The 71238-nt window shown below is 40.1% G+C and overlaps 10 protein-coding genes and 2 long non-coding RNA genes across 13 annotated transcripts; 2 read left to right on the forward strand and 10 right to left on the reverse strand.

Moving 5' to 3' along the window:
- Positions 1-203: 203 nt before the first annotated feature.
- LOC135595802 (BTB/POZ domain-containing protein At1g67900-like) lies at positions 204-4264 on the reverse strand. The gene is made up of 6 exons (XM_065087199.1): positions 4011-4264; positions 3687-3932; positions 2586-3516; positions 2373-2442; positions 1019-2233; positions 204-941 (listed from the first exon to the last, which is right to left on the reverse strand). The coding sequence occupies exons 3-6, from the start codon at positions 2642-2644 to the stop codon at positions 426-428; spliced, it is 1860 nt and encodes a 619-aa protein (XP_064943271.1). The 5' UTR covers positions 2645-3516; positions 3687-3932; positions 4011-4264; the 3' UTR covers positions 204-425.
- Positions 4265-4492: 228 nt separating this feature from the next.
- LOC135595804 (vacuolar protein sorting-associated protein 20 homolog 2-like) lies at positions 4493-8850 on the reverse strand. The gene is made up of 6 exons (XM_065087200.1): positions 8498-8850; positions 7382-7534; positions 7095-7247; positions 5522-5605; positions 4913-5126; positions 4493-4802 (listed from the first exon to the last, which is right to left on the reverse strand). Exons 1-6 carry the CDS (start codon positions 8597-8599, stop codon positions 4777-4779), a joined length of 732 nt encoding a protein of 243 aa, XP_064943272.1. The 5' UTR covers positions 8600-8850; the 3' UTR covers positions 4493-4776.
- A 2071-nt stretch (positions 8851-10921) lies between these two features.
- LOC103968456 (pterocarpan synthase 1-like) lies at positions 10922-11488 on the reverse strand. Its single transcript, XM_018819161.2, has one exon. It carries the CDS (start codon positions 11486-11488, stop codon positions 10922-10924), a length of 567 nt encoding a protein of 188 aa, XP_018674706.2.
- A 1067-nt stretch (positions 11489-12555) lies between these two features.
- Positions 12556-15815, forward strand: LOC108951488 (uncharacterized). 2 transcript variants are annotated; one of them, XR_010480263.1, is made up of 4 exons: positions 12556-12674; positions 14557-15128; positions 15208-15312; positions 15510-15815. It is a non-coding gene; the product is annotated as an uncharacterized LOC108951488 (long non-coding RNA). The 2 variants fall into 2 exon arrangements; XR_010480262.1 differs by having other exon boundaries at positions 15208-15815.
- Positions 15816-20664: 4849 nt separating this feature from the next.
- LOC135594804 (pterocarpan synthase 1-like) lies at positions 20665-21231 on the reverse strand. Its single transcript, XM_065085313.1, has one exon. The coding sequence runs from the start codon at positions 21229-21231 to the stop codon at positions 20665-20667; it is 567 nt and encodes a 188-aa protein (XP_064941385.1).
- A 4227-nt stretch (positions 21232-25458) lies between these two features.
- On the reverse strand, positions 25459-26025 carry LOC103969776 (pterocarpan synthase 1-like). The gene has a single exon (XM_009383425.2). It carries the CDS (start codon positions 26023-26025, stop codon positions 25459-25461), a length of 567 nt encoding a protein of 188 aa, XP_009381700.1.
- Positions 26026-28409: 2384 nt separating this feature from the next.
- Positions 28410-28976, reverse strand: LOC103969777 (pterocarpan synthase 1-like). The gene has a single exon (XM_009383427.2). The coding sequence runs from the start codon at positions 28974-28976 to the stop codon at positions 28410-28412; it is 567 nt and encodes a 188-aa protein (XP_009381702.2).
- A 2279-nt stretch (positions 28977-31255) lies between these two features.
- LOC108951456 (dirigent protein 1-like) lies at positions 31256-31828 on the reverse strand. The gene has a single exon (XM_065085314.1). The coding sequence runs from the start codon at positions 31826-31828 to the stop codon at positions 31256-31258; it is 573 nt and encodes a 190-aa protein (XP_064941386.1).
- A 4592-nt stretch (positions 31829-36420) lies between these two features.
- On the reverse strand, positions 36421-36987 carry LOC135594806 (pterocarpan synthase 1-like). Its single transcript, XM_065085315.1, has one exon. The coding sequence runs from the start codon at positions 36985-36987 to the stop codon at positions 36421-36423; it is 567 nt and encodes a 188-aa protein (XP_064941387.1).
- A 1556-nt stretch (positions 36988-38543) lies between these two features.
- LOC135594807 (pterocarpan synthase 1-like) lies at positions 38544-39110 on the reverse strand. Its single transcript, XM_065085316.1, has one exon. The coding sequence runs from the start codon at positions 39108-39110 to the stop codon at positions 38544-38546; it is 567 nt and encodes a 188-aa protein (XP_064941388.1).
- Positions 39111-41459: 2349 nt separating this feature from the next.
- LOC135594808 (pterocarpan synthase 1-like) lies at positions 41460-42955 on the reverse strand. The gene is made up of 2 exons (XM_065085318.1): positions 42919-42955; positions 41460-42025 (listed from the first exon to the last, which is right to left on the reverse strand). The coding sequence occupies exons 1-2, from the start codon at positions 42953-42955 to the stop codon at positions 41460-41462; spliced, it is 603 nt and encodes a 200-aa protein (XP_064941390.1).
- A 26603-nt stretch (positions 42956-69558) lies between these two features.
- On the forward strand, positions 69559-70910 carry LOC135595806 (uncharacterized). The gene is made up of 2 exons (XR_010480652.1): positions 69559-69716; positions 70191-70910. It is a non-coding gene; the product is annotated as an uncharacterized LOC135595806 (long non-coding RNA).
- Positions 70911-71238: the final 328 nt, after the last annotated feature.

Raw genomic sequence — 71238 nt, forward strand, 5'->3', positions numbered from 1 at the left:
ACTGGTTCCATAATTCGAGGAAAAACTAGTTGAAGTATGGTTGTAGCAGATATCACCAAGCAATCTTTTCTACCGACATCCGCAGGGGGAAGGTTTGACAAGAGTTCATCCACAGTTCTCTTCAAAGAACTGCATCACCTTAAGATGGCAAACACAACAAGTAGTGGAGAGAAGAAACAATTACGATAAGAACGATCTCTGTATAAGCGAATCACATCTAATTAAGCTTTTATTTGACTATGCCATAAGGAGAGCCTCCATCTTTTGGCCTTAATCTACATGTTCTTCCTTGGCTCACGGTGCACAGAGTGGGCAGCAAAAGCCAGCTCCTGTGGAGTGGCCTCAAGAAAGAGAACTCAGAGATAAATATAGGACGTTTCAATTACGATTTCTCTGCATGAAATCGATAGCGCAAGTTATTTCGATTAATTCCTCTCGCTTGCACTTCTGTTCATGGCTAGCAGTTTGCTGATGATCCTCTTTGGTTTCTTAGGAAGGGAGCACAAGGCTTTGAACCTCGAAGAAGCGCTCCTCATGAGCGCATCGCGCGGAATCAAGTCATCGTCCATGTCGTTGTCCTCCTCCTCCGCGAGCTTCGTCTTGAGCGTTGCGAGCTTCGTGGCGGGGCACTTCAATCTGGAGATGCTCCAGCCGTCTTCTAATGGGGTAGCAGTGCCGATGTGGTGAAGCTTGAGTGCGTCCCTGTCTTCCCCTCTTGCTGTGGTTTTAGCCAGCAGTGCCTTGATGTTGCTGGGCAGCTCAGTCACCTGGCCGCCGGACATGGCGGCTCGGGAATGCTCGAAGAAGAGGACCTGCACGACCACCCTCAGAGGAAGTAGCTCGTTCTGCGCGGCGTGCATGCAGGCTTCCACGGAGAGTTTCTTGCAATCCAGGATTCGACACAGTTGCTTCCTCGCGTTCTTGTCGAGCTCTGGGTGTACCTGAAGACGACCAAACCCAGGTTTAGGATCATGAAAACAGAGATGATGAATCGCGATGTTGCGCAAAGATCGGTTACCCTGAGGTAGATGTCGATGACTCTGTAGAGATCATCATGGTCGAGCCTGGCAAAGTCTGGAACAGCCTCCGCGATTGCAATTAGCTTCTTCATGGGCAAGTTCTCGTCTCTGGCAATCTCTTGGAGGTAACCATCAATTAGCTTGGCCACTCTCAGCTTGGAGCTGTGGGAGGCGGAGGACGACCTGCGGCTGTTCTCCTGTACCTCGAATTCCACGTTCTCGGAAGATCGAGACCTCCTCCTCTCACAACGAAGCTTCTCTCTGGGTGGACTGGTTGCTGGGCTCTGTCCTTGAAGCAGGAACTCCTCCAACATGGCCATCACTATATCGACGTCATACAGCGTACCACTCGAATTTGAGTCGAGTGGAATCAGAAGACCATCAACCGATGCCTCCTCCAGTTGCAGTCCGATTCGCCTGGCCAAGTCCATCTTCGATGATGTCGAAGCGTGGAGTATGTTGGCGGCCTTGAGAAGCTTGAGCAGAAAACTACATGAAACAGAGCCCTTTTCGGTGGGGAGTAAGCTCACTATCTTCTCCATTAGCAGCCTGTGCTTCACGGGGGCTTCTGTAGGAGACTCTGACAAGGAGTCATCGGCTTCCAGTTCATTCTGTTGGCCATTTCTGGACATATTTGGCAGCCACTTGCGAGCGTAGATCCGTAGTGCCTCCCCGATGAGCTTGTTGGGAACGATGCCGGCGGATTTCACCGCCACCATGACCCTCCAGTAGTGGTCTATTCCTAGTTCACTGATGTCCCCGGCCCACCAGTTCTTGGTCGCTGCCTTCCGGCTGTGGCTTGACGTGACCGCCTGCGTCGGGCTGGCGATAATGGCAGTGGCAATGGCATCGATGCAGCGGCCGGTGATGCCCAGTTCTTCGCACAGAGGAGAATAGTTCCTCGTGCTCTGCAGCGTCACCAGCGTGTCCTTCCATCGGCGGAGGATGCAAGACTTGAAGAAGAGCTCGAGCTTGCCGACGAGGTTCCCACGGTCAGCGTCGTCGCTCATCTGGAGGTACTCGGCGGCGCAACGCACGGGCACGATGTTGAGGGAGCTGAGAGTGATGGTGATGCCATAGCAGAACTTTGCACAGACCTCGAAGGCCTCGGCGCCGCCGGGAAGGTCCGGAAGTAAGATGACTGTGTGCTCGGAGGTATCCTTCAGTGAAGAGCAGAGCTTCTGCAGGCGCAGGCATTTAGACAGGAGGGGAAACTACAAACACAAACAACCAAACAAGGTAAGTGAATTAGGAAGAGATGATGGAAGAGAAAAAGTATCGATTGCAAGAACTGCCAAAGTATCAGAAACACTGATGAATTCTGCCAAAGTATTAGAACAAGTAGAGGTCTACCTTGTGCAGCTGATACAAGCTGTTATGCACCTGGATTTGGAGGTCAGTTGAGACTTCTGACGAAACAGACCTGCCAATTAGAACACAAGAAATAAGAATTCAGAGTCTGATGACATAAAAAGCATCAAAAACTCCTAATAGTTTGCATCTATCACATCGAAGTGTTATAAACTACTCATGCAATCCATTCAGAACAAGTTTCAAAAGCCTCACCTTATGGCTTCCGTGGTGAAGAAGGTATCTGGGCGGTTTCCAAGCTTCATGAACTTCATCTTTGGCAGCTTAGTACATCACCTGAACCAGCAACTAATGAAACACCACAGCCAGATTCCTATATGCTTCCTCCCCAGAGATGGAAGACAAGTTGATTCATCCACTCACACTCTTTGTTTCTCTGGGCATTCTTCTTGGTGGCAAATAGAGATTTAAGAAGAGTGGTTGGGTGGAAAGCAAACAGGGGTCAGAATCCAAGGAGCCTAGAGAAGAATGGAATGCTGTGGTATTGCTGGGGTCTGGAGGATTTTATGGAGGGAATTAATAAATGCAAATGGTTGACAGGCAGGGGGATCAACAGTGATGCTCTAAGGAAATATGAAGCACAGCTTCAGTCTATTTTGAAGAAATCAAACAGTCAAGATACTGTAATTTGACCTGAGTCAATTTTTAGGGTCTGCAAGGATAAATTGGATGCATGCGAAAGGATATGCATCATGGTCTGAAGTGCAACTATCATTTTCAAGCTTTTCTCCAGTGGAACGCTCCCAAATTCATGGGACTTGTATTCTGCTAAGCAATGGTCACCAGATGTTGACTCGGAGGATATTTATCTGTGGTCACAAGTTACTCTGTCTTTTGACTTCTAACCTGATGATCCTCTTCCATCTGCATCTAGCAATTAGAAGAGAAGAGAGCCTCGGTTATGTGGGGAGGGAGAGAATGATGAAGTGGTTTTTTGCTTTTGTTCTGCAATATGCCCATGCTGCTCCCCTCTAGTGCAAGTTTCTAGTTTCATAAAGATGTCGATAATATTGAAATGCATAGTCCTCAAATAAATAACAGGAGTAGTAGAACCTTGCCATTATAAGAGGCCGTCATTGGTCCTTCCTTTGATGTCTTCAGCTTTCTTCTCTCTTTCCAACTTGAACTGTAAAAGGAGATTCATATTCTCGGAATGAGATCAGCATGCTTGACATGATAAACGATGACTAACAAAATAATCAAATGATTCTGTGGCTACTAAGCGGGTAATTTTTTTGACTGACGCTTGAGAAAACCAGATGAGAAGTAAGCTGCAGGAGCTCATGCCAATCTTGCCTGTCTGAATGGATGAAGTGTTAAAAATCGGAGCCCGCACGCTTAACATGGACAGCGTGACCCCACAACCCATCATTGCCATGGAAATTTCTTCTCAGCTTCACACGAAGAACCAAGGCAAAAGGAGGGGCTCCTTCAGTGACCATTTTCTACGCAACAGTGTACCTTTGTACCTCCTTTTTTTTCTTCTGGCACTTAAGGGGGACAGCTGCTGTTAGTCGAGGTCTCTTCTCCCTTAATCAAGCCCTGTTTAGAGGCCACAAATGGTCCACATTAGCTGAGGAGACGGGGAAGTAAACAAGATCCGTAAACCAAGCATAATACCTGACTGTAACCACGCACCAACAAGACTGGTGACTCCGTATCTGTGATTTGGTAGCTGATCGATCACATGCATACTACATGAAGCTTCATAAATTTGGATTGGCCTCCGTCAGGAGGCTGCAGAGCCGGCATGGTGTGTACCAGCGTGCAGCAGGAACTTGAATGCGAGGCCTCAGGCCTCATAAATTGAGCTCAACGCAACAGTACTAACCTGCATCACCCAGACCACAGCCATATCAAATGTATCAAACTTCGAAGGAAGGATCGACCTTTGAATGGCTGGATTCCAGGCTACATGCTGAGACAGATACATCCCTTCTCATTTGTTCAATAGTCTCGGTATCAGTTGAGACAATTGAAACAATTAATTACTCAGCTCTAGAACTGGGAACAAAAAACCTTTAAGCACCAAACTTTGAAGTATGGAACTCAAATTAAGCACCTTCATTTGAAAAGCCAAATATGAGAAGATAATTATCAAGTAGACTGAAGACCCTGCAAGTGGATATTTATCATCCTATTTAAGAGCAAACTTATATAATTTGAGTTTTTGTACACCAAAAGAATTAAAGAAGCTTTTGACGGTAGAAACATATGTTTTCCACTCTAAATTGTAAGTTCAATAACTTGGAACTAAAATATAGACATGCATGAAGAGGAAGATTGTAAACAAGGAAGAAAAAAATATCAGCCTTAATATTACAAATTTCAGCGATCACCCATTTATTATGCAATTCTGAACACCCATTAAAGTTCACTTGCAAAATCAAGCAGGTAGTGGCTCCTCCAGAACTGCAATTTCAAAAAGCATATATACAGTCAGTAAGGTAATGAAACAGCTTCAAAAATCATGATTTCTTTATATATGTAGGGGCTTAAGGCTAAGCAGGCAAGAGAGAAACCTTTTGTTTTCCTTTGAGTTCCAGTTGAGATGTCTTCGGCAGCACCATCACTCAGAACTGGTGCACCAGATGGTACATCAGGAAGATTGAGAAGTTCATCCTCTTCCCTCTGAGCTTGAGACTCTGCTTCTGGCTGTACCTCAGGAGTCCTTTTAGTTTCTTGTGCAGATGACACTGATTGGGCAGGAACTGTTGGCATGGATTGAAGGGTAATCTGCCAGTACGCTTATAATCAGCAGCATACTTGCAAATAACATTTTAAAAAAGTGGGGATAGGTTTGTTACATTTCCAGAAGAGACACAATCTCAACGAAATTACTACAACTTGATTAAAAGTTGGTCACTGATTTCATTAAAAAGAAATTTAACTACAATTTAGTGCCGACTCTACCATTGTGTCAAAAAGTCAATTTGTTATCTTGCTTGTTTATCAAAGTTAAGCTACCACTTATGGTCCCTCAAGCAGAAAATTAAGGGGAATTGTCATGTTCGATACCTGTTCTACTAAATGAACTCTGACTTGAATAATTGAACAGAATAAACAAAAAATACAAGTATTTCATTATGAGCAAGCTTAAAACAACTTATTGAAGAAATTAAAAAACTTGCCTCAGTTTCCAAATTCTCAAATTCTGCCAAAACTTCTTCCTCGTCTTCAGCAGATAGGCGATCTCCCAAGATTGCATTCATTTCCTTGAACAAGGGCAAAGAAGCAATCAGTAACTTTAAAAGGAGAGTTAGCAATAAAAATCAATTTTAGATTGACAGAATGGGATGTTTGACAAAGAGATCAGTCTAGCCTACTTATCTACTAACAGATGACAGTTCCCGAAGTTACAAAAAGGAAACATAAAAGAATTTTACAAATTATCACAAAGAAGATAACATAGTCCCATAATAGGAGAAGTTTAAATTTCAGCAGGTGAACAAAATTGGCATGATCAAGGGAAAAAAAGTTTTGTTTAAGCTCATTTCTGCTTGAAGAATTTTACAATTTTTCAATTTATGATGGGTCAAGATTATATTCAACTTCAGTAAATGTTTAAACTAAATTTTGTATTCCACCCTTGCTATTCTAGTCCCAATCTTTCGCAATTCTATAACTAAATCTTGAGGATGGCCACAGTAATTTAGGACTTGAACAATCTTACTAGCAGTGCTGTAATGTGGAGTTAGTTTTTTTTATCAAGAGTGACAGAGGTGGTTTAACAGCCTTGTCAGAACATCAACAGGTGACCTTCCAGAAAGATTCACCACATGGATATCCATCCAGGCCTGCCATGTACTGAGAGATTCCTGCTGAAGAAATTAACAGCAAGTTTTTTATGCATGAGGAGCTTCTGTGGAAGATCTAAAAGAGAAACTTATGAATCACAGACCTAACAGCTGTCTTAAGTCGAAATTGATCGTAACCCCTAGTATAAAAATCTGATAATCAACCTGTCGAAGCTGCTAAATGCAGAGACAAAAGACTGAACCAAACTACTAAATCAAATAACTAACTAAAATTGGAGGAAATAACATGGAAGAGATACAGAAATTTAATGAGATAACTAATCCAAGATACAGTTTTTTAGTATTAATTAGGAAGGTTTGAACTTCCACGTAGTAAAATCCAGAATTTCATACAAACCCATATAGAAAAGCTACTACAATTATTAACAAACAAGGTCCTAATAGCAAATTAGGACTTTCAAATTCCAAATCACTAATTTATTATTAAAATATCATTCCTAACCAGCAAGGAATTTGACCTTACAATAATCAGCAATATTTTGAAAAAATAAAATAATATGTAACATCTCTATAACCACGTCCCAACCCATCCATCTCCCTGATCACCAACTATCTCATATTTCCATCTTTTTACAGCACTGACTATTGCAATTAAGCTCATCAATTCCCTTGGCAGTTTTTGGTTCTAGCCTAACTATACCAAAGAAATTGGGTTTATGTTGAGCTTAAAGCACATGTAAGAGTGTTTCTGTCAGTCTCAAATAACTAATTGACATATGACATAAGTTTCACAACACAACCTTGTATCTGGTTATTGTCAGCCATTTACCAGCCTGATTGCATTATTCTATCTTAAATGGAAGTTAAGTTGTAAATGGTTTGTTTGCAAGCAGCAATGATTGAACGAAACCAAAAAACAAAAAGAAAAGATCAACTGAAGTCTCACTTCTTGATAAGCCTTTGCCTCAGCAGAATCGTCCATCAGCTTTTGAACATCTTCCAGACTAATCTCATTTTGAATAGCTTTCATTGCATCACTTCCTGCCTTCAAGCTATCAAATACAGCTTTCTGCTTGCTCGCCAGTTCAATATCTGCCAACTAAAAGAAAAAGATCACTGTCAGTATCACACAACCTTTGGAGAAGATAGCTATACTTACATCTCTGTTAGAGTACTTAAAATGAAAGAATATTGCGTGCAGAATAAGATGTACCACACTACTACTTTACATACTTGTTGTTCAACGTTTATAAGCCAAGCATCAACTTTTTTCAATAGCTCTTCTTGTGTTTTCTTCTTCTTAAGCGCAATCAATGCCCGATCTTTCCTCTTCTCCCGAATCAGATCCCTTGCAGCTTGCTTTTCAGCTTCAATCACGGCCTCAAGCTAAAAAATAACAGAAAAGGCAGAAATGAAGCTCATAATCCATGAAACAATTAGACCCTTTTTCTTCAGATAAGCAAAAAAAGGGACTTTCATTCGGTACTTACCTTCATGCTCACTGAAGATTAACACAAATTTAAATACAAAGACCTGATCAAAAGTTCACTGAATACAAAGCATTGTATGGAGCTCTAGAGTAGTTTCAACCACGAACTCAAATACTAGTTGTCACAATGTGTTCTAACCGGTATTCATCAGTCAAACCAAGGACCAGTATTGGATCCGTATACTGACTGATGTACCAAAATATCATACCGGTCCCGTGGATGACATTTACTGTCAGTAACAGACGGAGAGACTATGCCAACCAGTATTTTACTGGTTTGACCAAGGACTAGTATGATGATACCGAGCATATGGGTCAGTACAGCAGACCAATATGATTGATAGAAACCAGTATCATCCTGAGATTTTAATCCTTAGTTTCAACCATAGCAGTAGGTTCACCCATGAAGAAACAATCCACATTTTTGCTCAAGCAAGAGATGTAATTTAACCAAGAATCATAGAACAATCCACAATATCAATGCCTATATTTTGGGTTATGTTCTTGTTTCCGGTAATAGAACACAGTTGTTGGTTCTCCAATTTGCAGTTGTCATCTGTTCTAACATGTCTCTTATTATATAGCCTGAATGCCTATTTTTGTATCCTTTTTCTTACCGGTCCCAAAAGAAACCAGACGAGAAAATGAATTAGCTCCTACAATGAACATGCAAAATCTACATAGTTCATCAGAAAAGACTCGAGCAAGGACGCGATAGAATCATCAACCAGACTCGCGCGAAGCGAGGATGCCGACGACGATCGACGTTCTCTTCCTCGGTTGGATCAGGAAACTCGTACAAAAAAAGGGGGAAAATGACAGGAAAAAACCGCAGCTTCGGGGGCTAGGAGGGAGCCAACCTGCTCCTGGTACTGGGCGAGCTTGCGGCGCTGGGTCTTAAGGGAGAGGATGGCGCGATCCACCTCCGTGATCTTGGGCTTCTTCACGAATATGTTCCCCATCGACCTCCTCGTGCCACCGCTCGCCTCCCGATCGAGGGAAGGAAGGCGCCGGCCGAGATGCGACGTTACCTCTCGACGAGAAAGGGGGCGAAGAGGACGCAGAGAAATAGGAGAGCCAGGCGGGGTTAGGGTTGGGACGATCGGGGAGAAGTGTCGGCTTTGGGTCTCCGGTCGAAGGTGAACTGTCTGTGTGTTTGCGGCCCGAGCGTTTAACCAAACCGAGCCGAAGTTTTCGGTGGCGTGGGTTGGCGCCGCAGACCTGGCCAGAGGCGCCGGGAGGGTCGCCTATGTGGTCTTGGTTCGGACTCTAGTTTGTTCGAACCACAGTAGGCCCCGACCGGGGTGGGGCCGGGTAGAGCGGCGAGCGCTTCCCGTCCCGTTCTATTCCCCATCCCACCAAATTCCACAACGCGGGGGCGGGAATTCCCGTCGCGGTAGAAATTATGTGGTTATCCCTGTTCTTCTAATTAAGTCATTTTTTATTTTTAAAAATAAAATTAATTAATAATATCAAATATATAATAAAATTTTCATGCCATAACAATATTCAAATACAAATATAACGAAATATAAAAATATGTTAAATAAAACCACAATCAAATAAATCTAAATACATCCAAATAAATCTAAAAATTAATAATTTTCTATATTAGTCCTTGTTTTTCTAATTTTCGTTCATATATTTGTGTAACATGAATCCTGCATAAATAAAAAATATATAAAGTGCCTATTATAAAAACTTAAAAAGAACTATTGATAAAAAGAGACAAATGTCAATTAGGATTTTGAACTTTTAATATTTTTTATTTTTACTTTTTTTTATTTATATATTTTTTTAATCTATTAAAAATTAATATATTATTAGTTTAGTTATTAATTAAAAATGTTAGAGTTAATGTATTTTTATGTGTTATATTATTTATTAATTAATATATATATAATGTATAATATAATAATATAATTGGAGCGAGGAGTACTCTATTCTTCTCTACTCTATAACAATGCTCATAATAAAAAATATCTTATATCTTCATTTATTCCTTCATAGTCAACAATAATAGATGGTCCCCATAGAACATTGTACTTACAAGCATAGTTGACATCTTTATTCAGAAAGACCCAACTCACTATAGTTTCTAAATATCAAATAAGTAGTTAAGATATTATAATTTGGAGATGAACATTAATATTTAAAATAAGAAAGAAACTAGAAAATTATGTTATTGATAGAAAGATCAATAAAATATATATTTATTTAGGATAATAATAACTAATCTTATATATTTGAGATATTTATATCAATTATGTTGATGAGTCGAGTGATATATGTACATATCTCTAATATTTCACTGTATCTTCGAGTCTCGTAATCGATTGTCAGACAATAAAAATTCAAAGTATATCACAGATTATTATTTACTCTTAATGAATTTGATACTTTACTAAATTCTTGAAATTATCTATCAACTCAAGCAATCTTCATGCTCCTTAAATTGTTTTACAATATCTCAGCATAACTATTTGGTGTTCTCGATATCGAATCTATTTATGATATACTCGATGAAGAACCATAATTAGATTCAAATCATTCTTCATGTTAGATAATCAAATTTTATGTTAACAATTATAAAATGTGAAATACTTTTTCTTCAATAGATTAACTAGAAAATTTTAATGACCATATTGATGGGAGGAATACATCCATGTCATTTTGTCAAAGCACGTGATTTGTTTGGAATTTGATGTAATTCATTTGTATTATGGTGATTACAGCTTGTGACAAATGTAAAGATTCCGAAAAATAAATTCTGATGATGAGATTCGGATGTGCATGTGTTAGATCTCTTATGAAACTTAATTAGAATTGTCTTATTTAAATAGTGACTTTAACATTTAGTAAATAAATTTGTGTCCATGTAACTTGGATGATCATATTGTAAAATATACAAATAATATCTCAAGTTATTCCTTCTCTGCAGTTGCTAAAATTCAATTGCATTTGATTGCGTCATACATATATTAGAGATCCATGACAAAGTATGATGTCGTAATTACATATTAATTGCGTCATACAAAAAGGAGAAACATCGTTTATGAGTTCTTATATTTGCTTTCATATCAAATGCTTTAAGTACGTTAAATTATATGCGACATTGACACATAAACACACAGTTTTTATTTATTTTAAGAAAAGATAAAAGTACAAAGTGACAAGTAAACATGTAAACACCATGTCAGTTTTTATTTATATTTATTAGGAACGCCATAGGCGGACATTCTTCGTGTCATGTATTAAGCTTCGGTGACGGCGACGTCTCGTAATCATGCGATGGCACTGAGATGGAGGTCGTCGTAGTAAACGACGTAGACGTCGTAGGCGACGACGAGCTTCGCGACTGAGGCCGTCACCGTCTCGGTCACCAGCTTCCCCCATGCGTACTGGAACAACCCCGTCCCTCCCACGATGGCCCGCTCCGAGTTCCCGGACGCGTCCAGTCTCCCGATCACCGTGAGAGTGCTGTTGACGAACTTCCCCGCCGTGAACACCAGCACCAGCGGTACCAGCATCACCTCCTCCCGCATTGATACGTGGAAGCCCGCGCCCTGCACCCTTCCGAGGAAGGTGGAGCTTTCGTCGGGGCCGACCCTCAGCACGGTGTCGTAGATCTCGATGTTCCCGAAGGTGTAGGGGAGGCTCATGTTCACCACGGTGACGGTGGTGTTGTCGGGACCGATAAAGGTCTCGTGGAAGTAGACGCGGAAGTGGATTCTCTTCTGGATGCCGAGTTCGAACTCGGAGGTGACCGGGAAGGCCGTGGCAGCAGCCAGGAGGAGGAAGAAGACGAGGAGGAAGTAGAGATGAGTGGAGCTGTGTGGGGATGAAGCCATGGCTAGGATGACACAAGGATCGAAGTGAGGTGGGTACAACGCTGGATCAGGAACATGTGTTTATAGAGTAATGTCTGCGCCATGCGTCGTTGACAAATACCAACTTTCATAAACATGTAAACACCATGCCACACGGAGATGGAAGATGGAAGTAATATAGATAATCTTGAGCAATGGAGATGGATAACTGAGAGATCGATGATAGTTGCAAGCAGTGGCCAATGAGGATAGTGTTGCGTCTTCTGCAAGTGTCAACTGGCCACATGTAACTCATGAATTTGTCTTTTTCTTAACGAACCACATTGATCGATGATAGTTGCAAACGTTGACATAATGCATGTCAACGTTTTCTTGTGAATCACACCCACATAATCCTTCACCTATCAAAGGTGTGATCGGTTGACAAAGTTCATCATTATTATGTAAGGTACATTTATATTAGAGGATCGCCAAATGCCGGTGCATGTCATGGTACTTTTCAATGTGCATAATTGACACAAACTGTGTGGAATCTCTCCCTCTTACTTGCCCCTTCACACAATGCATTTCTTTATCAACATATGTTTGCTTCACCTGAGTCAACCGTTCATGTGATCCACATTAAAGCCTCCGTCGGTTCAGCAAAATCGGCTAATTGCCGTTACTTAATGTTGAAAATTGATAACAAGTCTTTGTAAGACTATCAATTAACAATTTTGCACATTTAGTCTCAAGTTGATTGGAGATTTAAAGAGTCAATAGCTAATGAAGAATCAAATATCTTGAAAGGAAAAGAACCGGTCCTACTTAACAATTTATTAACATAAAAAGAGCTCAAGATTAATGTTTTTTTTATCGAGGTAAATAATTTGTGAAAAATAAGAGTATTATTTTGAACACAATAAATAGTAAAAAAGAGGATAAAATTGATTAACGAAACGTGGCATGTCCACGAATCATAAAGCAGCAGATTGCATCAGTAAGTAATGTAAATTTTTAGGTAAAAATAAATACTAAAAAAGATGATCAAATGGATTATGGACACGTGGTATATCTACCATTCTTAAAGCAGCAGATTGCATCAGTAACTAACGACCACCAAAGCAGTCTCCACGGTGAGAAGGGGGAAATGACGATGTGAAGAATCGCAGAGGCGGCTCTCCTCTTTGTCCTCCTCGGTGGCGACGAGCGCGATTTGGCGATCAAGGTCCGATCTCTTACGATCCCTTCTCGTCCAATTTTCCCTATCTTGGTTAGAGTTTTAATTTGATGGAGTGCTTGACGCCGTCTTGTAGTTTTGATGTCAATTTCTTGGTGCGATCTACTGTTCGATCAGAATCTTTGATGGGTCCTAGCCGAGGATCATGCAACCTAGTTGCTCTATGATCAACGAAAACGAAACCTAATAGTATAGTATCTTTTTCCTCTCAGTTTAGATTCACTTCTTCCCCTTGATCACGCAAGTAGTCGAAGCTTAACTGCAGGAATTGTTCGAGTTTTTTTTCACGTATTTGAGCTTTTTGTGTCGTAACCTACTACGTTTTCTTGATTTTAGACTGAACTAGGCTTTGCACTTGGTTGTTATATATGCATTCAAGATACTCTTGCCATCAAATCATCGAATTATGTGGGGATTATGCATCGAACAGATTCCCTTTAAGTCGCATAGTCTTTTGTTCCTTTCCCTGGTTCTGTTGCTTGTTGCATATCTTAAGCACATTACTGCTTCCTATGTCTGCATCTCATGTATTTCACGTTATCCAAGCAAGAAATTTGTCAGATGTGCATGATGTTCAACCAATTGATCTAATAAACGCCAACTTTATCTACACATCAATTGAAAGAAAAGAACATCTTATCATTATTCCAGTTTCACAGCTAGAAAGTAGTGATGCATCTGAAACTGTAGCTGTATGTGAAAATTTCGGCAAGTCAGGTAAAAGAAGTAAGTATTAAGAAGGAAATGTATTGGTACCCCTTCCAATAAGGAGATAATAGTTAAACAAGTTGCTATCGATTAAACTTATGGGTCATATAATTTAGACCTTTTTAGGTCTCGTCTACATTGTTAGTTGTTATCAAGGAAGTAACTAGCAATTTATTGTGATTCATGAATTCCTTTGCATAGGATGGATTTAATAATGTTGCATGAGTAAGGCTTTCTGCATTATGGCATGGCTCATGTTGATAATATGCGGGCACATAAAAACTACTATAAGGGTCTACTTACGGAACCTTATAGGAAGATGTTTTGGATAATGGCTACATGCAATTAGTGGTGTTAAGGAAGGGACCTATTTTTGGGTTGAATACATTGTAACATTGCAGTGCCTTTAAATTAGTAAGCTGCAATATAGAGATTAATAAGGGAACGTTGTGTACTCATCTGAACCAAATGATGTTGTATTTCTTCTTATTTGGAGGTTTCAAGTTTCTTGATTGAGTTTCATTTTGTTGTAGTCTTTATCTAAATTTGACTCTTAAAGCCTAGAGTAATTTAGTGAATGTTGTTGGATAATGCTTCGATCATAGTTGGTGTGTTGTCATCTATAATTAACTCCAGATGACTAGAAGACGGGAGGAACTAAAAGACAATCAAGTAATATGTTGGTAAACAAAACTTAATAGGTACAAAGGCATTTTAGTTTTTAGGTTGTTCATTTAGTTGATGTCACATGGAATATCATGTCCACATCCACAAACTATGTTTGTTTGTAGAGAGTACCTGTGCCATTTATTAGATTCTACCCAAATATCACGTGGCAATAACAATATAAAAGGTGGTTTTTTTTAATATATAGCATCCTCAGATTTATCCAGTGATGCAACTCAAATTAGATGATTTTTGGCGACTTGAAACTTCAAATACGTCTGCTTGAGTACCATGGGTGCCAGCAGCATTATCTAGGCCAGTTTCACATCAATTTTAAGAGTAGCTGGATGATGATAAATTAAACCATGTCATCAAGACTCCTGCTTCTGTGTATTGTAGTTTTATTGATCCTGATCTTCCATTAGAATTGCATGCATGTGAATACGTCAGAAGATCCTTTAATTGATGAATTCTTTACCTCTGTCTTGACGAGCAGTTTCATCAGGAATCAAACTAATGGTGCATGGCCTGAAGAATGTATGGGGATCAATGCGTGCAGTAGTTTCCACAGCATGTGAGCTTATGGTACTAACATCAAAAGGAGCCGCTGATGAGAATATTGTAGAGCAAAGACTGCTCAAGGAGCTGTGCAAACATGGCTTTTAATAAAATTGACTTGGATAGGGAGTTTTCTTGGGCTAAAAGATTATGACCTGTAGCAGTCCATGGATGAGCTTTTTGGTTGTGTATGATGAATAGATTTTTGCCTTGAGAGCAGAGCTTCAGGTTCTCGTTAGCCTGTAACTCCTTGCTTCTTTTATCACATGCTTTAGTGATCCTCGATGCCTGCAAGATTACTGAAACTAATATTTGAGATTGGTAGCCCAATTTTTTCTCTCTCCAGTGGGTAGTTCATTTGGTACCCTATGGACTCGGTATCTTTCCTTGCTTATCCCGTAGCAGCAGCGGAAATTTTGGTAGCAGAAGCTTTAGATTGACTTTGTTTTCTCCAGTTTGTGGTACAAATATCATTATCTGATGTGGTGTCTCTTGAGATTGATGTGGCAGGTTCTAAATCTTACCAGGTATTAAAGGATTGTGGATGTTTCTTTTTCTTCTTTTTGATTCCGTTGAAATCTTTTGGTAGGTTGTAACTCACAGACGGAGATTGAGCCGCAGCAAATTGACTTGAAGAGCATCATCATGGCAGCAACTGGGCTTGGACTTGTTTGAGGGAAGGTCACTTGGACTGGTATGCTACTTAGCCCAATCCAATTGTTTGGTTACCGCAAAGCTCACCGGTTCACCGGAGATTCACACTATTTCACGAGGATAACCTTATTGAACTTTTGCTCCTATGCCGTACAACACTAACACGAACAGCTGAAAAAGAATATTCGGTAGTCTCAGTCATATCGTACAGATCGAGTTCTCCCCTTTTGTTCTTAGGAGGGCGAAGAAGCTGAGGCCAGCGCAGGCGCCAGTGACGAGGTTGCCCTCACGGACGAGGATCTTGAGGGCGACGACGCTGATGTCGGCTGTGATCCGCCGCCCCTCCGGCACTAGCGCCCACCACGGCTTCCCGGCGAAGGCGAGCAGCACCAGGACGGTGCACCACGTGACCAGCGTCGCTGGCACCGCCACCGGTAGCGCCGCCCCCATGGACAACATCCCGAACAACTCTCCGTACTGATTGTGTAAATAGTAAAGACAAAGTTTGATTGAAGTTTATTAACATGTTCCATGTTTATACAAGTTGGGGGTAGGATTTTCCTCAGTTGCTGTTGCAGCAGAAGTGGATGTGTAGCAGAAGCAAAAGTAAGTCCTATATCTGAGTTTCCCACCTTAGTCAAGCCAGCTGAATAGCCTACTCACTTTTTTAATTTTTATTATTGTTTTACCATTTTTTCGATGAATGATAATATTTATATATGAAAAGATATTTTATCTCATTATTTTACTTAATATTTTAATATTTATATCGATATTGGACTAACGGGAGATGCCTTGCTTGGATAGAATATATCGAAGGGGGGATGTATCTAATATTTCGATGTTTGTATTATGTTGGGACATTTTTTTTCGACGAGATAGTGAGTTGAGTATTTTTTATCCGATCAAAAAGTTATTTGATATATTTATATTATTGGGATCAATATAGTATAGATGGGTCTAATTTCTCTTATAAAAGAGAATACCATGATTTATACATTGGGACTGAAAAAAAAATCTTATAAGATGCAAAGTTCAAGCACTATCTTGGGTGGTCAGGTTGGGAACTCATTGGAAGCCCTATTACCACCGATTATGTAAGGTTAAATTATTTAATTAGAAAATATTTATTTTGCATGTCATATTGATGCGAAACATCATTATTTTCAAACAAATTATCTCCTCTTTATATCGACTCCAGATTAATTATCCATTGAATTGTACCTAATTTATAAGGATTCGCTGAAGGTAAAATAAGCTTGAGATAATATATGAGTTCCACCCTTAAAAGAGATGATGATTGAGCAATTAGTTTATCCCTCTAACTATGGAGTAGGTTGGGAAGTCGATGAAGCTCGAAAGAGAGGATCCTGAGCAAGCAATCAACCAACCTCAGTGGTTCTTCTTCACTGAAAGGAGGAAGCAACGTCGCAACATTTATGGATGAGAGCATTTTTCATATTTTTAATGGTGGAGAATCCCCGTTGATTTGAGTTGAAAGTGTCAACTAGAAATAATCAATAGATCATGGTCGCTAATATCAAGTTATCTCCGATAACATCAAAATCTCACTTCAATAATATCTTCCATCGTAAGAATCCAACCCACAACAATTAAATACAAGAAATGTGATAGGGAAAGATATCAACTTCAAAATCTCTATGAGAATGATCGTTAGATTTAATATTATACTGGATAGTAATTGTAATACCCTAATTAGAAGTGATATGGTGATAATTGTCGATCGGGACTTCTTTTATATTCTCATAAAACTTTTTATTAACTCAAGCAAAATTCTTCGATGTATCACATGTTATGAATAGTATATATAAATAGGGGTCGATACATGAATCATCCTATATTGGGAGGTACATATTACATGACCCTATATTAGACAATACTGGATCTATACCAATTGGTATTGATTGAAATCCAATCATTACAAATTTGTGCTGACAATTAGATTTCATTTGTTACTGATGAAGGGTTAAAATCGCTTTGTTTTAAATGATCAATTTGATTGTTTGAACTATAGAGAAGGGGTTTTAAACCCTTTCTTCTCTCCTTTTTCTACCAATTTCACTCAATCTTTTCAACTCTTTCTCACTTATATCTTTTTCTCATTGTCATGTTTTTATTCTCTTAAACTCATCAAAACTATAATTCATGGATTAGAACAAATGTGAGACGCCAATTTAGAAGGATCACAAGAAAAATATTTTGATCGAGAGGTATATATTATCATTCTAGATTTTTTATTTATATATGAGATGATTAAGCCTATTCTATGTCTATTTATATAATTTGATGGTAATGCATGTACAGAAGAGCAATCTTTTACTCTTGTCATCTAGATTTAGATCATGAAGCTCGATGATGTACTAGTTAAATTTATACATGAAAAGAAAATCCACTCATGCCTATGCCATAATGGGGGTGAGGAGGAGGATGCCACATGGTGACATTTACTGATGAGAGCTTCTTTCATATTCTTAATAGTGGAGAATCTCTCGTTGACTTGAGTTTATAATGTCAACAATAAAGACTTCATAGACCATGGCAGCTAATATCAAGTTATCTCCAATAACATCAAAATCTCACTTCAATAATATGTAAAAATCCAACCCAAGACAATCTAATATAAGAAATGAGATTAGAAGGAGATTGACTTCAAAATCTCTATGGAAATGATGTTAGATTTAATATTAAACTAGATAGTAATTGTAACACACCAATTGGAAACAATGTGGCAACAATCATTGACAAGGGCTTCTTTCATATTGTGGAGAACCTCCTATTAACTCAAGTAAGATTCATTGTAATGACAAGGGATTGGCATGCGAACAGTCATATATCGAGTGGTACACATTACATGATTCTATATCAGATGACACGAGATCTATACCGATCGATAACAATTGAAATTTAATTATTACTGACTTGTACCAATCGATAACAATTGAATTCAAGAGCTAAAATTGTCTTATTTTAAATGATCAATTTGACTATTTAAACTATAAAAAATATTTTTATATCCTTTCCTCTCCCCACTCTTTCAACCCATTTCACTCCATCTTTTTAACTTTTTCAAACTCTTTCTCACTCATATCTCTTATCTCATTCTTATATTTTTACTTTCTTAAACTCAACAAAGCTATAACTATATATTAGATCAAATATAAGATGTTAATTTGAGAGGATTAAAAAGAATAACACTTTAATTAAGATATATATATATATTTCTTTTTAAATTTTTATTTATATATAAGATAATTAAGCTTATTCTATGTGGTCATGTTTATACAATTTATACAATTTTACACTTGTTATCCAAGATTTAGATCATGAAACTCGACGAAATACTAATTAAGTTTATACACGGAAGGGAAGGGAAAAACAATGGATGATTTTGAATAGATGTGATAGAGTATACATGACATAGATATAGATCAAACCTTGTTATATTTACAACGATTGTATTGTGAAGAATCTTAAGACTAATAGTAGTATGATGATAGTTGATTATTCTTTTCCAAGTAGTAGTATGATGATCAATCTTATGATATAGAGCAACAGATCAGTGATGAAAGTAAAAGTTTAAACATTCATAATGCTCCATACTAATATATGTCATAATCGTCCTTGCCTCAAGAGCCATCTCTGATACATGGTTCATGACGATCAACTTATAACCATCACAACATTGATGTACCATTAACATACAATGTATGTAACACCTTACTTCTACCCTACATGTATAACTAAAATATGATGTCATATTTTAAATTTTTATTACTGCTATCAATAGGAGAGTAGTGAAAGTAGACAACCTTAAAATTAAAACATGCTAACTTACTTAACAAAATGATAGGATTTCTCCTGTATATAGTATTTTGGATATTTATACATAATTATAACCTCTAACTAAGAGAAAAACATAAATATAACATGTCCAAAATTTATACACATAAAACACATATAGAACATCATACATATCTAAGCCGGTATAGGCTTGCATATGCTCACTTCTCTACCCAATCACTTAGGTGGGGTATTAGTAATGAGAACACTCAGTAAGTATAAGCCCTTATAGTTTTATTTAGGTAGCATATATCATATCATATATGTAATATTTTAAAATTATTGGCGTAAGACATTTAATGGAAAACTCCCTTATCATATAACTTCTTTAGTAAACATAATCCCACAACATATCATATATAAAATAAAGAGTTAAAGTTCTACTTCAAAATAATTCAAAATGCTTATATGCAAATATAGGAAGTATAATAAATTCATTGACTTCTATGTCTTACATCATAATATATATTTACATTCCCATATCATATGTTATTATAATATATACGTGCACTCTCGCACTACACGTCATAATATTTACATACACTCCCACATTGTACATCATAGCATATACGTGTATTACATATCATAATATATTCGTGTACTCACATACCATATGTCATCATAGAAAATATATACACTCTCATACCATATGTCATTATGTATAAGTATATGATATTTTTATCATAATACATATATTTTTAGACTTACAAAATATATACATTCATATTTAACTAATGCTTTGCTCATGACAATCCTATCATTCGAAATATAATTTTTAAATTGCATTATACATATGACAAGACATATGACCATTATTTTATAGTAAATTAAACTTACACTTAATTAAACTTAAAATTAAAGATACTAATAAAAAATCAAGTTATTTAATAGTCGAATGTATTAGGGAGTGATACTCCTTGGAGCAAAAGGTCATGAGATGTTTTAATTAATAATCCTACTTCTTGAATTATTGATATATAATAATTTATAATAATAATTCATAAAAAATTTTGATAAAAATCTCTTATAAAATAAATTATACTCATCCTAATAATATATGAAGTTATTCCTTCTCCATAGTAGCTAAAATTCAAAATTGCATTTAGTGTCGAAAGATTAGAGATCCATGGCAAAGTATGATGTCGTAATTACATATTAATTGCGTCATACAAAAAGGTGAAACATCGTTTGTGCGTTCTTATATTTGCTTCCATGTAAAATGCTTTAATTACATTAAATTATATGTGACATTGACACATAAACACAGTTTTTATTTATTTTAAGAAAAAGATAAAGTACAAAGTGACAAGTAATTATATGCGACATTGGCACATAAACACACAACACAGAGAGAGAGAGAGAGAGAGGATATATATATATATATATATATATATATATATATATATATATATATATATATATATATATATATATATATATATATATATATATATATATATATATATATATTAGTAACGCCGTAGGCGGAGATTCTTCGTGTCATATATTAAGCTTCGGTGACATCTCGTGATCATGCGATGGCACTGAGATGGAGGTCGTCGTAGTAAACGACGTAGACGTCGTAGGCGACGACGAGCTTCGCGACTGAGGCCGTCACCGTCTCGGTCACCAGCTTCCCCCATGCGTACTGGAACACCCCCGTCCCTCCCACGATGGCCCGCTCCGAGTTCCCGGACGCGTCCAGTCTCCCGATCACCGTGAGAGTGCTGTTGACGAACTTCCCCGCCGTGAACACCAGCACCAGCGGTACCAGCATCACCTCCTCCCGCATTGATACGTGGAAGCCCGCGCCCTGCACCCTTCCGAGGAAGGTGGAGCTTTCGTCGGGGCCGACCCTCAGCACGGTGTCGTAGATCTCGATGTTCCCGAAGGTGTAGGGGAGGCTCATGTTCACCACGGTGACGGTGGTGTTGTCGGGACCGATAAAGGTCTCGTGGAAGTAGACGCGGAAGTGGATTCTCTTCTGGATGCCGAGTTCGAACTCGGAGGTGACCGGGAAGGCCGTGGCAGCAGCCAGGAGGAGGAAGAAGACGAGGAGGTGGTGGAAAAGAGAGGAGCTGTGTGGGGACGACGCCATGACTAGGGTGGTGGATGGACAAAGAACGTGAAGTGAGAAGTGAAAAGTGAGATGAGCACAACAATAAGAGGGAAAGTGTCTTTATAGGGCATTGGCTTATGGCTCTGTCATCGTCATACATATCATATTTATCACAGGTAAGTATGATGTACGCATCATCATATTAATATTTAAGAGATTAAAATTAAATAATATTTTGAATCCTTAATCTTCGATAAATAAGTCTTTTAGATGTAAGAATACCTCAAATAAATTTTTGAATAATCAACCTTTGATAAGTGGATCATCATTATATTTATACACGGAAATGAATCATTTACAATTAATTAGACTTTGACATGTTAAACCCAATCAATTCGTGAACTATTATTGAAAATATTTATGGGTATAAGATTAGAAAAATGAGCTTATATGACTAAGGATTGAAAGAATCAGATAACATAATAGTTTAAGTCTTTGGATTGAATTAATATCTTACTTGATATATATATATTAACTCTGATCAATTTGATTCAAACTCATCAATAGTCATACAACTATGACATGAACAAGCTCTAAATTGAAGATTTATCGGGCAAGCTTATTGAACTCATCCAAGAGTCTTATGGGTGCTATTCAAAACAAAATTGGACAATCGTATCCTCATTGAACTTGGAAGAAATCGACTCGAGCTACGTTAATTTAGATATTGAGGTTGGATTCCCCTAGTTGGACATCTTAGTCGAACCTCAAAGTCAAAAGTCATTCCATCTTCCAACTAGAGCAACAAGAATTCGGAAAAAAATAACGAACCAAATCGAGTCAAGTTCGCCGGACCTAAGTTCGACCGAATGGTGTATTTGGAGTCCATCCTTCCAATGCGGGGGGAAGAAGATGGCATAAAATGCAAAAAGCGATGCATAATAACACCGGTGGACGACCGGTGATTACAGCATACGGGCTCTCGATCGGTAGGTGCCTCGCTCTCCGCCTTCCGCAAGCAACGTAGACGTACAGCGACGGCTCTCGATCGGTAGGTGCCTCAAATGCAGGTGTCGCTGGGGAGATGGGTGATGGAGGTCCAAAAGATGAGGCCATTGACATGATCGATGTCGACTGTAATCTTCTCATCTTAGGACAATATCTTCCACCTCACGGTCTCATACGTTGCATGGTGGGTTAACGAGGAGGAAGCCATCGATCGGGCGTTGGTTTCCTCCGGACACTAATCTTTTCTCCATGCCGTAGCTGTCGGTGATCACATTTGTTGCATGTGATACTAATTAAGTTTATACGCGGAAGGGAAGAGAAAAACAATGGATGATTTTGAGTAGATATGATAGAGTATATATGACATAGATATAGATCAAACCTCGTTATATTCACAACCATTGTATTGTGAAGAATCTCAAGACTAATAGTAGTATGATGATAATTTATTATTCTTTTCCAAGTAGTAGTATGATGATCAATCTCATGATATAGAGCAATAGATCAATGACGAAAGTAAAAGTTCAAACATTCATAATGCTCCATACTAATACATGTCATAATCGTCCTTGCCTCAGGAGCCATCTTTGATACGTGGTTCATGACGATCAACTTATAACCATCACCACATTGATGTACCATTAACATACAATATATATAATACCCTACTTCTAACCTACACGTTTTCTTTTTTTTCACCTTTGTCGTGTACCCTAATTCCGAAAGAACCATCACTTTCTGATCACTGTGCATGAATGTGATTCTTGCACAGTCATTGATATATTTCTTCTAATAATTGACTATGATTCTTGCACAAGAGAACTCGTAAAGCATGAATTTTTGATATTATTAATTAATTTTAATAATAATTTTATTTTTAAAGTAAAAAAATAAATTAAAAGAAAATGGAGAATTGCATATTCCCCACTCTGTTGATACCCCTATTTACTTGAGAGGAGACCAATGTACTTTCTACAATCAAGTCAAACTAGAGTCTAAATCAAAACTATATAGGCCTCTAGCTAGGTCTCATTCGGTGCCAACCGACACCATTGAAACTTTAGCTCAGTTTGCTTAAATGTTCAGCTAGTAAACATACAAACATATCACTTTCCATCAATATAAAAGTACATATATATATATATACGACACCATTGAAACTTTAGCTCAGTTTGCTTAAATGTTCAGCTAGTAAACATACAAACATATCACTTTCCATCAATATAAAAGTATATATATATATATATATATATATATATATATATATATATATATATATATATATATATATATATTACAATAATATGTGATATGAGAGTAGAAGATTATATATTTGTTAGGCTTCCTACATGTGCATATAAGTATTTGAATTATTTCGACAAAAAAATTTATCATCTTATTGTATATATACTGTGTTGTAGAATTATTTATACATGCTAAAGAATTTATAGGATGATGTGTTTATCATTAAATACTTTATATTAAGGATTTTGAAATATTATATACATGAAATGATTTGCTCACATAAATAAAATAATAAAGACTTATATTTACTGAGTGATTAATCAACATACATCATATTTTACATATAAGAATATTAGTATCCCACCCAAGTGATTGTATAGGGAAGTAAGCACATGTAAGCCCATGCTAGCATAGATATGAACGATAACATTTCAACATTTTATGTATATAAATTTTGAACATATTATATTTATGTTTTTATTTGGTTAAATGATTTAATCATGTATAGGTGTTTAAAACATTATGGATAGGGGAAACCCTATTATTTTGTTTAGTAAGTTAGCATGTTTTAATTTTAGGATTGTCAACTTTTCATTGTAGTCATATTGATATCAGTAATTAAAATTTAAAATGTAGCATCTTATATTAATTATACATGTAAGATATGGATGAAACTAGAAGTGAGTATTACATATTCAATGTTCTTGATATCTAATCCATCTATGATAGACTCGGTGAAAGGCTACAATTACATCCAAGTCATCCTTTAAAGAATCAAAATATATATTAACAATTATGAAATGTGAAAGATTTTTTAACTAATAAATTAACTAGAAAAATTGAATGAACGAATGAATGCCATGTTTATGGGAGGAATAGGTACATGTCATTTTGTCAAGGCACGTGATTTATTTGGAATTTGATGTAACTTATTCGCATTATGTTGATTATAGTTTGCGACAAATGTAAAGATTCCATATCAAAAAATAAATTCCGATGTGCATGTGTTAGATCCCTTATGAAACTTAATTATTTATAGAGTGACTTTAACATATAGTAAATAAGTTTGTATCTATGTAACTTGGATGATCATATTGTGAAATATACAAATAATATCTCAAGTTATATTCCTTCTCCGTAGTAGCTAAAATTCAACTACATTTGGTGTCTAAAGATTAGAGATCCATGACAAAGTATGATATTGTAATTTCATATTAATTGCGTGATACAAAAAGGTGAAACATCGTTTGTGTGTTCTCATATTGCTTCCTTGTCCGATAATTTAATCGCATTAAATTATAAGCGACATTGATACGTTGATGTTCACAAAAACACACAACACTAACATTATGACCCATCGACCATTTTGTACCCACTTGATTCAGTTTTTAGAATTATATTTGTCTGTTTCCAAAAATATATATTTCTTTATGTAGTACGAAGTATTTTTTAGAATTATAGTATATTATAGTGAAAATTTTGACAGATAAGCTCACTCTACAGGAGATGAGATTTTTACCTCATAACACTCATCGCTTAATTCTTTCCAAGTAATTAGATCCTTTTCATCAAAGCATTCATAATCTTATATATATATATATATATATATTATTGAATTGGGCTGTACAATATTATTTTAGTTGATCTTATTAACCACTTTACAGTGTGGTCCGATGCATAATACTGCTACTAATCCTAAATAGGAGAACAATAGATTTACTATAGTCATATATGTACATATTCTAACAATATATACCTACAGCTATGAAAAATAAAACATGTCACCGTACTGTGCTGCAAAATATCGACGTTTGTAAAAGCTTTTCTTTCTCAATAATAAGAAGCTTTTCTTTATTTTAAGATAAAGATGGAAGTACAAAGTGACACGTAGAATAGCATTTATTTCAGCCTTTTGTTTTTGTCCTTATTCCAACCGCTGTCTTCATGGAGTGACACCATAGCCGGAGTTCTTTTTGTCGTGTATTAAGCGTCGGTGGCGGCGAGGTCTCGCAATCATGGGCTGGCACTGCGACCGACGTCTGTGTAGTAGATGACGTAGACGTCGAAGGCGGCGACGAGGCCCTCGACGGAGGACGTCACCAGCTCGCTCGCCAGCTTTCCCCATGCGTACTGGAACACCCCCGTTCCACCCACGATGGCCCGCTCCGCTTTCCCGGACGCGTCCAGTCTACCGATCGCCGTGAGTGTGCTGTCGGCGAACTCCCCCGCCGTGAACACCAGTACCAGCGGTATCAGAGACGCCTCCTCCTGCTGCGACATGTGGAAGCCCGCGCCCTGCGCCCTTCCGACGACCGTCGAGCTAGCGTCGGAGCCGACCCTCAGCACGGCGTCGAAGATGTCGATGTCCCCGAAGGTGTAGGGGAGGCTCATGTTCACCACGGTGACGGTGGTGTTGTCGGGGCCGAGAAAGGTCTCGTGGAAGTAGACGCGGAAGTGGATTCTCTTCTGGATGCCGAGTTCGAACTCGGAGGTGACGGGGAAGGCCGTGGCAGCAGCGAAGAGGAGGAAGAAGACGAGGAGGTGGTGGATAGGAGAGGAGCTGTGTGGGGACGAAGCCATGACTAGGGTGGTGGATGGACAAGGAACGTGTTATACTTGGCAAAGATTGACAAGTGAGAGGAGCACAAGGCTGGAGGAGGGAGAGCGTATTTATAGAGCATTGGCTATGTCATCGTCGTGCATATATCATATCTATCATATTAGACGATATTTTAGACTCTCTTAAAAAGGTAAGTATGTAAGCATCATCATAATAATATTTTAGAGATTAACATTAGAAAGGATTTCAAATCCTCAATTCAAAGTTGAGTCTTTTAGATGTAAGAATATCTCAAACAAAATTTTTGAATCATCAAACAATAAGTGAATTTTCATCATGTTCAAAGATTAAAATGAATCATATACAATTAATGAGACTTAGCATGATAAATTTAAGTAATTATTATTGAAAATATTTATGTATGTGAGATAAAAAAAGATGAGCGAAAAGTAATATATGACTAAAGATTGAAGGAGTCAGAGTACAGAAAGTCGGTTTGACAAGTAACACCACGTTCAGCCTTCCTCTTGATCGCCGGTCTCGTTCCAAAATCGCCGGCCGGACCACTTCGCTCTCCGCCGACAACACGCAACGTGTAGCTTCGCTGGGATATGGGTGATGCAGGTCAAAGAAGATGAAGCCATCGACATGAACGATGTGGACTGTAATCGTCTCCATCCTCGTCTTCTCGTCTTAGGACAATATCTTCCACCACACCGAATCATTCGTTGCATGGTAGGTGAACAAGGAGGAAAGCCATCATCCATGGGGCTGCTTTTGGTTGGTTAATCCTGACACTAGCTTCTCTCGATGCTGTAGCTGATGGTGAGGCTGTACGTTTTGTTTCCAGAAAATCAATCTACTCTGTTGAGGAAAATCCTTCATCTTAATCACTATAAATAGGAGGAAAATAGCTTCAATGTAAAACAGTTTATTCAATAATTCTTATTATCTTCTATTCTTTCTAACATGGTATCAGAGCAGGTGAGACAAGTGAGACTCCATGACCATCGAAGCCTGTCATTCACCACATCCCTTGCCTTTGTAGAGCAGAGAAGGGGGGAACTCTTTTCCATCAAACTCGCTTCCCTGTCGGACTCCCCTCTCCGTCCGCTGATACCCCAGTCGCTACCGTGACCACACTCGGCATCGCAATCATGTGCGACCACAACAACGAGGGCCTGTTTTGGTGTGGTTAGCTACTCGCCCTCGGCAGTGGATCCCTCTCCGATCCTACCCGCTCCTTCCCTCTTCTCCTCCATGCGGCCTTCTTCTTCTTCGACGTCGCCTGCACCGACCCTAAGCTCGGGTTGTCTGCCGCTGTATCATCATCTTCATCAGGTTGTGATCTACATCAATCGGAACCTGCTACCTCGCTGTCAACTGTCGATCCTCAACTCCTGCTAAGAGCTAATCACTGTAGCTTCCTCCTACTGCAGCTTCCTCCTGTTGCAGCATCGTTGTAGCTTCCTCATCTGTTGCAGCATCGTTGCGGCTTCCTCCTCTACTGCAGCTTCCTCCTATGCTGAAGCTTCTGCTGCAGCTTTCTCCTATGCTAGAGCATTGCTGTAGCTACCTCCTTTGCTCCAGCTTCCTCCTCTATTGCATTTCTGCTACAGCTACCTTATCTACTATAGCATTATTGGAGCATCACTGCAGTTTTATCCTCTACTGTAGCTTTCTCTTTTGTAGAATCACTGCAGATTCCTCCTCTGCTATAGCATCGTTGCAGCTACCTCCTCTACTGCATCTACCTCATCTACTGTAGCATGCTAGCAGATAAGATTTCTCTAACTATATGAGTAAATCTAGAGTTGAGAGAAATCCTCCATCAAAAGGAACACACGTCATTTATGATTGCTGCTCGCTGCTCTTCGTTACTCGCGGATGTCCTCATCCATCAGTATGAACGGATGAGAGAATAATATTCAAAATACTCAGTTAATATTTTTCTTACTAATAGGAGTTTCTATAGTTCATGATTCATAACTTTATTTTTGCCCCTTGTATAAGAGCTGATTTAAGTTTCTGTATAGTTTTATCAATCGTGTTTTTTATGCTAGTTTTACTTATGACGCTGAATGGCTTATCTTAATTACTAATTGAGCATTCATATCATTAAACATTTAATTAGATGACACAGGGCACATGCTCACGTTCACTTATGGCTCCTCTTGCCATCCTTCAGGTGCATGATATATATATATATATATATATATATATATATATATATATATATATATATATATATATATATATATATATATATATATATTTCAGCATAATAGGTTTTCATTCATAATTTTAATAAACGAGATCGACATTTATTTTTATTTCAGCCTTATCATATAATAATTCATCTCCTGACATGAAGCAAGATAAACATATATGATCGTCTCGCGGATCACGCGATGGCGGTGAGACGGACGTCGTCATAATAGACGACATAGATGTCGAAGGCGGCGACGAGTCCCGCTTTGTCGGACGTCACCAGTTTGCTCACCATGTTCCCCCACGCGAACTGGAACACCCCAGTCCCTCCCACGATGGCCCGGTCCGCCTTCCCGGAGGTGTCCATCCTCCCTATCAACGTGAGCGTGCTGTCGCAGAAGTCCCCGGCCGTGAACACCAGCACCAGCGGTATCAGCGACGACTCGTCCCGCTGCGACGCGTGGAAGCTCACGCCCTGCGCCCTCCCGACTTCGGTCGAACGCTTGGAGGGGCCGGTCCTCAGCACGGCGTCGAAGATGTCGACGTCCCCGAAGGTGTTGGGGAGGCTCATGTTCACCACGGTGACGGTGGTGTTGTCGGGGCCGAGAAAGGTCTCGTGGAAGTAGACGCGGAAGTGGATTCTGCTCTGCCGGCCGAGTTCGAACTCGGAGGTCACCGGGAAGGCTGTGGCAGCAGCCAGGAGGAGGAAGAAGACAAGGAGGAAGTAGAGATGAGAGGAGCTGTGTGGGGATGAAGCCATGGCTAGGATGACCGAAGGATCGAATTGAGGTGGGTACAACGCTGGATCAGGAACATGTATTTATAGAGTAATGTCTGTACCATGCGTCGTCAACAAAAGCCAACTTCCAACCAAATCTCATTATCATGTCTACATAAAAAACCCAAACGAATATTACTCTTGCAGGCGAAGGTCTTAGCGTAGGGAAGAAGATAGCATATGGTAACACGATGTACACACCATATAGTCTTCTCCATATATATATATATATATATGATGTCGAGCAATGGAGATGGGTAACTGAGAGATGGAGGGATGATAGTTGCAAGCAATGGGCGATGAGGATAGTGTTGCGTCTTCTGCAAGTGCCAACTGGCCACCTGTAGCTCGTCAATTTGCTTGTTAATTAACGAACCACATTGGCAACGCTATCTTTCTTAATGTGTTTCAACACAGACGTACGCGGTTGGGTCATGGCTGTCGCTCCCGTTTGTTCGCATCTTCAGTTGTTGACATGTGGAAATGAAGTGTCGGTTCCCATGCGTGATCGGTACCTCACCACTCCACTTAAAGTCGTGACGTAATTAATGACCGACGGTGAGATGCAAAACCTTCACTCGCCAATCAAGTCATTCGTGACTCATGTGGGGCCATTAACCATCTTTTTGCTTTACAGTAATCAAAGAAAAGCTCACATGATGTGTTCTCATATCAGCATACCAAATGAATTTTATGTGAATTTTAATATAAATACATATTCTCTCCTGTCAAAACATATCCTAAAATCATGTTTATTTTTACCATTATATATATCATCACTAGACCAAAAAACAAAAAGGCATGGGATAACATAACGCATGTCAATGTTTCCATGTGAATCACGCCTACAGAATCCTTCACCTACCGAAGGTGTGGTTGGTTGTCAAAGTTCATCATTATTATGTAAGGGACATTTTTCTCAGCAGATCGTCAAATGCCAGCGCATGACGTGTTACCTTTCAAAGTGCATAGTTGACCCATTCCGCGTGTAATGTCTCCTACTTAGTTGTCCCTTCACGCAATGCATTTCTTTATCAGTATACGTATACTTCACCTGTTCATAGCATCCGTATTAAAGCTTATGTAGGTGCAGCGAAATTAGTTAATCGTCTATAAATAGGATAGAAATGGATAACAAGTCTTATTAAAACAATTAATTAAGAATTTAGAGTAGAGATAGTATCATATTTGATTTCACATTGATCAGAGACTTAGAGAATCAATACCTAATACCTAATAAAGAGTCAAATACAAATTTTCTTTTTTTGACAGACAACTTTTGGGATCCACCTTAGGAAAGGAAAGATCATGTGGTCCCGCTTAACAATTTATGATTCAAAAGAGCTCGTGATTGAATAGTTTGTGAAAATAAGATTATTATTTGGATAAAAATAAATAGTAAAAAAAGGATCAAATGATATATGGACACGTGGCATATTCACCAATCTTTAAAGCAGCAGATCACACGAGTAGTAAGAACTACCAAAGCTCTCTCCACGATGAGAAAGGGCAACGAAGGCGGGGGAGTGACGATGTGAAAGAATCATAAAGACGATTGTTAGTGACCTTTGTGGTCGAGGTGCCAGCGTGGTTCGATCCAATCCTAAATGCGCTTGTCCACGTGGATGCTCGGATGATGGAAGCGAGCGTCGGGTTGGGTTGAGTTTGAGCCTCATCTATCTCAATATAGTTTCTCTCTTGGTGAGTGACCTGTTTATTTTTCACCGGACACATGTCAGGGTCGAGAGGAAGATTTTTCGATTTGACCCTTGTGAAAGTTAAATTAGTGTTGGGTGAAGTAAAAGGGAGTTAAATGCTCTAAGTTCTTCCCGTGATGTGAATTATTGGGTTGACTTTTATACATGCAAACAAAGTTCTTCACTGCTTCAGTATGATCTTCGATTTATAGATGAAAGGTTATGTTTTTCTTCAGCTTCATGTTGCTCATGGTCCAAAGTGAACTTGCTAAAAGAAAAAACAGTCATGATTACGATGGAATAATATTTCAAACACTTAGTTTTTTAATATAAAATTGTATGTATCTAAAGAACTGGTTGGAGAATTGTATAAGATATGTCTATAGTTCAACGAGTTCTGATATTTTTGGAGTTTGTTGCAATAGGTTTTTATTCGTAATATTAATAAACGAGATCGAATAATTCTTTTTATTTTAGCCTTATTATTTATTCTGCTGTCGTAAAGCTAGATAAACATTGTTAGCTCTTATTTAAATGCTGTAGCTTTCGTTATCGTGTCTCGGATCACGCGATGGAAGTGAGACGGTCGTCGTTATGGTACATGACGTAGACCTCGAAGGCGACGACGAGTCCGGCGACATCGGACGTCACCTGCTTGCTCACCACGTTCCCCGACGCGAACTGGAACACCCCCGTCCCTCCCACGATGGCCCGGGCCGCCTTCCCGGACGCGTCGATCCTCCCGATCACCGTGAGCGTGCTGTCGCAGAAGTTTCCCGCCGTGAACACCAGGACCAGCACCAGCGGTATCAGCGACGACTCGTCCCGCTGCGACACGTGGAAGCTCACGCCCTGCGCCCTTCCGACTTCAGTCGACCACTTGGAGAGGCCGATCCTCAGCACGGCGTCGAAGATGTCGACGTCCCCGAAGGTGTAGGGGAGGCTCATGTTCACCACGGTGACGGTGGTGTTGTCGGGCCCGAGAAAGGTCTCGTGGAAGTAGACGCGGAAGTGGATTCTCATCTGGATGCCGAGTTCGAACTCGGAGGTGACGGGTAAGGCCGTGGCAGCCGCAAGGAGGGGGAAGAGGACGAGGAGTAAGTAGAGATGAGAGGAGCTGTGTGGGGATGAAGCCATGGCTTTGATGATGTTGTGGGAAACAACATGGGAGCAGTGGCCTCGGGGTCGACGCGGCTCAGTTCGAGTCCGAACGACGGGGATCTTTGCTCGAGGTCTCTCGGGATTGTCGGAGTGACCGACCGCGCGGACCAGACCACCGTTGGGTTCGTCGGGATGTCCCGGGGGGAAGGCGTCCTCTCCTTGCGTCCCGAGGAAATAGCTTCGTCTCCTTACCTACACACAGGTCAGGTCGGAAGCTCGGTCCGACCCCTCCGACGATAAAGTTAGTGGATGTGGAGGGGGTTTCAGAAGAAGAAGAAGTATTTTTTGTATCCCTCTTTGGTGTGTTCTCCCCTCTCCTGATGAACGAGAGGGTATTTATAGGGAGGCTTATTGTTTCCTGATGTGCCCGCTTGCAGGGGGCAGGCTGGTTGTGTCTGACATTGGTTTGACGTGGCGTGAAGAACCGAGCCTGAGTAGGTGTTAATGCGTCTCGGCCTGTGTTTCGGTCCGTTTGACCGGGTGCCATTGCATCGTCCGAGACGTGAGATGTCATATGATGTCAGTCAGATCTTATCATAATTAATATCCTCATCATGACAAAAGGATCGAAGTTAAGTGGGCACAACGCTCGAAAAGGACATGTATTTATAGAAGAGGCGTTGCCAAGCGTCGTCAACAAATGTCAACTTCCAACCACGGCAATTATCATGTCTGCGAATATTTACCCTTCTTACAGGGGAATGAATGCCTCTTTCGAAGGAAGAAGATGGATGTTTGGCCTTCCCAGTGAATGCATCCTTAAACTCAGAGATGGAAGATGGTTCCCGAGTGTGATCGGTGCGTCTCGTGCATTTATTATAGAGGATCGTCATATGCCTTGTTCACTTTCAATGTGAATAATTGACCCAATCCGTGCGCAATCTAAACCACATAGTGGGCCCATCACACAATGCATTTCTTTCTCAAGATGTGTTTGCTTCACCTGTTTCAACTGTTTATGCGGTCCACATTAAAACTTGTGTCGGTTCTGCAAAATTGGCTAATTATCGCTTCTTAATGTTGAAAATTTATAACAAGTGTGTGTAAGACTCTCGATTAAAAATTTTAAACATATTTAGTCCCAAATTGATTAGAGTCAATACCTAATCAAATACGAAAAGATCCCTCCACTCCTACTTAACATAAAGCAGCAGACTGCATCAGTAAGTAATATATAATTTTGAATAAAAATAAATACTAAAAAAGATGAAGGGGGAAATGATGATGCGAAGAATCTACAGAGACGGCTCTCCTCTCTGCCCTCTTTGGTAGCAACGAGCGCGATATGGTGATCAAGGTCCGATCTCTTACTATTCCTTCTCGTCCAATTTTCCCAATCTTGGTTAGAGTTTTAATTTGATGGAGTGCTTGATGTCAAATTCTTGGTTCGATCTACTGTTCGATCAAAATCTTTGATGGTCCTATAACCTAGCTGCTCTATGATCAACAAAAACGAAACCTAATATTATAGTATTTGATAGGGAGAATCCTAACACTTTGCCAGCTCTTTCATCGTATAGGTTAAAGAAGCAACACCCAAGTATCAGCATAGGAGTCACCTGCTCCCTGCAACCGCTAGCATATAAACTCATCTAGTTTGAGTTGCATCACGGGATAAATCTGAGGAATCTATATATTAAAAAAATCCACCCTTTATATTGTTATTGTCATTTGATATTGGGGTAGAATCTAATAAATGTCACGGTTACTCTACATACACATGCACTTATATATAGTCTTATAGACGTGGACATGTGACATCAACTAAATGAGCAATCTAAAAACTAAAATGCATTTGTACCTATTAAGTTTTGTTTTCCAACATATAACTTAATTTAAGAGGGCAATGCACCAGTTATGATTCAAGTATTATTCAACAACATTCACTAAATTACTCGAGGTTTTAAGAGTCAAATTTAGATAAGGACCAGGACAAAATGAAACTCAATCATGAAAATTAAAACTTCTAAATAGGAAGAAATACAATATCATTTTGTTCAGATAAGTACACAACATTCCCGTATTAATCTCTATATTGTAGCCTACTAATTTAAAGGCACGGTAAGATTACAATGTAATCAACCTAAAAATAGGCCCCTTCCTCAGCACCACCAATTGCATGTAGCCATCATCCAAAATGTCTTCTTATATGGTTCTGTAAGGAGATTCTTATAGAAGTTTTTATGTGCCCACATATTATCAACATGGGCCGTGCCACAATGCAGAAAGCCTTACTCATGCAACATTATTAAATCATTCATATGCAAAGGAATTCATGAATCACAATAAATAGCTACTTACCTCCTTGATAACAACTAACAATGTAGAGGAGACCTAAAAAGGTCTAAATTATAAGACCCATAAGTTTAATCGATGACAACTTGTTTCTTAAGCACCGATCGTGCAGAGTCACTTATTTCCTAATAAGTGATGTGATTTTTAGAAAGTAAATAATATACAATCCTTTTTCATGTGTGAATAATAACGAATGAATATTATATTTCTATCTTTATATGTGAAAATAAAATAAATTTAAATTTAAAATAATAATTAAATATTTACTTAACTTTCAGGGAGATTTCATTTTCTCCTATATAAAGGAGCTCCTCCTCCCTCATTCCACACCAAGCATAATAAAAGTATTGAAGAAAGGATTTTCCAATAAGATGATTTTGAGGTGAGGTAAGATCTTCTATTTTTTTCTAATCAAATTTTATTTATATTTTAAAATCCTTAATATTAAAAGATTTTTTATTTTATTCTAATTAGTTTTGATTCATATTTTGAAATCATTGATATTAAAATTATTGTGATCGTATGATGCATAATAATATTTTAATTTTAAAATTTTAAAATTAATAAATAATGATAATTGATTTATAATGTTAGAATGTTTATTTGACTTATAATGGTCTTTTAAGCTTAAGTGACTTTTAAGATTGATTTAATTATTAAAACTTTTTTTTATTATATTAATATAATAGTTTTAATTTATTTAGTTATATTTATATATATATATATATATATATATATATATATATATATATATATATATTTGTATTTCAAGAACTAGCTATGAATTTGGATGACTTAATTAGTTTTAAATTTAAAATTATGAATTTAAATTTTTTAATTTATGAATTTAAATTATTCTTTAATAATTTAAAATATCAAAATCTAATTAGATAAGAGGAGTCTAATTTAAAGTCTAACTTGAGGTACGTTGTCAAATCGAGTCAATCCAACTCTTATATATCAGATTTATCGTAATTTCTATATTTTTAGATTTATAAAATATATAAATTCATATTTAGCTCATACTTAACTCATGATTATCATATTATTCTAAACATACTTTCTAAAATATATTATACATATAATAAGATATATGACTATTATTATATAGTAAATTAAATTTATACTTGACAGATTAAATTTAAAAATAAAGATATTAACAAAAATTATGTTCCTTAATGATTGAGTGTGCCAAAAAGCAATAGACCTACCAAACTACAAGCAAAAGGTTATGAGATGCTTTAATTAAGAATCTTGCATCTTCAATTATTGATTTATAGTAATTTATAACAATAATTCATTACAAAAATATTTTTTATAAAATAAGCTATACTCAATCTATCGATATCTCAAGTTATTCCTTGTCCGTAGTAGCTAAAATTCAACTATATTTAGTATCCAAAGATTAGAGATCCATGACAAAGTATGATGTCAGTAATTATGTATTAATTGCGTGATAAAAAAGGTGAAACATCGTTTGTCCATTCTCATATTTGCTTCCATGTCCAATGCTTTAATTACATTATATTATATGCGACATCGACACGGTCTCATGTTCACAGAAACATACAACACTAACAATATGATCCATCGACCATTTTGTACCCACTTGTTTCAGTTTTCTTTGTGTGTTTCCAGAAAAAAAAAAAAAAAGACTTTATGTAGAACGAAGTTTGATAATTTTTTAGAATTATAGTAGATTATAATGAAAAATTGACAGATAACCTATCCTTAATGTCACTCTACAGGATATGAGTTTTATACCACATAATACTCCTCGTTTAATTCTTTCCAAGTAATTAGATCTTTTTCTTCATTCAAGAATTTTATATGATGCATAAAAGCATTCATGAATTTTATATATATATATATATATATATATATATATATATAACTTTATTTTATTATATTGAGTTTGGCTGTACAATATTATTTTAGTTGATCTTATTAACCACTTTACAGTGTGGTCCGATGCACTACGAATTCTAAATAGGAGAAGAATTGATTTACTACAGTCATATATACCTAAAAAATAAAACATGTCACCGTACTGTGGTGCCAAATATCGACGTTTGTAAAAGCTTTTCTTTCTCAATAATAAGAAGCTTTAATTTATTTTAAGAGAAAGATGAAGAACAAAGTGACACGTAGAATAGCATTTAGTTCAGACTTTTGTTTTGTCCTTATTCCAACGACTGTCTTCGTGGAGTGACGCCAGAGGCCGAGCTTCTTTGTGCCTTGTATTAAGCTTCGGTGACGGCCACGTCGTTTAATCATGCGATGGCACTGCAACCGACGTCGGTGTAGTAGATGACGTAGACGTCGAAGGCGGCGACGAGGCCCTCGACGGAGGACGTCACCAGCTCGCTCGCCAGCTTCCCCCATGCGTACTGGAAAACCCCCGTCCCACCCACGATGGCCCGCTCCGCCTTCCCGGATGCGTCCAGTCTCCCGATCGCCGTGAGCGTGCTGTCGGCGAACTCTCCCGCCGTGAACACCAGCACCAGCGGTATCAGAGACGCCTCCTCCTGCTGCGACATGTGGAAGCCCGCGCCCTGCGCCCTTCCGACGACCGTCGAGCTAGCGTCGGAGCCGACCCTCAGCACGGCGTCGAAGATGTCGATGTCCCCGAAGGTGTAGGGGAGGCTCATGTTCACCACGGTGACGGTGGTGTTGTCGGGGCCGAGAAAGGTCTCGTGGAAGTAGACGCGGAAGTGGATTCTCTTCTGGATGCCGAGTTCGAACTCGGAGGTGACGGGGAAGGCCGTGGCAGCAGCGAAGAGGAGGAAGAAGACGAGGAGGTGGTGGATAGGAGAGGAGCTGTGTGGGAACGAAGCCATGACTAGGGTGGTGGATGGACAAGGAACGTGTTATACTTGGCAAAGATTGACAAGTGAGAGGAGCACAAGGCTGGAGGAGGGAGAGCGTATTTATAGAGCATTGGCTATGTCATCGTCGTGCATATATCATATCTATCATATTAGACGATATTTTAGACTCTCTTAAAAAGGTAAGTATGTAAGCATCATCATAATAATATTTTAGAGATTAACATTAGAAAGGATTTCAAATCCTCAATTCAAAGTTGAGTCTTTTAGATGTAAGAATATCTCAAACTAAATTCTTGAATCATCAATCAATAAGTGAATTTTTATCATGTTTATAGATTAAAATGAATCATATACAATTAATGAGACTTAGCATGATAAATTTAAGTAATTCTAATTGAAAATATTTATGTATGTGAGATAAAAAAAGATGAGAGAAAAGTAATATATGACTAAAGATTGAAGGAGTCTGAGTACAGATTGTAGGTTTGACAAGTAACACCACCGTTAGCCTTCCTCTAGAACGCTGGTCTCGTTCCAAAATAGCCGGCCGGACCACTTCGCTCTCCGCCGACAACACGCAACGTCTAGTTTCGCTGGGATATGGGTGATGCGGGTCAAAGAAGATGAGGCCATCGACATGAACGATGTCGTCTGCAATCGTCTCTATCCTCGTCTTCTCATCTCAGGACAATATCTTCCACCTCACGGTATCATACGTAGCATGGTAGGTGAACAAGGAGGAAAGCCATCATCCATGGGGCTGCTTTTGGTTAGTTAATCCTCACACTTGCTTCTCTCGATGCTGTAGCTGATGGTGAGGCTTCCATAACATTTGTTCCGTGTGATACACGTTTTCTTTCCACCTTTGGTGGAAGAACATTTGGTGACTGCATAGACATATTTGCATATCAAATTTGCGATAAAAAGCGATGTGGATGAGACCATCAATGTGATTGATGGCTCAATTTTGGAGAAGGAACGCACGTCGTTTACGATTGCTGCTCTTCGTTACTCGTCGATGTCCTCATCCATCAGTATGAACTGGATGAGAGAATAATATTCAAATTACTCATTTAATATTTTTCTTACTTAATAGGAGTTTCTATAGCTCATGATTCATAACTTTGTTTTTGTCCCTTGTGTAAGAGCTGATTTAAGTTTCTGTATAGTTTTATCAATCGTGTTTTTTAAGCTAGTTTTACTTATGACGCTGAATGGCTTATCTTAATTACTAATTGAGCATTCATATCATTAAACATTTAATTAGATGACACAGGGCACATGCTCAAGTTCACTTATGGCTCCTCTTGCCATCCTTCAGGTGCATGATATATATATATATATATATATATATATATATATATATATATATATATATATATATATATATATATATATATATATATATATATATATATATCAGCATAATAGGTTTTCATTCATAATTTTAATAAACGAGATCGACATTTATTTTTATTTCAGCCTTATCATATAATAATTCATCTCCTGACATGAAGCAAGATAAACATATATGATCGCCGTGGCTTTAATTATCGTCTCGCGGATCACGCGATGGCGGTGAGACGGACGTCGTCATAATAGACGACATAGATGTCGAAGGCGGCGACGAGTCCCGCTTTGTCGGACGTCACCAGTTTGCTCACCATGTTCCCCCACGCGAACTGGAACACCCCAGTCCCTCCCACGATGGCCCGGTCCGCCTTCCCGGAGGTGTCCATCCTCCCTATCACCGTGAGCGTGCTGTCGCAGAAGTCCCCGGCCGTGAACACCAGCACCAGCGGTATCAGCGACGACTCGTCCCGCTGCGATGCGTGGAAGCTCACGCCCTGCGCCCTCCCGACTTCAGTCGAACGCTTGGAGGGGCCGGTCCTCAGCACGGCGTCGAAGATGTCGACGTCCCCGAAGGTGTTGGGGAGGCTCATGTTCACCACGGTCACGGTGGTGTTGTCGGGGCCGAGAAAGGTCTCGTGGAAGTAGACGCGGAAGTGGATTCTACTCTGCCGGCCGAGTTCGAACTCGGAGGTCACCGGGAAGGCTGTGGCAGCAGCCAGGAGGAGGAAGAAGACAAGGAGGAAGTAGAGATGAGAGGAGCTGTGTGGGGATGAAGCCATGGCTGGGATGACCGAAGGATCGAAGTGAGGTGGGTACAACGCTGGATCAGGAACATGTATTTATAGAGTAATGTCTGTGCCATGCGTCGTCAACAAATGCCAACTTCCAACCAAATCTCATTATCATGTCTACATAAAATACTCAAACGAATATTACTCTTACAGTTGAAGGTCTCCGAGTAGGGAAGAAGATATATATATATATATATATATATATATATATATATATATATATATATATATATATATATATATATATATATATATATATATATATGATGTCGAGCAATGGAGATGGGTAACTGAGAGATGGAGGGATGATAGTTGCAAGAAATGGCCGATGAGGATAGTTTTGCGTCTTCTGCAAGTGCCAACTGGCCACCTGTAGCTCGTCAATTTGCTTGTTAATTAACGAACCACATTGACAACGCTATCTTTCTTTATGTGTTTCATACACAGATGTACGCGGTTGGCTCATGGCTGTCGCTCCCGTTTGTTCGCATCTTTGGTTGTTGACATGTGGAAATGAAGTGTTGGTTCCCATGCGTGATCGCTACCTCACCACTCCACTTCAAGTCGCGACGTAATTAATGACCGACGGTGCGATGCAAAACCTTCGCTCGCCAATCAAGTCATTCGTGACTCATGTGGGGCTATTAACCATCTTTTGCTTTACAGCAATCACATGCAAATCTCTATTCCAGCAAAGAAAAGCTCACATGATGTGTTCTCATATCAGCATACCAAATGAATTTTACGTGAATTTTAATATACATACATATTCTCTCCTGTCAAAACATATCCTAAACTCATGTTTATTTTCACCATTATATATATGATCACGAGACCAAAAAACAAAAAGAGATGGGATGACATAATGCATGTCAATGTTTCCATGTGAATCACGCCTACATAATTCTTCACCTACCGAAGGTGTGGTTGGTTGTCAAAGTTCATCATTCTCATGTAAGGTATATTTTATTTAGCAAATCGTCAAATGCCAGTGCATGCCGTGTTATCTTTCAAAGTGCATAGTTGACCCAATCCGTGTGTAATGTCTCCTTCTTAGTTGTCCCCTCACGCAATGAATTTCTTTATCAGTATACGTATACTTCACCTGTTCATAACATCCATATTAAAGCTTATTAGGTGCAGCGAAATTAGTTAATCGTCGATAAATAGGATAAAAAGGGATAACAAGTCTTATTAATACAATTAATTAAGAATTTAAAGTAGAGATAGTATCATATTTGATTTCACATTGATCAAAGACTTAGAGAATCAATACCTAATACCTAATAAAGAGTCAAATACAAATTTTCTTTTTTTGACAGACAACTTTTGGGATCCACCTTAAAAAGGGAAAGATCATGTGGTTCCGCTTAACAATTTATGATTCAAAAGAGCTCGTGATTGACCTTTCTTTCATTGGGTTGAATAAGTTTGTGAAAATAAGAATGTTATTTGGATAAAAATAAATAGTAAAAAAAAAGGATCAACTGGAGTATGGACACGTGGTGTATTCACCGATCTTTAAAGCAGCAAATCGTAGTAACAACCGCCAAAGCTCTCTCCACAACGAGAAAGGGCAACGGCGGTAGGGGAGTGACGATGTGAAAGAATCACAAAGACGATTGTTAGTGAACCTTGTGGTCGAGGTGCCAGCATGGTTCGATTCAATCTTGAATGTGCTTATCCACGTAGATGCTCGGATGATGGAAGCGAGCATCGGGTCGGGTTGAGTTTGAGCCTCGTCTCTCTCAGTATAGTTTCTCTCTTGGTGAGTGACCTGCTTATTTATCACCGGACACAGGTTAGGGTTGGGAGGAAAATTTTTCGATTTAACCATTGCAAAAGTTAAATTAGTGTTGGGTGAAGTAAGAGGGGATAGTAAGAGGGGGTTAAATGCTCAAAGTTCTTCCTGGTCAATTATTGGGTTGACTTTTATACATACGAACAAAGTTCTTCACAGCTTCAGTATGATCTTCGATTTATAGATGAAAGGTTATGTTTTTCTTCAGCTTCATGTTGCTCATGGTCCAAATGAACTTGCTAAAAGAAAAAACACTGTCATGATTACGATGGAATAATATTTCAAACACTTAGATTTTTAATATAAAATTGTATGTATCTAAGAGCTGGTTGGAGAATTGTATAAGATATGTCTATAGTTCAACGAGTTCTGATATTTTTGGAGTTTGTTGCAATAGGTTTTTATTCCTAATATTAATAAACGAGATCGAATAATTCTTTTTATTTTAGCCTTATTATTTATTCTGCTGACGTAAAGCAAGATAAACATTGTTAGCTCTTATTTAAATGCTGTAGCTTTCGTTATCGTGTCTCGGATCACGCGATGGAAGTGAGACGGACGTCGTTATGGTACATGACGTAGACCTCGAAGGCGACGATGAGTCCGGCGACATCGGACGTCACCTGCTTGCTCACCACGTTCCCCGACGCGAACTGGAACACCCCCGTCCCTCCCACGATGGCCCGGTCCGCCTTCCCGGACGCGTCGATCCTCCCGATCACCGTGAGCGTGCTGTCGCAGAAGTTTCCCGCCGTGAACACCAGCACCAGCACCAGCGGTATCAGCGACGACTCGTCCCGCTGCGACACGTGGAAGCTCACGCCCTGCGCCTTTCCGACTTCAGTCGACCACTTGGAGGGGCCGATCCTCAGCACGGCGTCGAAGATGTCGACGTCCCCGAAGGTGTAGGGGAGGCTCATGTTCACTACGGTGACGGTGCTGTTGTCGGGGCCGAGAAAGGTCTCGTGGAAGTAGACGCGGAAGTGGATTCTCTTCTGGATGCCGAGTTCGAACTCGGAGGTGACGGGGAAGGCCGTGGCAGCAGCAAGGAGGGGGAAGAAGATGAGGAGGAAGCAGTGTTCGGCACGTTTACGATGCCTTTCTACGTATGATCGACCCACGTATAGTAATATAAAGACCTCTAGCCAGCATCTGGCCGGGAGTAGGGAAAAAATAAATTGATAACTCCACTGACTTGCTTATCGGAGGGGCCTCATTGGGTAATCCCGATGAGGGCCATTTTTACAGGAAAACATGGTCACCTCACGAAGGCGAGCTGCCAACCACCTGAGAATCACCATCCAGTGCACGAAGGATAGCAACCAATCGGTCCGTATCTTGACTAACGCCAACCCGCACTCCTTCCCGGGGCGTGGCCACCTCACGAAGATGAGCTGCCACCACCCCGGAGAAAGAGAGATGTAGCTCGACATACACGGCACCCAGATCAGCACACTTAAGAACGCTGATCAACACCTTGTCGCGAGGGCCTGGTCGACCTCGGCATCTAGCTTAGCTGACAGAAGATTCCTGACATCAACTCGTGGATCAGGTCATGTTGACTCACCAGCCACAACACATTTATTCACTAACATTTTGGCGCTAGAAGGAGGGCCGATGTCGTTGGAATAGTTGGCAGGGGCTCGCCCTGGGAGAGAATCCCCGATTGTCCTCCCTTCCATTAAACCAGAAGGTCAAACCCTCCCCGTCCCTATGGATGGGAGGATACTGGCTTTGACACCAAATCGCTACTGGTATCTATTCAATAACCCGGGACTATCGCCCCCGAGGCTCGCCCCAAGGTCCTCGACCGTGACACCCGAGGCGTTCTTTAGCCTAATCAAGCAAGTGCAAGCTATGGCAGGCATGATGCAGATGCTCACCCCAATCATCCCTCAAATCATGCAGCTGGCGACACCCTCGATCAATCTGGCCCGACAACCCCCGAATGGGGGGCAAGTCGGGATCAGAGAAGCCCGAGAGCGAGCGATGGACCTGAGGGGTCCTTCTTGGCAAAACGCACCCGCACCATGCTGAGTCACGCTGTCTCATCTTGAGCCTGACACCATATCGTCCGACTCGGCGGATGCCTCGCTTAGAGCCCAACTGTCTCGAGTCAACCCATGCCTGGACGCATTCCAACACGAGCTTCGAAAGTCGCGGAGCGAGTCCAGTGAGAGCGCCTCGAGCAGGTTTCCATTCACTCAGGAAGTACAGGACAAGCCAGTACCCCTCAACTTCAGGCTACCGACATTGGAAACATACGATGGAAGCTCCGATCCCATGGAGCATGTCTTTGTATTCCGGGCCCAGATGGCCCTCTGTGGTGCCTTTGATGCGTTGATGTGCCGAGTATTTCCGACCACTCTGAGGGGGCCGACACGAACGTGGTTTAGCCGGCTATGCCCAGCCTCAGTCTCATCCTTCGACTAGCTTGCCGAGGAATTTGAGCAAACCTTCCTAGCCAGCACACGACCCAGGCCTTCCATGGCCACTCTGCCCGCACTAACCCAGCGCAAGGACGAATTGCTCTCTTAGTTCATGGCACGGTTCTGTTGGGAAATCATGGGGGCGACATCATATGCGCAGCGGAAGAACTAGAAAACAAAAATCCCCGATTCCCAAAAAGATGTTCGTCGTCGTGCGAAGATTGGTGCGCAAAATCCGCAAAACACAAAACTGCGTATAGAGATTGTGTTACCTAGGGAGATCGTATATCCCTGTTTCCTTGCAGATCCTCAGGAGAGGGTGAAGGAGGTCAAGCGTCCTCCTCTCTAGCGGTGATCCACACAGCAGGGTTGCGACGACGCTCCTTAAAACTCCAGGCCTACTCTGAGGTGGAGAGGGAGAGGAGAATAGGAAGGGCAAGCAAAGACTCTAGCCTATGAGGCTGTGAATCCCTCCTATTTATAGAGATCCCGTGTCAAAACCCTAATGGGTCCTTTCCCTAGTGGGTATTGGATCTGCATCCAATAAGACAAGGGCTCCGTCGGATATCTCATATCCGAACCTCTACTCATCGCAATGCCTACCATATGTGTGTGACCCTCTAGGCCCAATATCGAGCTGGCCGTGAGTCATACCTGTCAGAACTCCTTCTAACTAAGTGAATTATTATCTCTGTAATAATTCACTCGACTCATCGACTACGGAAGTACTAGGCCACTACGCCGTAGTCCCCAGACGATACAGGGGAATCCAATCCATTGGACCTGTCTGTCCTCAGTTACCATGTACCTATAGTCCCTCATCCATCTAATATCCCAGAGACCGTATATCGAGCATGGTGCTGTCAAACCCATACGGTTTCTACTCGAGTCTCGCTCTAATCGGATTCTCCCGGAGAACTCTTTCTCTCTCAACCCGAATGACCCTGGCCAAGGATTTGTCTGAGCAAGAACACATGGGATATTCCTCTCATGATACCGAGAGTGGATGATCCTCTATCGACACTCAATAGCCCTCGTAAGGTCGACTACCACTCCCAATGACCAGCTGTACTAGATCTGGGAACAGCCAAACCTATAAGTCTGGTATCAAAGAGTGGAGCACTCATACAGGACATCCTTGATGTCTCAAGTCTAAGAACCAGATACACCACTAGGACTACGGAATCGTTGTCTGACAATAAGGCATCATCAACCATCCAGCATTCCGTAAGCGGATCAATCAGTGAACTCATTCTCCAATGAGCACCTGTACTGTATCCCTAGTGTCCCTACACGAGCAGCTATGAGACCAGCTGCATCCATTATATGGACGGGTATACAGCACACCAGTCTATCCGGTTATCACGATGTCCCTCTCGAGTAACCTATGACCGGGATTATTTAGGATATATGTTTAAAGGTGAATCGATCTCATTATCGTGATCTCATCACGATCCGATTCCCATTGCACAAATCCAAGGACATCACAATATATATATGCATTTATGCAATAGTTATAAAGTGATATACGCCAAAATATAATAAGCAAAAATATTCTGTATCAAGTCACACGTGCCATCACTCACGTGATTGGCTTGCTGGGCACCTATGACTAGCAATCTCCCACTTGACCTAAAGCCAATCACCTATGTATCTGATCCCCATCAGACTCCTGTGACGCTCATAGACAATCTGAGACAATGGCTTTGTCAGTGGATCTGCAATGTTATCTTCGGATGGAACTCTTTCCACTGCTACATCTCCTCGGGTTACGATCTCTCTTATAAGCTGGAACCTCCTCAGAACACTTCTGATGAGACCCGGGTTCCCTTATTTGAGTAATCACCCCATAGTTGTCGCAATATAAGGAAGTCGACTTGTCGCTATCTGTATCGACTCCCAAATCTGTGATGAACTTCTTCACCCAGACTCCCTCCTTTGCTGCATCTGATGCAGCAATGTACTCCGCCTCTGTGGTCGAGTCAGCAGTGGTATCTTGCTTGGAACTCTTCCAGCACACTGCTCCTCCATTCAAGGTGTACACATACCCTGAATTCGACTTGCTATCATCGACATCAGACTGAAAACTTGAGTCAGTGTAGCCTTCATCCTTAAGGCTATTACCTCCATATACTAGTAAAAGATCCTTAGTCCTTCTCAAGTACTTAAGGATACACTTTACTGCTTTCCAGTGCTCCAAGCTTGGATCTGCCTGATACCTGCTCGTGACACTCAGAGCATGCGCTATATCAGGCCTAGTACATAGCATGGCATACATGATAGACCCTATTGCTGAGGCATAAGGTATCATATTCATGTTTGCCCTTTGGAATTTTCCATGCCAAACCTTTTTGACAATGGTTTCTATATACTTGGACTGGGACAAGCCAAGCATCCTCTTGGATCTATCTCTATAGATTCTAATCCCCAAGATATAGGATGCTTCCCCTAAGTCCTTTATGGAGAAGTGTCTAGATAACCAAGTCTTTACTGTGGATTGCATTCCTACATCATTCCCAATGATGAGGATGTCATCCACATATAACACCAAAAAGGTGATAGCGCTCCCACTTACCTTCCTGTATACACAAGGCTCTTCTTCGTTCTTAACGAAGTCATAAGATCTGATTGCCTCATCAAATCTTATGTTCCAACTTCGGGAAGCTTGCTTTAGTCCATAAATGGATCTAAGCAACCTACACACCTTATCTGGGCAGTTCTTGGACACGAATCCCTCAGGTTGCATCATATATACCTCCTCCACGAGGTTCCCGTTGAGGAATGCGGTTTTCACATCCATCTGCCAGATCTCATAATCATAGTGTGCTGCAATAGCCAATAGAATTCTGATGGATTTTAGCATTGCTACGGGTGAGAAAGTTTCGTCGTAGTCAACACCTTGCCTTTGACGATACCCCTTAGCCACTAGCCTTGCTTTATAGGTCTCTACCTTTCCATCTACTCCGATCTTTTTCTTAAAGATCCACTTGCAACCGATGGGTACAATACCTTCGGGTGCATCAACTAGGTTCCAAACCTTATTGGAGTACATAGAATCCATCTCAGAATTCATGGCTTCTTTCCACTTCCCGGAGTCTATACTCATAATAGCCTCCTCGTAGGTCTGAGGATCAATATCCTCTACATCCTCTGCTCTAATATGTCCCACATATCTCTCAGGAGGATGGGATACTCTATCAGACCTGCGTAAAGTTGAAACTTGTGTATTAGATACCTGAACAGACTCGGGCTGTAGAGTGGTGCTTGAGCTTGGTTCTCCAATCTCGCTCAATTCTATCATTCTCCCACTGTCTCCGTCAAGAATGTGTTCCTTCTCAAGGAACACTGCTCTCTTAGCTACAAAGACCTTTTGGTCCTCGAGATGATAGAAGTAATACCCACAAGTTTCCTTGGGGTATCCCACAAATTTACATCGCCCTGTCCTTGATTCTAACTTATCGGGGTTGTGTCTTTTAACATGGGCAGAGCAGCCCCAAATCTTAACTACTTTAAGATCAGGCTTCTTCCCTTTCCATATCTCATATGGTGTAGACACCACCGACTTAGTTGGAACTCTGTTCAGAAGGTAAGCTGCGGTTTCTAGGGCATATCCCCAGAATGAGATGGGTAGGTCAGCGAAACTCATCATGGACCGTACCATATCTAATAATGTACGATTTCTCCTTTCAGAGACACCATTGAGCTGAGGTGTATAAGGAGGTGTCCATTGGGATAATATCCCATGGTCCTTGAGGAAGTGAGTAAACTCTGTACTTAAGTACTCACCTCCTCGATCTGATCGAAGAGTTTTGATACTCTTTCCAGTCTGGTTCTCCACCTCATTCTTATACTCTCTGAATTTCTCAAAGGCCTCGGACTTGTACTTCATTAAGTACACATATCCATACCTTGAGAAATCATCAGTAAATGTAATGAAGTAGGAGTAACCTCCAATGGCATGAGTTGACATGGGCCCACATACATCACTATGTATGAGTTCCAACAACTCAGTGGCTCTCTCTCCAGTTCCACTAAATGGAGAGTTGGTCAGTTTTCCACGAATGCAAGGCTCACAAGTTGCATATGACACATAGTCGAATGGATCTAGATATCCATCATTTAGCAACTTTTGAATCCTTCTTTCATAGATGTGACCTAGCCTACAATGCCACAGGTATGCACTGTTCAACTCATCTCGTTTCCTTTTGGACATATTTATATTCATGATATGTGGAGTGGTGTCTAACATAAATAAACCATTATGCAATGTTCCTTTCGTGATGATCTTATCATCTAATAATATCGAACAACCATTGTTCTCAAAAACAAATTTATATCCACTAACTGTTAAACATGAAATGGAGATAATGTTTTTGATAATAGAAGGAACAAAATAACATGCATCTAATGCAATAAAAGCTCCACTAGGCAGATGTAGGGCGACCTCGCCAACAGCTAAAACAGCAACTTTTGCTCCATTACCCATCTTGAGGTCCATCTCGCCTCTCTCTAGTCTCCTAGGCCTTGCCAGAACCTGCAACGAATTACATATATGATAAGCACTACCGGTATCTAATACCCATGTGTTATCATAAGAGTCTGACAAATGGAGACCGATCATGAATGTACCTGAAGCTTCATCAAGCTTTTGTTTCGCCCTTTCTGCAAGGTACTCTTTGCAGTTTCTCTTCCAGTGCCCATCTTTACCACAGTGGAAGCACTGGCCTTTGTCCTTTGTTGGGTCTTTCTTAGCAACCTTTGCTTTACCTTGTTTGCCCTTGCCCTTTCCCTTCTTAAGGGACCTTTCTGCTTTCCTTTTCTTTCTGGTCTCACCAGTGTAGAGAACTGGCTTCTCTTTCTTAATAGTACTCTCTGCCTCCCTCAACATATTGAGGAGCTCTGGGAGAGTCACCTCAAGCTTGTTCATATTAAAGTTCATTATGAACTGTGAAAAGGAATCTGGTAGGGACTGAAGCACAATGTCCACACACAAGTTATCCTCTAGGACCATTCCTAGACCTGTGAGTTTCTCTATCCACTCAATCATCTTTAGGACATGGTTCTGAACCGGTGTCCCCTCAGTCATCCTAGCGCGGAAAAGGCTCTTGGATATCTCATATCGTTGAGTCCTTCCCTGTTCCTCAAACAATTTACGGACATGTAGGAGAATGGATCTGGCATCCATCTTTTCATGTTGTCTCTGTAACTCTGGAGTCATAGAGCCCAACATATAGCACTAAGCAAGAGTGGAGTCATCAATGTACTTCACGTAGCGAGCGATCTCATCCTCGCTTGCCCCTTCTTCGGGCGTAGGCATCACTGTATCAAGGACGTACACGATTTTCTCCGCTGTGAGAACAATTCTCAAGTTACGGAGCCAGTCTGTATAATTTGGACCAGTGAGGCGGTTGACATCAAGTATGCCACGTAAGGGATTTGAAAGCGACATTTTCTGAAAATAAAGATGTAGCAAAAATGAATAACATGCAGATTTTGCAAGAAATAAACTATCAAGATATGGACTTCTATCTTAATATGCTCCCACTATTTTACTAACGAGTCACGCGACACCCTCAGCACGTGAAACGGAAGTCTCCGGCAGACTTCTAGTGGGGATCAGGATCCAATCAGCGTCTTAGTGTAACCTCGAGGGACTCGACCAATCACACTAAGCCTAAAAGGTAGACAACTCTTGCCGATCACAACTCCTTGTGATTCCCGTCCTGTTCGGCCTCCGAATCACCATGGCCTCGAGGGACTCGACCAACCATGATGCTCGGTTAAGTCAACACCTTCGTTACAAGATGAGTCTGATTTGATGATATACCCTCGAGGGACTCGACCAAGCATATCATGCCCTCAGGTCACCGGTGACATCTCTATGTCGTAAGCAAGATAGCGAATCGCGATATAGGTGAGTCTCGAGGGACTCGACCAACTCAACCTACACCGGGATTCGGTTCCTACTCATAACGATGGAAGGCCACGTGGGTCAATCTAATTGCCTCACGTTTACCGACTTAATATTATCGAGAGATGTTTCTATGATTTGGTCTCCTAATATGACATGTCACACATGTACATATTTAATATATATCTACATCGCATGCAAATATATATACATATCTAGTATGTGTATAAGCAATCACACCAGATGATCATGGACCACAACCTAATATGATTAGGCCCGAGCCAGTAGGCCTAATCACTCACATCAAGATCTATGTGTGCAACGGTGCATCTCCATGCCTTGTGATCGTCCATCTCGTCCTCGTTGGTTCCGTCGACATCTTGATGCATCTTCATGCATCACGATCGTCCGTCTCGTGGGTCCCGCTATGGCTTCCACGCTCCCGCTGCGCCTCCTCATGTGATTACAACTCAATCATAGGCACGCAGGCCCGACAATAAACGAGAAATATAATGGAGGTTCGCAGACCTCAATAATAATAATCACAAGTACACACATCACACGGTCCATGATCATCCGTCCACTCATCATACATCACATGTATAAATAATCGTCATTATGTAGGACTACTAGATAATAAAAAATAATAATCAACTAAACCTTTTAATTAATTAATATTTTCTGAAATCAGGGATATATAGGGAATTTCTCAATTCCTAAGGGTATTTTCGTAATTTGGACAAAAGACAGAAACTGGAATTTCTCAAATTCCGAGGGGCAAAACTGTCTTTTGCGCAGAAAACCCTAATACCCTTTCCCCTTTTCGCTGCTGCGCCGCCGCCGCCGCCACCCTGCTGGCGGCGGCCTGTCCGAACCTCTACTCCGAACCTCACATGCATCCAATAAGACAAGGGCTCCGTCGGATATCTCATATCCGAACCTCTACTCATCGCATTGCCTACCATATGTGTGTGACCCTCTAGGCCCAATATCGAGCTGGCCGTGAGTCATACCTGTCAGAACTCCTTCTAACTAAGTGAATTATTATCTCTGTAATAATTCACTCGACTCATCGACTACGGAAGTACTAGGCCACTACGCCGTAGTCCCCAGACGATACAGGGGAATCCAATCCATTGGACCTGTCTGTCCTCAGTTACCATGTACCTATAGTCCATCATCCATCTAATATCCCAGAGACCGTATATCGAGCATGGTGCTGTCAGACCCATACGGTTTCTACTCGAGTCTCGCTCTAATCGGATTCTCCCGGAGAACTCTTTCTCTCTCAACCCGAATGACCCTGGCCAGGGATTTGTCTGAGCAAGAACACATGGGATATTCCTCTCATGATACCGAGAGTGGATGATCCTCTATCGACACTCAATAGCCCTCGTAAGGTCGACTACCACTCCCAATGACCAGCTGTACTAGATCTGGGAATAGCCAAACCTATAAGTCTGGTATCAAAGAGTGGAGCACTCATACAGGACATCCTTGGTGTCTCAAGTCTAAGAACCAGATACACCACTAGGACTACGGAATCGTTGTCTGACAATAAGGCATCATCAACCATCCAGCATTCCGTAAGCGGATCAATCAGTGAACTCATTCTCCAATGAGCACCTGTACTGTATCCCTAGTGTCCCTACACGAGCAGCTATGAGACCAGCTGCATCCATCATATGGACGGGTATACAGCACACCAGTCTATCCGGTTATCACGATGTCCCTCTCGAGTAACCTATGACCGGGATTATTTAGGATATATGTTTAAAGGTGAATCGATCTCATTATCGTGATCTCATCACGATCCGATTCCCATTGCACAAATCCAAGGACATCACAATATATATATGCATTTATGCAATAGTTATAAAGTGATATACGCCAAAATATAATAAGCAAAAAGATTCTGTATCAAGTCACACGTGCCATCACTCACGTGATTGGCTAGTAGGTTCGCCACCGAGATCCAGGGGTTTTCGGATGCTCACCCCTCTCCAATCTTGTCGGCCTTTCTGATGGGTCTGAAATCATCGAGGTTCTTTTGGTCGCTGATTGAGAAGTTGCCAGTAACTATCCCCAAGATGCTCTAGTGCGCCACCTCGGCCATCCGACACCCGAGCCATGCATCTCGGCCAATCCGACGCCCAAAATGCATCTCGGCCAAATCTAGTGTTCGAGCCACACATCTTGGCAAATCCAACGCCTGAGTTGCATCTTAGCCAAAACCAACGTTTGAGTCATATCTCGGCCAAATCTAGCATCCGAGCCATGTATCTCGGCCGATCCGATGCCCGAAACGCATCTCGGCCAATCCAACACCCGAGCCACGCCTTAGTCGCACCTCGTCCAATCCGACGCCCGAGCCACACCTCAGCGCACCTCGGCCAATCCAACGCCCGAGCCATGCCTCAGCGCACCTCGGCTAATCCGACGCCTGAGCCACACCTCAGTCGCACCTTGGCCAATCCAACGCCCCAGCCATGCCTTAGCGCACCTCGGCCAATCCGACGCCTAAGCCACACCTCAATCGCACCATGGCCAATCTAACTCCCGAGCCATGCCTCGCCAGACTACTCCATTACCCGAGTTGCTCCATGTCAATCCCCAACTCACAACTCAATCTCAAACTGAGTTGCTCCGACTCGCTTGCCGACTTGCAATCTCGACAGTCGTAACTCTGGGCCATGCCAAACTCATTATTCGACCTACGACACGTCAGTTTTGCCTCATCGATTTCGCCGCATCGGTGTCGACACGTCGGTTTTGCCTTATCAGGCCCCTACTGACCGATTAGCAGAGTCAATCCTGCCCAAAGCACGGGGTGTCGCCCCTCTAAATCGCCCCACGACGAGTTAATCCAACTTCCCCTTGTGAGCGATCTGATAGAAATAATAGAAGATAAGAACAATAATTGAAGAAGCTTTATTGTAGAAATGAAATAGCTTTAGCTTAAATTTATTAACATGTTCCCTCTCCATTTATACAGATTAGAAGGAAGGATTTCCCTCAACAGAATAAATAGAATAGAGAGATTTCCTCATATAGTTGGGGAAATCTTATCTTCTATCAAGTTAGGGAAATCTTATCTTCTATCATTAATCTCACTCCGACCCAGGCATGCCGCCCCGCCCTTTAAGGACCTTACGGCATGCCTTGGAGGGGGGAGGGGAGAAGTGATACGACATATTTTGGCCCCAAAGACACGTCAAGTCAGAATCCATACTAAGGCACTGTTCGGCATGTCCACCATGCCAACCTGCGTACGACCGACCCACGTACAGTAATATAAAGACCTCTAGCCAGCATCTGGCCGGGGGTGGGGAAAAAATAAATTGATGACTCCACTAACTTGCTCGTCGGAGGGGTCTCATCGGGTGATCCCGACGAGGGTGATTTTTACAGGAAAATGCGGCCACTTCACAAAGGCGAGCTGTCAACCACCCGATAATCGCCATCCATGCACGAAAGAGAGCAGCCAATCGATTTGGATCCCGAGCAATGCCAACCCGCACTCCTTCCCAAGGGCATGACCACCTCACGAATATGAGCTACCAACCATCCCGGAGAAGGAGAAGACGCAGCACGGCATACATGGCACCCGGATCGGCACACCAAAGAACGCTAATCAACATCTCGTCGCGATCTGGTCAACCTCGGCATCTAGCTCAGCCGATAGAAGATTTCCGACATCGACCCATAGACCAAACCGTGCTGACTCACCCGCCACGACACATTTGTTAGTTAACACACGACAATTATCATGTCTGCGAAGGAAGAAGATGGATGTTTGGCCTTCCCGGTGAATGCATCCTTAAACTCAGAGATGGAAGATGGTTCCCGAGTGTGATCGGTGCGTCTCGTGCATTTATTATAGAGGATCGTCATATGCCTTGTTCGCTTTCAATGTAAATAATTAACCCAATCCGTGCGCAATCTAAACCACATAGTGGCCCCATCACACAATGGATTTCTTTCTCACGATGTGTTTGCTTCACCTATTTCAACTGTTTATGCGGTCCACATTAAAACTTCTGTCGGTTCAGCAAAATAGGCTAATTATCGTTTCTTAATGTTGAAAATGTATAAGAAGTCTGTGTAAGACTCTCAATTAAAAATTTTAAACACATTTAGTCCCAAATTGATTAGAGATTTAAAGAGTCAATATCTAGTCAAATACCTTGAAAGGAAAAGATCCCTGCACTCCTACTTAACAATTTATTAACATTAAAACAGTTCAAGATTAATTTTTTTTTATTGAGTTCAATAATTTGTGAAAAATAAAAGTATTATTTTGGATAAAATAAATAGTAAAAAAGAGGATCAAATTGATTATGGAAACGTCGCATTTTCATGAATTGTAAAGCAGCAGATTGCTTCAGTAAGTAATATATAATTTTGGATAAAAATAAATACTAAAAAAGAAGATGATCAAATGAATTATGGACACATGCTTTATCTACCAATCTTAAGGTAGCAGATTGCATCAGTAACTAATGACCACGATGAGAAGGAAGGGGGAAATGATGATGCGAAGAATCTGCAGAGACGGCTCTCCTCTCTGCCCTCTCTGGTAGCAAAGAGCGCGATATGGTGATCAACGTCCGATCTCTTACTATTCCTTCTCGTCCAATTTTTCCAATCTTGGTTAGAGTTTTAATTTGATGGAGTGCTTGACGCCGTCTTGTAGTTTTGATGTCAAATTCTTGGTTCGATCAACACCTTTGATGGTCCTAGTTGATGATCATGCAATCTAGTTGCTCTATCATCAACAAAAACGAAACCTAATATTATAGTATTTGATAGGGATAATGTTAGAGCTAGCCTCAAGGGTCAATTGACTTGACCTACATCCACGGACGAAGGAGGAGCAAATCACAACTATGAAAAGGGACTATTACAAATGCCTTAGGCAGATGTTCCTAGGCCATAAAATACCCAAAAATACTAAATAAGAAAAAAACTCAAAGTATAAGCCCAAACTATTTAACTTTAGTGTGGATTTAAACCCAAAGCAAACACTTAGGTTTTTCTTGTGGTGCTTCTTATGGTGTCACTTATGGTGCATCTGACTTTAAAGCCCAGACCCTTATTTATAGTTCCAATAGGAGATAACAAGCATGGTTTTCCTGATGTGGGACTATGAGACTTGCCAAACTAACAAATCTCAACCTTGCCATGTCCCAACAAAACTTGCTCCACTTTCTTCATAAAAGCCCCAACGGGCAATCACCAACAATGAACACAAACCAAGTCCAAGCACTGCTTGAACTTTTAAACCGGAAGAGGCTTCGTAAGCATATCAGCTGGATTGTCCTTCGTATGAATTTTTTGAATAAGGACCTTTCCCTCAGCAATGATATCCCATTTTCATCTAACAATTTTCTTATCCGGAGGCGGCTTCACAAGATCCCAAGTTCTATTCTGATGGAGAGATTCTATTTCTTCATTCATCACAATCAACCACTTAGCGAAATTTTCACAAGAAACTGCATTTGAGTAGGAAGTAGGCTCACCAACTTCACTTGTCTCTTCTGCAACAGACAAAGCATATGCAACCAAATTTGCATATCTTTGTGGTAGTCAAATATCTCTCCGTGGTCTATCCTTGGCTATGGAATATTGCTTTTCCTCTAGATCATCTGCGTCAGTAGACTCGCGACCACCTACTAGCATTCTTTGAGTAGAAGAGTTCGACAGAAAAGAATCTGAACTACCAATCTCAAGCTCCACCTGCTTCTGTGCACTATCATTTGTACAACTAGTAAAATCCTCTTTGTAAGATAACATAAACAATTCATCAAAAGTAACATCTCTTCTTATTATAAATTTTGGAGATTTGGGATCAGAATACCATAATCTGTATCCTTTCACCCCTGAAGCATACCCAAGGAAAATGCACTTTTTAGCTCGAGGCTCTAATTTTCCTTCATTTATATGCATGTATGCTGGACACCCAAAAAATTTTAAATTAGAGTAATCAGCAGGAGTACTTGACCAAACTTCCTCCGGAGTTTTAAAGTTAAGTGCTGTAGAAGGAGCGCGGTTGACAACGTAACAGGCCATATTAATCGCCTCTGCCTAAAAGTCCTTTGTCAACCCTGCATTTGAGATCATACACCTTGCTCTCTCTAAGAGTGTTTTGTTCATACATTCCGCTATACCATTTTGTTGAGGCGTCATCCTAACAGTGCGATGCCGAACGATTCCTTAATTTTGTTAAAATTCATTAAAGTCACATTCACAAAATTCCATGCTATTATCTGGTCGAAGTCGCTTAATCTGTTTACCTTTTTGCTTCTCAATCAAAACCTTCCATTGTTTAAAGGTTAGAAAAATATCATTTTTATGCTTCAAAAAATAAACCTAAACTTTCCTGGAATAATCATCAATGAAAGTCAATATATACCTGGCACCACCCTTAGACTGAACATGAGCTGGATCCCAAAGGTCTGAATGAATATAGTCAAGAGTACCTTTCGTTTTGTGAACTGTCGGAGAATTGAAGCTGACTCTTTTCTTCTTTCCAAAAATGTAATGTTCACAAAAATCCAGTGGCCCAGTACTCTGTCCACAAAGTAGACCCCTTTTGCTCAATATGCTCAAACTTTTTTCGCTCATATGACCCAAACGCATATGTCATAATTTGGTGATGTTAGAATTAGACAATGATGATGATGAGACTACAATTGAGCCTGTGACAGTAGTTCCCTACAAAATATATAAGCTACCAGACCTGCAAGTTTTCATAACAACAAGAGCACTTCTAGAAACTTTCAAAACTCCATCTTCAACTGTGTATTTACACCCAAGGGCCTCTAGGGAACCTAAAGAGATGAGATTCTTTTTTAAATCAGGAACATGTCTAACATTAGTGAGCATCCTCATAATACTATCATGCATTTTAATTCGGGTTGTGCCTCTACCAACAACATCACATGCGGCATTATTGCCCATCAAAATAATTCCACTATTACAAGATTCATATGTGGAAAACAAATCCCTATTGAGACACATTTGATAAGAACAACCCGAATTTAAAATCTATTCATTTTTAGACATCGTCCTATCATTAGTAGCAAATTTATCAAATTTGCATCTATATTCTCCAAATCCAAAACCAAGGAATCAAATTTATCAAGATGTGAAAGTATAGATGTACCTTCAGTCATCCGAAGCATATACAAACTCTGCTTCAAGTAGATGTTCCTAGGCCATAAAACACCCGAAAATACTAAACAAGAAATAAATCCAAAGTATAAACCCAAACTATTTAATTGAGTGTGGACTTAAACCCAAAGCAAACACTTAGGTTTTTCTTGTGGTGCCTCTTGTAGTACCACTAGAGGCACTCGAATTTAAAATTCATTCATTTTTAGACATCGTCCTATCATCAGTAGCAAATTTATCAAATTTGCATCTATATTCTCCAGATCCAAAACCAAGGAATCAAATTTGATCTGATTGTTAGGACATTCCTTTTTCATGTATGAATAATAATAAATAAATATTATATTTCTATCTTTATATTAAAAAAAATTAAAATAAATAATTAAATATTTATTTACCTTTCAGAAGATATTATCTTTCTTGTATGTAAGCATAATAAGAGTATTAAAGAACATACTTTTTGAAAAAATGATCTCGAGGAATAGAAAGTCGAGGAGAGGTAAGATCCTCTATTCAGTTCTAATCAGTTTTGATTTATATTTTCAAATTCTTGATATTAAAATTGTTATGATCATATGATGCATAATAATATTTTAATTTTAAAATTTTATGATTAATAAATAATGATAATTGATTTATGATGTTAGAATGATTATTTGATTTATAATGATCTTTTAAGCCTAAGTGACTTTCAAGATTGATTTAATTATTAAAACTTTTATTTCTGAATTAACATAATAATTTTAATTTATTTAATTATATATATTTGTATTTCAAGAATTAGTTATGAATTTGTATGGCTTAATTAGTTTTAAAATTAAGATATTTTTAATAATTTAAAATAATAAAAACTAATTTGATAAGAGAGGTCTAACTTGAAGTTTGACTTGAGTCAAGTTGATCTGCTAAATCAGGTCAATCCAACCCTTGTATTACGTTTATCATAATTCATATATTTTTAGATTTATAAAATATATAAATTCATATTAAGCTCATTACAATCATATTATTCGAAATATATTTTTAAAATATATTATACATATAGTAAGATATATTATTATTATTTTACAGTAAATTAAATTTATATTTATCATATTAAAATTAAAAATGAAGGTATTAATTAAAAACCACGTTCCTAACTGATTGAGTGTGCCTATTATAGGGTCATGAGATGCCTTAGTCAATACTACCTCTTGATTTATTGATTTTAAGTAATTTATAATAATAATTTATAAAAAAAAATTGATAATTTTTTAATAAAATAAACGATACTTAAACTAACAATATCTCAAGTTATTCCTTGTTAGTAGTAGCTAAAATTCAACTATATTTAGTGTCCAAAGATTAGAGACAAGGTATGATGTCATAATTATGTATGTATTGAGTGATACAAAAGGGTGAAACATCGTTCGTTCGTTCTCATATTGGCTTCCATGTCCAATGCTTTAATTATATTATATTATATGGGACATTGATACGTTCTCAAGTTCACATAAACGCACCACGGTGACGGTGTTGTCGGGGCCGAGATAGGTCTCGTGGAAGTAGACGCGGAAGTGGGTTCTGATAAGGGAAAAAATTGGCGACGTGACACGCCACGACGTCAGCCACGCCAGGTGGACACACTGTCCGAGGAAGCAAGCATTAATGCCGACTTGATGTGCGCCAACGTCACCAGCTCTCAGCCAACAACCTCAGCATTTGACTACGTGCGCTCGACCGAGGCAAAGGAGCACGTCGACCGAGGCATGCCCATACCCTACGGCAGCTCGGTTCTCCACACAACCCCAGTGGCAATGTCAAACGCCACGAGAGGTACTGTCCTGCCCCTACAAGCAGCCACATCAGGTAACATCAAACTCATCTATAAATACCCTAGAGTTCTAAACGAACAAGGGGGGAGGAACACTCACACAGAAGCACTCCCTCTTCCACCACCCTCTCCACGTCGCTAACTTAATCGTCGGAGGGGTCGGGTCGAGCTTCCGACCCGACCAGTGTGCAGGTGCGAGACAAGGTTGCCTCTTCCCCGACGCTGCGGCAAAGCTCTCCCCCTGATGGGACATCCAAATCACTGCGGTCGGCCACCAGAAGGACCCGAGGCATGCCATGCAAGATCCCCACCATTCGGACCTCTGAACGAGCCGCGTCGGCCCCGAGGCCACGGCTAAAAAAAAAGTTATTTACCATAACAGATTGGCGCTAGAGGAAGGGCCTGAATGACAAGGGATCCGAAGGCCGAGGGTCGACAGTCGGTCTGAGACCTTTGCGCGGCCTGCCCGCCAAAGTAGCTCCTCGGCCACAGCCTGCCCGAGAGCTCCTCAGCCACAGCCGGTCCGAGACCTTTGCCCGGCCTGCCCGCCTAAGTAGCTCCCCGGCCACAGCCTGCCCGAGAGCTCCTTGGCCACAATCGGTCCGAGACCTTTGCGCGGCCTGCCCACCTAAGTAGCTCCTCGGCTCTGAGATAAGTGCTTGTGAATTATTAGACTTTGACCTTTCTCTATTCTCTGATATAAGTGCTTGTGAATTATTCTGAGATGTTGTTAAATTCTTTCCTCTCAACTCCTCATTCAACAAATTGCTTATTACTTGACTCGTAGTGACAACACCATCTGGCGTAGAATTACTGAGGGAAACCACTAGTATCTCCTAACTTTCTGGTAATGAATTGAGAAGTAACAATGCTTGCAACTCATCATCAAGAGATATTTTCATAGAAGATAACTGGTTAGTGATACTCTGTATTTCATTCAAATGCTTTTTATATTTTAGGTTTATAAGTTTTCTGATCAAGAAAGTTTTGTTGCCAATTGTTTTTCTTTCATAAAGACTTTCCAACTTTTTCCAGAGAGAATATGCAAAACTTTCAATAGAAACATGGTGAAAGACACTATCATCGAGCCATTGTCGAATAAATCCAATTATTTTTTGATCTAACCTCTTTCACTCATCATCTGTCATAGTTGCGGGCTTTGCACTATCCCCCTACAAAGGTCTATACAAATATTTGCAATATAAGAGATCTTTCATTCTTGGTTTCCATATCATTCAATTGTTTTTATTTAAGCTAATCATGCGTGAAATACTACCGGCCTCCATGTTTAAATACAAAAATTAAATCACCAAAACCTTGCTCTGATATCAATTGATGGGATATAAAGAAGAACTAAACTTTTGTATATGAACAAATACTAGCAGGACATAACACGTAGCAGAATTAAATGAAAATCACAATAAAATAGAACACCAAGATTTACGTGGAAAACCCCTAAAACGTGAAGGGTAAAAACCACGGGACAAACCAGAGATAATCCACTATAAGAATAATGAAAATATAAATATCAATCTTTTTCCTAAAACTTAAGCAATAATCTCAAGAGAATAACTAGGATACAAGGATTACGTTATTATGCACAATATCCAAATTCTCCTAAGTAATCACAGTAAGAATCTACTATAGATCTGATCTAACTTGAGATGAGAATACTAATGATTGAGAATAGTCTCTCTGCGTTGTCCTTATCTTATTTCAATTGCTGCTGTAATTTGATGCCTCGTTGTTTTCTTATTTTCGTAACCACCACACCCCCTTATTAGATGTAAGATTTTATTTGAAAGCGGAGTGGGCTGTCAGCCCAACAGTTTCTTCCTCCTTTCTGCTTCTCTGTTCTACTGCCCAAAACTCTCATCTTTCCTCGTTAAGGGAGAAGGTTCGGCTCTGCTTCCGCTGGAAGAAGGTGAGGGTACTGGCGCCCTACTATCTACTGGTGGCTTGAATTCCGTCAACTGTGATTAGATGGGCGGCGAAGAAAGAAGGCCGCCGAGCAACAATGGCAGCCTACGGTGAGAGAAGGCGACGGTGGTGAAGAATGTGATCGCAATGAAATCAATGAATCAATCAAACATGGAGCAAGCGACAATTTGCTTCATTAGCAACAGTGAATCAATAAGAATCTGATCGCTGGATGATCCGATCACTGATCAGAGGCAGCGAGAGGAAACTGCAGTGAACGCGAAGAGAGACTACAGCGATCTGAAATCAATGAAGCAGGGGAAGATGAGCAGCTCAGACCCCGAGTGATGCAGTAGATTCTGGCGCAGCATCAGCAGCAACAGATTTGGGCGGTGGAGAGTAGAGATGTTGTCCTTGCGGTGAAGAACAGGTGATCCTTGGGTTGGTCGAGGGTGCAAAAACCAATGATTGAGAAGTATGTGGGGGGGATGACTTAGATATTGTATAGCAAGAGATACCACCTTCCGTACCGCCACATTCGGTATGTATCATTGAATTCAACCGAATCGAAGGAAGAAGAATAAATTGGTTGACTCTATAATTATTGGCAGCGGCGACGGGGACGAGATTTATAACGAGGGACTTCACGATACAGAACTGGGCCAGGCCGAAGAAGCACCAGGCGGTGGCGCTCCGCGTGGGGGCCAACCACGCGGTGGGCTACCGCTGCAACGTCATCGACTACCAGGACACTCCGTACGTGCGCTCGCAGCGGCAGTTCTTCCGGGAATGCGACATCTACGGCACCGTCGACTTCATCTTCGGCAATGCGGCGATGGTGCTACAGAACTGCAGCCCGTGGGCACGGAAGCCGATGGACATGCAGAAGAACACCATCACGGCGTAGAATCGCAAGGACCCCAACCAGAACACCGGAATCTCCATCCACGCGTGCCGAGTGGTGGCGGCGGCAGACCTGGAGCCGGTGAAGGCCAGCTAACCCACCTACCTGGGCCGGTCGTGGAAACTGTACTCCAGGGTGGTCGGTGTACATGATGTCGGAAACAAGTTTCTCGTGAACAAAATCAATCATAGCCATAGTACGATAGAAAAGGAAATAGAAATGACAGCATGGATCAAAGAGCATGAGTTGTATTCGTTCCCACGGACCAGAATTGTTGTATTACAAGGCGAAGAGTCGTAAATGAGATCTTTGCTACCACAAGGGACAATATCTTGCATGTTATGGCTACCACAAAGGAGGATGACAGTTGAGATCTTTGCTACGAATGTGACGGATGAATTCTGTAGAAGAAGAAAGTAATGCAAGAATGCAATGTAATATTAATAGGGGTATTCAAATCGAATCAAAAAATTAAATCAAACCTAATCGAATTGGTTTCGAACCGATTTAATCTGAATCGGTTCATCAGTAATTTAGTTTTAAAGATTATAAATAAATTTAATTTGAAAATATATCTTGTTTATTTGATTAATCGATTTGAATCAAGCTAAATTAAAAAGTAATAGTTTTTTTAAGTTTATAATTTTAACTTTTTAATTGTATCGTTAAAATATCTAAACATTTTTACAAGTATGGATCAATAAGATGTATTATTACCATTACTCTTCTTGAGGATTGATGATTTTGACAGTAGCTTAATCCATACGTAATCGATTACTTAGGTTCCAAATCATTTTAGTTTGAAGTACCTTCCTTTTAACCGAATCATTTTTTTTATTTGATTTAATTTGACACTTGATGCTTCGATTTGAACGAATTTGAATACTCATAAGAATTAATTTAACATGTGGTATTGCCGTATGAATTTAAAGAAGATATATCACAAATATCATGTATATTATGGAAAGAGAAAACTTTTAAAATTAATGATAAAAAATTAAATTAGAAAACTGATGCAAAATATATGATTCCACAATTATTACCTATTACATCCATAAACCAGATTCTTCACAGCACAAAAAAAAAAAAAATCTATTTTGAATTAGCACAAATCCAGATTCAAATTCCTTTCTCAATCCTCTGTAGACTCACTTGGAAAACGTTGATGAATATATAGTATTATTTAAACATATCCAAACTCATGAAAGGGTGTTTTTCATAATTACATTTTTAACGGATCGAATAATTTCAAATCTAATTTTAGGACTCTTAAAATACTTATCATCGAAGCATTCGAGTGCAGCGGCAGATGGAAGGCGCCCATGGGATTCCAATGGCTACGGGTCGATGCACGACGCTCGGTGGCTGCTGCATTCTCGCCTCAGGTTTACTTACCACATCACACCGATTTCATTAGTAGCGGGCGATGTGATCCAATGCTCCGCGCCACAGATTAAACTGGGAAAAGCATGGCATCGTCGTGGTCGGGAATGCCTCAACACGGTGCCGTCATGAGAGCAAGAAGAAGAAGAAGAAGCATGCGAGGAGGAGGAGGGAGAGTGGAAGAAAAGAAGAAGAAGAAGAAGCAGCAAGCGAGGAGGAGGAGGGAGAGTGGAATCAAAGAAGAAGAAGAAAAGAAGAAGAAGAAGCAGCAGCAAGCGAGGAGGAGGACGGAGAGTGGAATCAAAGAAGAAGAAGAAGAAGAAGAAGAAGAAGATGAATAAGAAGATGAAGAATAAGAAGAAGAAGAAGAAGAAGAAGAAGAAGAAAAGAAGAAGAAGAAGAAGAAGAAGAAGAAGAAGAAGAAGAAGAAGAAGAAGAAGAAGAAAAGAAGAAGAAAAGAAGAAGAAGAAAAAGAAGAAGAAGCAAGCGAGGAGGAGGGAGAGTGGAATCAAAGCCATGTAATTCTTGGAGAGAGAGCAGAAGCTGACGCCTCAACCTGCGTGATATGGAACGAGACATCACGTCCTTGACGCCCTTTCTTCCAACCCAATTTACGCTTAACGTTACCGCCACGGTCGAATCACGCTTAGTTGACCTGGGATCGGTGCCGATGGAGATGATCTGCGGAAGAGATGGTTGGTTCTCCTTCCCACCTTAAATAGTCAATTCGTTGAAAAGAAGAACAACAAATTCAGACAAAAATTCTCGATAAGATCTATGTGAACAATGATCGATTTAAAAAGTTTATTCATTATCGTGACTAATCTTGGAAACCAACTCGGCGATATATATCCCTAAAATGTTCGAACTATATCCCTAAAATGTTCGAGCGCTAGAACACAAAAAAAAAAGGATGAATTTTAAGAGAAATAAATGCTTAAAATAATAAGTATCTTCCTCAAATATAATAACGGATTGAAACCTTGGGATCTTAATGCATTTCTCTTGTCAACAGCATTCTGAATGGGTGGTGAAGAAGGATCGACGATTGCTACAGGTACCGACGATCGACATTTAGGCAGACATGGTCGTGTCCAAGGATGGAAATGGCACCTACACGTCCATCTTGGATGTCGTGATGTTTTTTATTAATATGTTCTTTCAATTTATACTAGCTAGGATGGAGGATTTCTCCCAATAAAGCAACAATATTTTCTCATACGGTTGAAAAAATTTTATCTGCTATCATGCACCCATAATATGGTATCCCTATTTAGGATGTCAATCTTGGACCGATACAATGAAAATAATTTATGGGTGAGAGGCTTCGTGAGTGAGTTTGCTAGTTGATCAACCATATATATATATGTATATGAGAAACGCGTAGTTGATGTCGAACAACTTGATCTTGCACGAAATGGAAGTCAATGATAAAATGTTTCATGTGGGAGTGGAACACTAGATTGACACATAAGTAGTTAGTTCCGACATTATCATAATATATTGTAGAAGTAAGAGTGGAGTCAATGTTGAGTTCATTGAGCAGATTTGTGACCCAATTGAGTTTTGCAACAACGGTACTGATGACACGATATTCAACATTAGTTGTAGACCGTACGATTGTTTTTTATTTTTTAGAACTCTAATTTATTAGATTAGCTCAAGGAAGACAATATACCCCCGACATGGATATTTTATCATTAAAGTTTTTACCCAATCAATATCAGCAAAGGCATAGAGATAAAGTGGAGAGTGTTTGTAGAGAAAGTGACAATGATGGTTCCTTTAAGATATCATAGGATTCATTTGAATACAGACAAATGCATAGTAGATGGTTGTTGTATAAATTGTGATAATTTATTGACTGCAAAGGAGATGTCTAGACAGGTGAGAGCTAAGCACTATAAGGAGCCAACTACTTGTCGGTATTGAGTGTGTTCCGTAGCAGAACTTTCATCACATAATTTGAGTGATTCACTAGTAGAAACGGGAGTTGGAACCTCTTTTGTGTCATACATGTTTGTCTTTGATAATGAATCTTAAATATATTTTTTTTGTGATAGGAAGAGACCTGAAGATGTATATGTTGCTTCCACTCCCAAAAAGTAGCTCAAGGTTCTTAAATCTTTAAGAAAAAATCGATATGCCAATTGTTTGATGAATGCTTAGATCCTTGTAGGAGTATTGCCTGTGATAATAATGTCATCCACGTACACTAGAAGATATATTATGTCGTTATATTATTGTCATAGAAATAGTGAGGTATCAAATTTGGAGTTGATAAAGCTAATTGAAGTAAAAAAATCAGCAAAGTTTAGCTTGGAGCATGAAGAAGTCTATAAATAGTTTTTTGTAGTTTATAAACATGTATTGGATACTAAAGATGGATGAAACCAGAAGATTACTGCATAAAGACATCTTCAATTAGAGTCCTGTATAAAAATGTACTGTTAACATCCAATTATCAAAATTACCAGCCTCTAGTGGTGGCCAAACTCAAAATAAGTCATATTGTTATGGATTTAACAATGAGACTGAATGTCTTAGTAAAATCAACACCAGGTTATTGATAAAACCTTTTGGTGACTAACTGTGCTTTATATCTAACAACTGATCCACCTGGGTTCTGCTTAATTCAAAAAGCGCACTTATACCCGATAATGTTTTGTGCATGATGAAAAGGTATAAGGTTTCATGTTGAGTTATGGAGAAGGGCATCATATTCTTTACACATGGCTTTACGCTAGTTTGAAGATTTTTGGGCTTTAGTGAATATGATAGGTTCAATGGTCTTAGGCGAGGATTCTGTGATAGCATGTAGGATAAGGACTTGACGTGGTTTGAAAATACCACTCTTGGAGCGTATTATCATTGATTGTTTGGAGGCTATGAGATTGTGAGGTTATGTTGTTAGTATAGGTGGTGGAGAGTCATTAACATGAGCCAAGTCAGGCTGATGTACTTCAGTGTCATTGGGTCTAGAAGGAGATAAAGACAATGGTTGTGTTTCTAAATGTATTGCCTCATCAATGAGAGAAACATAAGAAGAAAGGAATGAAGTAGTAATGGAGGGAATGGGCAGTTGCTGAAATAGAGTAGCAGTAGAGTATGGATCCTGAGGGGAGGAACTAGATGGTGTCATGTGAGGCTCATCCGAAAGGATCGGAGGTATACTCCAGTGACAAATGTTTATCGAAGTGGTTTGCATGGCAGGAGGCTCATTATTTTAGAAAGGAAAGATAGACTCTACAAAAGTAATGTAATATGATATAAAAACTTTTTGGGTTTGGGGGTTATAGCATCGGAAAACATTATGTTCAAGAGAGTGTTCTATGAAGATACAAGGCTTAGATCTTGATATTATCTTATAAGAGACATAAGGACATTGATCATGGCTGGTGGACAACTGAGGGAGCCATTAATTTAGCCTAGTAAGTCGTATCAAAATAGGAGATTAGAAAACTGGGTTCGATAGGATGCATAGTTGTCACCTTTTGATAACTCGAAAGGGATTAGCATGACAACATAAGTCCTGCATGTTAAGTACTATGATTCACTGCAGAAACGATAACCGGAATGTTAGAAGAAGATAATAAAGATATTTTGAGGATATGTACTTATCCGAGGGCTCAAGATAAGAGTTTTGGCTAAGCAGTTGTCGGTGGGTTGAAGGTGCAGCCTGCGATCGGAGAAGCATAATCGTCGGAGGAAGAGAAGCAGTAGATCTCAACAGATCTAAGTAAGAGATCTATTAGTGGAGGAACTGTGTTGCGGTTATAGATCTATGGGAGATCCATAGTTCTTATCGTAAATCGATGTTGCGACTGCATCTCCTATGAATCACAAGGAGGAGAGTGACGAGGTGGAGAGCGCGACGAGGTAGCATTTCCGATGGGATATAAAGAAGAACTAAATTTTTGTATATGAATAAATACTAGCCGGCCATAACACGTATCAGAATTAAATAAAAATCATAATCAAATATAACACCAAGATTTATGTGGAAATCCCCTCCAACGTGAAGGGTAAAAACTACACGACAAACCAGACGTAATCCATTATAAGAATAATGAAAATACAAATCTTAGTCTTTTGCCTAAAACCCAAGCAATAATCTCAAGAGAATAACTATGATACAAGGATTATATCACTGTGCACAATATCCAAATTCTCCCCAAGTAATCATAGCGAGAATCAACTGTAGATCTGATCTAACCTGAGATGAGAACATTGCATAGATGATTGAAAATAATCTCTCTGCGTTGTCCTTGTCTTCTTCCCTTTCCTTCTCTTGTTTTTCTGTCATTTTCTCCTCTTTTTGAATCAAGATGCTATTGTAATTTGATGTCTCGTTATTGTAGTTTTTCCCTATTTTCACAGCCACCACACCTCCCTTATTAGATTTAGGGTTTTACTAGAAAGGGGGGTGGGTTATGGGCTGTTAAAGCCTACCATGGGCTGAACTTGTAGGCTGTCAGCCCAACAACCTCCCCCTTTTAACCCATAAGGGAGGTTCTCTCATAACTCCTCAATGTGAAGCAATGCCGACCAGCTGTCGGCATATCTCCTGTCTTTTTTTGGTAAGATCTTTGTCAATATGTCTACTCCATTGTCATTTATGTGAATTTTTTAAAGCTGCAACTGCTTCTCTTCAAGTACATTTCCAATCCAATAGCATTTGACATCTATATGCTTTGACCTAGAATTAAAAGTTTGATTCTTACACAAATGGATGGCACTATAGCAGTCACAATTTACCATATAATTTTGTTGTTTCAACCTCAATTCTTGTAATAATTCTTTCATCCATAATATTTCTTTACAAATCTATGTAACAACAATATATTCTGTCTCTATAGTGGAGAGAGTAATTCACCTTTGTAACCTGGATTGTCATTACATAACTCTATATGTAAAAGTAAGTAAAAAATTTGATATAAACTTCCTTGTATCAATATCTTTTGTCATATCTACATCTGTGTAACTTTTCAACACAGGTGGTCTACCTCCAAAGCTTAAACAAACATCATTGCTACCCAGTGCTTTTGCTTGGATTTATAAGAAATATACTAGTAACACTCACTACATATGCGATGTCCGGCTTCGTACATACCATCGGATACATTAAACTTCCAACTGCTGAAGCATAAGGAACCTTTTGTATTTTCTCCTTCTCCTCATCACTTGAAGGACTATGTTCCAAGCATAACTTATACTGAACCTTTTCAATACCTTCTCGATATATTTCTTCTATAACAACCAAATCTTCTTATACGATAACTAAACACTCTTAAATGTCTGTATAAAACATCTTTCCATAACCATACATACTCTGTAATATCACTATCTAGGGCTGTAAATGGTGATAAGTTGATCACATCAACTACAGTCCTTAAAACCTCATCCCAAAACTTTTTGGGTAGCTTGGCCTATGAAAGTATAGATCTTTTTCATAGTTATGTAATTCATAAAGATGTACTAGGAATTACGTGTGTATATATATATATATATATATATATATATATATATATATATATATGAGGATTTATAGTGAGCACATGAAGGGAACGCTCTGTCTACACACTGTGGCCTGTGAATGCATGTATTATTGTTTCTGTGTACGTGTCTACTACTACTACAACAGTACAATGTACATTATAAATCCAATTAGATTTCACATATGAAATGACAGCAAATGGGTGGATGGCAAAAGATTACATTGCTCGACAGCAAAAGATTACAGTGCTCGATGAGGGAGGAATCACAAAGCATACATACACATCTCTTCGCTTGGCTTTGGGACTACTCCACGCCAGGCAATGTCTCCTCGGCTAATCTCTACGTGACGTCGAGTATATGCCTTGCCAATGGAGTACTCATTTCTCCTCCCTATCACTCGTGATTCATGTTTTTCATCTAAATAATAATACTCGTGTGATTAGTTATCATTTGTCGTAATCAGTCGTGAGGATTTGTTTATACTAATACGAAGATAAATAATGATTTATCATATGACGTCGAATCGGAGCAGTAATAGACATATTTAATCTTACATCAATCGAAGAATAATGAAATCAAATAAAAGCTAAGAGGTCACAGTTATCAGTATATGTTGTTTGAGACTTGCATCTCTCTCTCTCTCTCTCGAAGAGGCAGCGGGAACCACAAGCAGAAGACATCCAAACTGCAGCAGGCTGGCATGGAGCAGACCATAATAAATGCCAATCAAACTCCATCCAAGTCCACAAAAAGGTGGATTTGCACAAATAATTCAAGAGGAAGTGTGAGCATCAGCCAACCTTGGAAAGATAAAAGCTTCATCTCTCAAGTGCAATCCATTTACGATGATGATGACAGACAAGGCTGACTGTCATGCAGCCCCATGCATTATACTCTGATGAATCACTGAAGGACTAATGGCTATTTTTAGCTGAAGCTTACATATCAACATCACGGAATTATGGATGACAGCCAGACTTGCTGGACCAGTCACGCTGATATCATCATTCGAGTTGATCGTTTCCTCCTCACGTCACAAAATTTTTTCACTCTATTTTTTTTGTCTTCGTTATTACCGTGAAAATGGATCCCAATGTTAGATTGATATATGTATATCTGCAACTTCATAAACTAAAACAAAGATATTATTACTTCGATGATCAAATTAAGTGTGAGTTAAAACCAAGAATTTAGTTTTTTTTTATATACATAAGTACATATACATATGTTATATCAAGACATGAATTAAAAATGGTTACTATAATTATCGGGTAGTTTAGACTTTGATAGATCATTAGCTTAGCTTTAATCATAACACCTTGCAGATGTTGAAGAGATAGATTTTATAACTATTTTTAATTTTCTGCAACGATAAATATGAACATATTTCTTAGAAATAGGCAGCGTTTGACCCAAGTCGCCGAGGAATCGGACGCGGCTGAAGTGTATCACCGATCGGGACGGGTTTGCTTTGTATGATAGCCTTCACCTTTCGCTAAGGCCAGCGTCGATGACGACCAAAACACGTAGTCTACAGCGATAGCCACCACCTTCCCCACCTTCTATTAATTCCTCTGCTTCTTCTTCGATCCCCAACCCCCCTCTCTCTCTCTCTCTCGCTCTGTTAACTCTTTGGTTCTATCGCACACACAACGGTGTTGGGGAGAATCACATTAATCGGTGGAGGAGAAACAGATGAAAAGAATGGTTTGGTCTCGAGAAAACGCTGTCGATGGTTGCTTAGACACTCTCAAACCGGTAATCTTTCCACTTTCTTCTGTTTCTCCTGTCGATTAATATATATAAATATTATGCATTAATTTCAAGCAAATCGACCGTGTGAGTTTCTTTGGAAACCAATCTACCTTTATCTTTCTTATTGCATACAACTTTTTCTTCTTGGATCAAACATCTTCTGCAACCATTGATCACTCGCCAAGAATGTAGGGAAATCAAAAGCACTCTTTTGTCTGTAACAGTAAGTTTATTTGACCTTCCCTCGGACAAAGCATATATATAAACATATCTTTCATTGTTCACAAGTTTTGATGTAATTTAATAGTTCACAGTCTTTAAACAAAGATATATTTTGTAAGAGCACGAAATCAGATGTATTATTAAGATCGTAAAGTATATACTCCAAGTTTGGGTGTTAGATATGGTCGGAAATACAAGGCATTTAAATCAACCTATGAACGAGCTAAATGCGCTAGTTTTCTCTTCCTTTTCTAGCTTTCCCGGGACAGTGGAAGAAGAAGAAGAAGAAATGATGGTCATCCATCAGCGGAACCTGCGAGCGACGAGTTCGTATCGGCCCTGGCGGCCGGCATGGGTGCCAAGCTAATAGTACAAGTCTCACCGGAGGCATCCCAATCCACGGGAGCACTCGCCGCTGCAGCTCGACAAACCGGAGGCAGACTCGTCTGCATCATCCCGGAGGAGGTGTCGCTCGCTCCCACGAAGGATGTCGTCGAGGAGTCCGGCGTGGACGACGCGGTGGAGTTCAAGGTGGGCGACCCGTATCACGAGCACATCGGCTGCTCTCTGGTGGGCTGCAAGTCCGACCCGTACGCAGGCCTGCTCGAGCTGCTCCGCTTCAATCCGAGGAGTTCGGTGGCGATCGCTAACTGTCTGCGGGGAGGGAGGAGGGGCCGATAGGCGAAGATGGGATGGAGGTGACGATGATAGGGAAGATTGAGGAGGTGGGAAGGACGGGGACGACGGCAGGCGGCGTGGAACGGCGGAAGAGCGCGAAGGGATCAGGGCGGAGGAGGCCGCGCAGCAAAAGCAGATGGGTGAGGAAGATCGATGAGAGGGGAGAGGAGCACTTCTTTAGGTTACCCATTTCCCTCGAACCTGTACGCGTATCGGGTGGCGGCAGAAGTGGGTGATGCGGCCGAGAAGAAGATGATGACGGTGATGAGCCATGAAGTACTACTACTGGTTGATAGATATCTCGTATGCCTAATGCTGCACCACTTACTTCATGGAAATCTCATCATATCAACAGTTCTCGTTCATCGTATCACCTCATGTTGGATCTGATCCTCGAGGGTTTCTTATGCTATGGGTTGTGATCATACAAAGAGTGGATAGAATTCTGAACCACGAGAGATGAACATTATAAATTTCGCGTCGACTGTGTCGTCCGCTGATGGCGATCTCTCTTTGCTGATAGAATTCTACAAGAACTGAAGAGGTGCTGAAACCATTTGTATCTTCTCAAGTACGACTACCTTGAAGACATGTCAAACGTCCAGATTCATTGTTATCATGTTGA

Source organism: Musa acuminata, chromosome BXJ1-10 (assembly GCF_036884655.1).
Source record: "Musa acuminata AAA Group cultivar baxijiao chromosome BXJ1-10, Cavendish_Baxijiao_AAA, whole genome shotgun sequence".
NCBI classification, from domain to species: domain Eukaryota; kingdom Viridiplantae; phylum Streptophyta; class Magnoliopsida; order Zingiberales; family Musaceae; genus Musa; species Musa acuminata.

Coding starts and splice junctions, on each gene's coding strand:
- LOC135595802 (XM_065087199.1), bottom strand. CDS start 2,644: ATGAAGTTCATGAAGCTTGGAAACCGCCCAGATACCTTCTTCACCACG. Junction 2,443..2,585: donor TTCACCACGGAAGCCATAAG/GTGAGGCTTTTG, acceptor TCTAATTGGCAG/GTCTGTTTCGTCAGAAGTCT. Junction 942..1,018: donor TCATCGACATCTACCTCAGG/GTAACCGATCTT, acceptor GGTCGTCTTCAG/GTACACCCAGAGCTCGACAA.
- LOC135595804 (XM_065087200.1), bottom strand. CDS start 8,599: ATGGGGAACATATTCGTGAAGAAGCCCAAGATCACGGAGGTGGATCGC. Junction 7,535..8,497: donor TCGCCCAGTACCAGGAGCAG/GTTGGCTCCCTC, acceptor GTTATTTTTTAG/CTTGAGGCCGTGATTGAAGC. Junction 7,248..7,381: donor TTATAAACGTTGAACAACAA/GTATGTAAAGTA, acceptor TTTTTCTTTTAG/TTGGCAGATATTGAACTGGC.
- LOC103968456 (XM_018819161.2), bottom strand. CDS start 11,488: ATGGCTTCATCCCCACACAGCTCCACTCATCTCTACTTCCTCCTCGTC.
- LOC135594804 (XM_065085313.1), bottom strand. CDS start 21,231: ATGGCGTCGTCCCCACACAGCTCCTCTCTTTTCCACCACCTCCTCGTC.
- LOC103969776 (XM_009383425.2), bottom strand. CDS start 26,025: ATGGCTTCGTCCCCACACAGCTCCTCTCCTATCCACCACCTCCTCGTC.
- LOC103969777 (XM_009383427.2), bottom strand. CDS start 28,976: ATGGCTTCATCCCCACACAGCTCCTCTCATCTCTACTTCCTCCTTGTC.
- LOC108951456 (XM_065085314.1), bottom strand. CDS start 31,828: ATGGCTTCATCCCCACACAGCTCCTCTCATCTCTACTTACTCCTCGTC.
- LOC135594806 (XM_065085315.1), bottom strand. CDS start 36,987: ATGGCTTCGTTCCCACACAGCTCCTCTCCTATCCACCACCTCCTCGTC.
- LOC135594807 (XM_065085316.1), bottom strand. CDS start 39,110: ATGGCTTCATCCCCACACAGCTCCTCTCATCTCTACTTCCTCCTTGTC.
- LOC135594808 (XM_065085318.1), bottom strand. CDS start 42,955: ATGGTGCGGGTGCGTTTTGCCAAGAAGGACCCCTCAG. Junction 42,026..42,918: donor TGCCAAGAAGGACCCCTCAG/GTCCATCGCTCG, acceptor GATCATACGTAG/AAAGGCATCGTAAACGTGCC.